General features: G+C 40.4%; 4 protein-coding genes across 11 annotated transcripts in view; 3 read left to right on the top strand and 1 right to left on the bottom strand.

Moving 5' to 3' along the window:
• Positions 1-17,432: 17,432 nt before the first annotated feature.
• Positions 17,433-20,808, top strand: psmg3 (proteasome (prosome, macropain) assembly chaperone 3). The gene is made up of 3 exons (XM_071471128.1): positions 17,433-17,589; positions 18,553-18,781; positions 19,781-20,808. The coding sequence occupies exons 2-3, from the start codon at positions 18,563-18,565 to the stop codon at positions 19,931-19,933; spliced, it is 372 nt and encodes a 123-aa protein (XP_071327229.1). The 5' UTR covers positions 17,433-17,589; positions 18,553-18,562; the 3' UTR covers positions 19,934-20,808.
• A 974-nt stretch (positions 20,809-21,782) lies between these two features.
• Positions 21,783-39,048, top strand: tmem184a (transmembrane protein 184a). Of its 2 annotated transcripts, none has more exons than XM_071471066.1 (9): positions 21,783-22,242; positions 22,489-22,710; positions 27,363-27,528; positions 28,418-28,508; positions 30,091-30,166; positions 33,469-33,560; positions 34,930-35,099; positions 35,188-35,385; positions 37,466-39,048. In XM_071471066.1, exons 2-9 carry the CDS (start codon positions 22,489-22,491, stop codon positions 37,693-37,695), a joined length of 1,245 nt encoding a protein of 414 aa, XP_071327167.1. In that variant the 5' UTR covers positions 21,783-22,242; the 3' UTR covers positions 37,696-39,048. The 2 variants fall into 2 exon arrangements, with proteins under 2 accessions (XP_071327167.1, XP_071327160.1); XM_071471059.1 differs by having other exon boundaries at positions 21,784-22,215.
• Positions 39,049-39,087: 39 nt separating this feature from the next.
• Positions 39,088-50,676, bottom strand: mafk (v-maf avian musculoaponeurotic fibrosarcoma oncogene homolog K). The gene is given in 4 exon segments (XM_071471083.1): positions 39,088-44,141; positions 44,225-44,303; positions 50,509-50,609; positions 50,611-50,676. Coding segments are annotated over 4 exon segments (684 nt in total). The 3' UTR covers positions 39,088-43,703.
• A 5,487-nt stretch (positions 50,677-56,163) lies between these two features.
• The window catches only part of ints1 (integrator complex subunit 1), a 17,943-nt gene continuing 3,380 nt past the window's right edge, over positions 56,164-70,726 (top strand). The window contains exons 1-39 of one of the 7 annotated variants that reach the window (XM_071470831.1): positions 56,164-56,321; positions 56,676-56,785; positions 56,907-57,197; positions 57,322-57,518; positions 57,837-57,974; positions 58,077-58,236; positions 58,338-58,443; positions 58,685-58,871; positions 59,143-59,288; positions 59,380-59,521; positions 59,647-59,823; positions 59,905-60,019; positions 60,102-60,222; positions 60,310-60,387; positions 60,488-60,645; positions 60,945-61,041; positions 61,124-61,215; positions 61,309-61,369; positions 61,450-61,647; positions 62,161-62,290; positions 62,505-62,684; positions 62,868-63,017; positions 63,105-63,284; positions 63,401-63,514; positions 63,613-63,780; positions 64,377-64,488; positions 64,577-64,735; positions 64,831-64,977; positions 65,084-65,182; positions 65,420-65,544; positions 65,723-65,977; positions 66,069-66,228; positions 66,316-66,447; positions 67,248-67,416; positions 68,006-68,132; positions 68,244-68,359; positions 68,490-68,577; positions 68,704-68,942; positions 70,420-70,549. In XM_071470831.1, coding sequence (XP_071326932.1) covers positions 56,731-56,785; positions 56,907-57,197; positions 57,322-57,518; positions 57,837-57,974; positions 58,077-58,236; positions 58,338-58,443; positions 58,685-58,871; positions 59,143-59,288; positions 59,380-59,521; positions 59,647-59,823; positions 59,905-60,019; positions 60,102-60,222; positions 60,310-60,387; positions 60,488-60,645; positions 60,945-61,041; positions 61,124-61,215; positions 61,309-61,369; positions 61,450-61,647; positions 62,161-62,290; positions 62,505-62,684; positions 62,868-63,017; positions 63,105-63,284; positions 63,401-63,514; positions 63,613-63,780; positions 64,377-64,488; positions 64,577-64,735; positions 64,831-64,977; positions 65,084-65,182; positions 65,420-65,544; positions 65,723-65,977; positions 66,069-66,228; positions 66,316-66,447; positions 67,248-67,416; positions 68,006-68,132; positions 68,244-68,359; positions 68,490-68,577; positions 68,704-68,942; positions 70,420-70,549 — 5,499 coding nt within the window. In that variant the 5' untranslated portion in view covers positions 56,164-56,321; positions 56,676-56,730. Of the gene's footprint in view, positions 56,322-56,673; positions 56,786-56,906; positions 57,198-57,321; positions 57,519-57,836; positions 57,975-58,076; positions 58,237-58,337; positions 58,444-58,684; positions 58,872-59,142; positions 59,289-59,379; positions 59,522-59,646; positions 59,824-59,904; positions 60,020-60,101; positions 60,223-60,309; positions 60,388-60,487; positions 60,646-60,944; positions 61,042-61,123; positions 61,216-61,308; positions 61,370-61,449; positions 61,648-62,160; positions 62,291-62,504; positions 62,685-62,867; positions 63,018-63,104; positions 63,285-63,400; positions 63,515-63,612; positions 63,781-64,376; positions 64,489-64,576; positions 64,736-64,830; positions 64,978-65,083; positions 65,183-65,419; positions 65,545-65,722; positions 65,978-66,068; positions 66,229-66,315; positions 66,448-67,247; positions 67,417-68,005; positions 68,133-68,243; positions 68,360-68,489; positions 68,578-68,703; positions 68,943-70,419; positions 70,550-70,726 lie in introns of all 7 variants that reach the window. The other 6 variants (XM_071470887.1, XM_071470878.1, XM_071470849.1 and 3 more) reach the window with 6 other exon arrangements.

Below are 70,726 nucleotides of genomic sequence, written 5' to 3'. Positions count from 1 at the left end.
GTCCTGAAAGCCACATGGGTTTATTTCAGTAGAAAAGCTTCCTGGGTTGCAACTTTTGACATGAACTTTGAATTCAAATGTCAGTTTTCACTCATACAGAAACAAAGATTGAAACAAAGTGGCAAAATCTTGATCTCTTTACACATAATAATGTAAACTAAACTGGAATTTTGCAGAAAAAAGCTTCTAAAACTGAATGACATTTTGCTATTGGCTGACTGAAATAGTAATTATATAAACATTTAATAAAGGAGGTTACTATCACAGGCATTGTCATCAATTAAAACCTTTTTTTTTAAAGAATGGATCATGATATTCCAGTTTGAGTTTCTGTTTCTGTAGAAAAGAACATTGATTTAGACTAATTTTCACAGTTTTATTACTGCAAACACTGTTCACTGACATCATCTTTGAGATCAAATAAAGCATGGAGAAATGTGACTTGAGCTTGCAGGTCGGATGGATGATAACGGCACAGACTTTGCCCACGCAAGTCTGATATCTTGAAATATAAAGAGTACTTTCAAGTCTAACACCATAGCAACACGTCTGCTTCTGCTTACCTGTTCCACCCACACATGACTCAGTTCCTCTAATCTACAACAGTAATCCTTCCTGTGGTGTTAATATGAAAACACCTCATGAAAACAAAATGGATAAAAAAAGGAAAGGAGCAACCCCTGGAGTGATTGTTCTATTTAATTTTTCTGACATTGACATCCATTGATTTGACGCGCTGGAGCTACTGACTCAAGTCCTCTTGTTATGATAAATTAACCTACTGATCCAAAAGATGAAAGAAAGGCATTTGGGTTAGATTAAAAACAATGATGTGAATTATCATTGATTAAAAACTATAGACTGTAAATAAAGGTAGACATAGCCTGCATGACATCACCCATAGGTTTCCAGAGAGCGGTTTTGAAGCTCAGAGTAGGCGGCTTCGCCATCGCCATCTTTATAGTTTGCCTACTTGGCAGCAGAAATTAGCTATAGACAATAAAAAAATATTGTACCAGGCTATAAATATGTTTTATATTATATATATTATATATATTTTATATTTATATATTTCTGCTGTAAAGTTGGTTTTAACATGGGACTCTCAGAGTTTGCTGCTTTCTAAAAACACAGCAGAATACTTCACCAGTCAATAGAGATCAACAGACGAGATGAAAAAGGAGAAGCAGGGAATGTGTCATACCTCAGTGACTATTAAGGAGAACTCACAGCTAAATTTTTCATTTTTGCATGACTTGAGCCTTGAAATTAGCCCATTGCAAACAGATTTTTTATCAGAAGCTGCTCTGTGAGTAGCAAAGGTTAATATGCATTCCCTGCAAAATAAATAAATGAAATAAGAATAATAATTACAATAAGCCTGCTTGTTGATCTCCCTCAAGGCTATGCTAACTCCTGCGGTTTGAGACATGGATTATTCATAACTTTGGTTCCATCATTGGAAATCTCTAATTAATAGTTGAAGTGCTGCGGGGCCTGAACTCACTTTCAGTTGGGGCAAAGTTAACATTTTGCTACAGCTTCACTGGGATGAAGTGTTGTAAAAATGAGTTACAGTCATTTTTTTATTTTTTTTGGGAGGTATTCAGAAGAGATTTTTTATAGGTAATATTCCCAGCAAAGGCACTGAAACAGAACAGTAATGCAGAACACTGACTTTATTGTGATGGGACTTGTCAAACCTCTTGGCACACAGAACACTGATGATGATAACATTGATGAATCCTGACTGAATTTCAATACAGTATAGTTATGGTGTGGTTAATAAGCACCTGAGGCCTGTTCAGCTCAGCTCGGGGAAAGATCGTCACGAGTAAAAAAAAGACCAACATTAGTTGTAAATCCTGCACTCTGGTCTCAAACTTGCCCACACATCCAACCACTAACCCAGTCCTAATTCACACCTTTACTTTCCCTTACATCATATTAAAAAAAAAAAAAAGAAAAACCTGCACTGGCACTGCATGTTGGCTTTGGATGTAAATGACACACAGCGGCATCGTCCAGTAAGAAGCCCCCAGGGGACTGTGGTCAAGTTGTGCACTACAGCCGGTGTCAAAATTATATTTTAAAAAGCATAAAAAGTGATATGACTTTATCATAATCATTTCAGATAACTTCATCAGGATTGTTTCATCTCTCTGATCAGCTACGGTAATATTTTTTCCCCTTTTTGCATAACACAGATGTTGCAATAACCTGTCAAAATGTCTGCTTTGTTGTTACGCTTTTATGTTTTTTGGCTCATTACAGCAACTTCACAGATCCAAGGGGAAGCAACAGGTAACTATGTAAAAAAAATCCTTGACTATACTTAAAAATCACAATGTGATGGGCTGTCACACAATTTTCTACATAAGGAGTGAAATCCATTTAATTCACCTGATCTTCCAGCTAGTTTTAAGTAATGCAAACCTTCTTGGTATATAAAGTATAATGGAGATCTCTAATAATCAAGATCAAGCTGTCTGACCTTTGAAATGACTGAATGGAGAACACCTTTCGTGCCTAATATATGATGTCAAATGCTGACCTGGTGTAGTCTGACAGATTCCTGTTCCAGGTTTGGCTTGAATTCATGTCAGTTACAATGTACTGAACGTAAAAATGGATTCAAACGTCCATAGAACATCTAATTTCATCCCAAATTGTACCTGCAACTACTACAATATAACTGCACAAAGAAACATGTGGAATGCAATAATTTGCATCATATGATAGAGATTCTGTATATTATACATAGTAATTGTGATGAACTAGTGATAAACTGAGGTAAATGTTCTTCATGTGGGGTTTTAAGTTTGAATTCATCAGTGGAAAAGTGTCGACATGAATGAGTCTGACATTTTTCTTTCCTACTACGTGGTTTGAGGTCTATTGGTTCAAATGATATTCATTGTGGAAAAAAGTGCGTGGCCATTATTGCCCAAAGTGGAATATTAACCCATTCTCTTTAGGTTTATTTCATATACCGTGGCAAATCTTCATTTGAATAATTTAATAACAAAAATGCCTTTCAGTGCAAAGAAAATTAGAATGTGAGAAGGAAACTACCAAGGGGCAGATAAGAACAGCCGAAGTCAAACACAATGTTCCCGTTGAGTGAGCACATTAAACTGGCAGATTTTTTGCTCTGTGTGCCCGATGAGCCCTGGACATTCAGAGAAACACAGCCTGGAACCTTTGAGGCTTTGCTGGGAGTCTTTTCAAAACAGATTGTAAACCAAAGCAAACAACACAGGGATCCACAGAGGTTCACACCACCCTAACCTCATCAGACACACAGACTTTTCACACCTCCAAAAACACACACACACACACACACACACACACACACACACACACACACACACACACACACACACACACACGCATCCAATGATGCTCTGATGCCTTTGAGAATGATGAGGCAGAGCACTCTCACTCCAAATTGCTCCTGTCATGTTAATTTAGTGGAGCGCTACTGGAGAATTAAAAATCAGGCTGGTGGGATGTCTGATTTGCTGAGTAACACAAAATCACAGTGTCCTTAAGGATGACTTGAATGTAGGTTAGTGTTTATTCACCAAAAAAACTGAGCATTTAAAATCTGAACTAAAAGGGACATTGAATAGGTGTTGACCTTGGAGTGCTGAAGAGGAGTTTGGAGTATCTTTAAAGCCCAGAGGGTGGGGATTACAGGCTGAAAAGTATTTTTTTATAAATCTTTATATATTGTGAAAAAATAACCATTAGTTCTTCAACAAACTTATGAAACCTGCACAGATGATGGGAATTCCTTAGAGTTAAATAATAAAAATAAAGGTCCAGAGGGCTCACAAACCTATTTCACATATTGACAAAAATAACTAATTTATAATAGTGAATAATAATATATACATAGACATACACAGTCATGCCAAGTCAGTATAATTTATATAGCTAAGAGCTGTTAAACAGTAAGAACATATAGTGCCCTAGCTAGGCCATCAGTTTGGGGGGCGGGGGGGTTGTGTGAGGAACCAGTGTTGTAAATGGTCATTAGATATTAGCCGGATTACAATATGGAGGAACAGAGGGGCAGTAACGAGTAAATTAATAACAAGCATACTGTATAATACAGCCAACAATTGGTTGGCCAGAGAGCAGCTCCACAGGAAGAATACCAACGCAGTCAATTCTCCAGAGGACTTCACAAGTTACGTTTCTGTATTATTCAAACATATTTAATCTACAGAGCAATTCTTGAGTGTATTGAATTTGACATTTATAAATGTTACAATATCTAACCATTATTGTGCGATTCTGCGGCCTTCAATGAACTCTTTAAAAAATAAAGAGATGTCGTCCATTCACAGGCCAGATGAATGGCAGAGTCACAAACCTCAGGAATGGCTGAGACGGGATATTCATCTTAGTGATTGCTAAATGTTGTGAATCATTTATAATAGTTTTTTTCCATCATCGGCTTAAAAAACAATAAGCTCAGGACATAATTATTTAGCTGGAAAGAAAAAAAAAGAAGAAGAAAAAAAACAGCCTTAAGGTTTAAATTAACCCACTGGACGTCCCTCATATTGTCATATTGTCATAATGTCACTTCAAAGAAATCTAAACCCACAATTGTCTATATAATCGGACCCTGATGTGAAATAATCACATTATCAAAAATTAAACAAGTGGTATAAATAATTTCATGCCCTCCTACTGTTCCTAATTCCCCCAAGGAGCTAAAACAAAGGCTCTGTTGATAAGCGGAAAACACCTGGAGCAGATTAATGTAACGCAGTCAAAGTTCTCATCCTGTGTCAGAGCCCATAGTTCACATCGGCCCTCCAGTGTGGCAGACTGGGTAACATATTGTGGTAACAGTGACCAGTAATTGGATGGAGAGGCAATTTGCTGCTGTTCTCCATTTTTCTCTGTGACCTTTTCTCAGGTGTGTGCAATGTATCTGTGAGTCTCCTGCTGTTCTAAATAATGCCAAGGGACAATCACAGACCTGTCACCATACCTGCACTCAGTCTTTACCAAATGCCACCCAGTCATCAAACATAGGGGCCCAGATTGATGAATGGATTTAGGGTGGGCCGCCTACAAAGACATTGCCATGTCACTGTAAAATATTGTGCCCATTATGTCTCATGAAAAACAATACCCAGATGGTCTCGTGCATTCATCTCACAACAAACTGAATACCAGCCAAATGTGAGATTAATACTGCTACTGAAGTCAGTGATGGTGGGCAAAATATAAAAGGCTTAATAAAAGGCTGGTATTTCAAAATGGGGATCTTTATTTTAGATTAGCAGAAATGTCACATATTGAAATGGTGAGCACATTTCAGTTCATTTTTCTTTTGCTTTTTTTCCCCCCGTCAAGTCTTGACTCCGTCCTCAATGCGTGTGAACAGTCATCACTGGTGATAAATCATGCAAAATGACACACAACGGCAGCACCACCACAAAAAAAAAAAAAAAAAAAAAAAAAAGGAAACTGTGCAGCTCTCAAAAGAAGTCTGTGCCAAAATGAAGGATGCTTGTTGAAGCTGCTTGTGCATTACAGATTTAATTTCCCTTGCTCAGCCCAAAATCAGTTCACAATGTTTTCCACCTTTGCGAATATTAGATGAGGACCTGAAGCGACCTAAACATCACGAACGTGGCTCTCTTTTGAGGCCACATCTGTGATTAAAAGGTTTCTTTGTCTGCTGACAAAACCTTTCTTCAGTTGCTCTCCACCCGTACACAAGGACGGGCGACAGACAACGGAGCTCCCTGTGACGAGCCTCCTCCCGGGCAGCGATGCTGGTAGACTGCTGAAAACTTGGGTGCACTGCAGAGGCTGATCAGGACAGGGAAATTAAAAGCACCCATTCTCACGGAAGCCACCCGTGTTGTTTTATTCATTGGTGGTTTTTAGGTTCAGCTCATGTTGGCTGAACCTTCCGGCTGCATTGAACCAAATGTGCAGTGGTCTCCCAAATGGGATCTCTTCGTCACATGAAGTATTCAGATGTGAATCACTCTTAACAGTAATGCATGGGTGAGAACTCTCAGCTCTCTAAAATATGCATATCATGTATGTTTTGATCCAACATGAAATACCGCCCCTTCCCCTGCCTGGATGTGAGAGATCTTACAAGCTGCATTATCTTGTATTATGTGCTTCACTAACCTGCATATTTCTCCTTTTTTTATTTTTTTTTGGTTTGTTTGCGTGGCGTTAAGTGAATTAATCACAGTGCATTATCCTTTCTAGTGTCAGAGTATAGCAGAGAGTTTTCACTCTGCTCCACATTTTAAAGCTCTTCATTTCCTGCCTCTTTTGGGGGTTTGAAAATGTCTCAGCATGTTCAATTAAAGACCAAGTCATTAAATATGTAGCCGGCTTCGCGCTGCTCCATAGTGAGCAACTTTGGATTAGCCTGATGTTTCATTGTACACAAATCAAAGCACATACCTCATTAATTGTCTAGATCCTAGAAGAATTTTTACAACAACTAAAGTAAATTGGCCTTCGGCTATTTGAGCCAGTGCTTAAAAATGCAGGACAGGTGGGAAATTAGAACAGTCACAGCCTATGTTGTATAAAATGATGAAAAGTTTTATTTTAGTCTTCACTGCTGTGGGCATTCAGATGCATCCATTCAATTCAATCTAACTCTCCTGTCATTTTGGACCCTGCCTCGCCCCGACTACTGTTTGCCCTCGCCTGCTTCTGCCTGCCGAGCCGTAATAAAGGTGAGCTGCTTTGAACCTTTACTGGTGTCTCTTAAGTCGTGCTATTGAGTCCACCTAAAGCTGAGCCATGACGGAAGTGTGCAAATCACATCCATTACATTTTTTCTACATCTTTTCAGTATATAAAGTGTTTTTGAAACATTTTCACACAGAATGATATTTAAAAACATTAACAATCTTTGAAAGCTCTCATACTGAGGCTTATCACTGTGATAAGACGGGGGGGGGGGGACTTTTATGTTTCATTGATGTATCTTTGCTATCCCAGTCTGATTGTACGCTAGAAGATTACATCCATGGCAGAAACTGGACAATCAAAATGGATAGGTAGTTAGCAACAGGAAGAATTAAAAGGAAAGAATGTCAAACACTAAAGAAAAACTGAGCTTCCCCTGCTTTGCTCGATCATTAACAATAAAATAAAAGGTGCTCTGAGAATGTATTATTTGGCCCCCATAATGTTATAGGGTCGTGTGTGGGCCACCAATACTTTTAAGATTTTCACGAGGGCCATAAGTTGGAAGAGAATGAGACCACTGCTTTTCAACATATGGCCATTGACTTCCAACATGGCTTAAGAGTACAGCATTACTTTTTTCTACCAGTACAGTGCCGGCACTGAGATATTAAGGCTCTTTAAGCATCACCCTAAAACACTTTATGAGTGTTGAAAATAAATAGCTTTCAGTAATGTACACTGGGTCTCTCTTTGTGAATCTTTCAGCTCTATACTATCTACACACAAGCCTGTGTTCAAATATTTGCAGTACAGACATTTAGCTGCAGAATCTGGCTAAAAGTATCAAAGAGAAGAGAAGAGCTTCTGTGGATTGTTTCACGTCGCCATTCAGGAACCATACAGGAGAAAATCTATTGTAGGAGAATCAAAGCGAATATTTCACTAGCAGTAACCCAAGTACGCAGGTACACAACATGTCGTTCTAACAGTCACACGCAGTAGACCTGCTCCAGTCCTTACAAACTAGTGAACTGACCAGCTGTATTTACACGACCGTACGCCCACCTTTGATTGACAGCAACCACTTCATGTCCATTCTCCTGAGGGCTGTTGGAAGTCATCCTGGGAAATGAAGAAAATACACCACTTCCATTAGAAGACAGAGTTTGAGCGGGTACACCAAAAAAACTAAGCCATTTAATCAGTAAATAACCCTGGAGTCCACCAACCATAACAAACTGACCACACAATAATCACAGGATGTGATTTCCTTCAACATGTGCAACTGATTAGTCCCTTCAATTACAAGATTAATGGAGTGAACGCCTAATGAGGGAAATAACCACATTACATTATTACCGCTCATGCTCCATACATGCCTTAGAGCCACTGCCTCCCAACAATGATCCAATATTTAATCATTATGTCGGCCCTCTCTGAGGCAGGTTATGGAGAGTTTGCAGCACACAAAATTCAGAAGCTTTCAGAGTTTGTTTTGTAGGCTACAGATGTGATGTGGAACATGTATTTCACTATGTGCATACAGTGCATTCAGAAAGTATTCACACCCCTTCACTTTTTTCACATTTTATGTTGCAGCCCTATGCTAGAATCATTGAAATACAATTTCCCCCCATCAATCTACACTCAATACCCCATAACGACAAAGTGAAAACAGCATTTGAGAATTTTTAGCAAATTTGTTAAAAATGAAAAACTGAAATATAACATTGATTCAGAACCTTTACTCAGTTCTTAGCTGAAGCACCTTTGGCAGTGATTACAGCCCCTAGTCTTCTTGCATGTAATGTGACAAGCCTCGCACACCTGGATTTAGGGATTTTCTGCCATTCTTCTCTGCGGATCCTCTCAAGCCCTGTCAGGTTGGATGGGGACCGTCGGTAAACAGCCATTTTCAGTCTCTCCAGAGATGTTCAATTGGGTTCAAGTCAGATTTAGGACATTCACAGAGCTGTCCCTGAGCCACTCCTGCATTGTCTTGGCTGTGTGTTTAGGGTCATTTTCCTGTTGGAAAGTTAACCATCAGCCCAATCTGAGATCCTGAGCGCTCTGGACCAAGTTTCCAATAAATATATATCTCTGTACTTTGCTCCATTCAGCTTTATTTCAAACTTGACCAGTCTCCCTTTCCCTGCTGCTGAAAAACACCCCCACAACATGATTCTTCCACCACAATGCTTCACCATTTGGATTGCATTAGCCTGGTGATGAGAGGTGTCTAGTTTATTCCAGATGTGACACTTAGATTTGAGGCCAAACAGTTCAATCTTGGTTTTATCAGAACAGAGAATTTTGTTTCTCACCGTCTGAACGTCCTTTATGTGCAAACTTAAAGTAGCTTTCATGTGTCTTTCACTGAGGAGCAGCTTCTGTGTGGCCACTCGGACACACGGTCCAGGTTGGTGGAGTGCTGCAGTGATGGCTGTCCTTCTGGAAGTTTCTCTCATCTCCAGAGTGACCACTGGGTTTTTGGTCACCTCTCGTACCAAGGCCTTTCTCCCTCGATTGCTCAGTTGTAGGGCGGCTCTAGGAAGAGTCCTGGTTGTTCCAAACTTCTTCCATTTAAAAATTGATGGAGGCCCATGTGCTCTTGGGAACCTTCAGTGCCACAGAATATTTTTTTGTAGTCTTCCCCAGATCTGTGCCTCAACACAACCCTGTCTCTGAGCTCAGCAGGCAGTTTCTTCCGCCTCATGGCTTGGTTTTTGCTCTGATACGCACTGTCAGCTGTGAAACCTTACACAGACAGGTGTGTGCCTTTCCAAATCATGAATCTTCCCCAGGTGGGCTCTAATGAAGGTTCAGAGACATCTCTGCGATGATAAGGAGAAGTGGGAGGCACCTGAGCTTAAATTTCAGGTGTCAAACCAAAGGGTCTGAATGCTTATGTCAATTTTTCCTTTTTAATACATTTGTATTTGTCATTATAGAATACTGAGCACAGGAAAAATGAACTCAAACATATTTAGCTTAAGGCAGCAACATAACAAAATGTGAAAAAACGCAAAAGTCTCTTAATACTCTGAATTCACTTTACCTGCTGTTTTTGGAGGAGGCTTTGAGTGATATCAGTGGAGTTTGAAGGTGTGGGGTGATTTCTCCGTGGGACATTGTTGAAAACTAATGGATGCCATTTGAGTCCGGTTCCTGAGGCATCAAGGAAAAAATAACTATTCCCCATTACCATCTGTCAAAATACATGGGTTGTACTTTTTATTCTTTCTCCTCTGCAATTTTTCTGTTGTCCTCCAGAATAAGTAAAGTGCACTTTATTATCTTCTGTTGTGACGTAAAAATTCCAACTTGAATGTTTTTCTCACAGCTTCACTATTTTTATGTGTTTCAACAACAGTTCCAAATATGTTTCATCGTACATTTAATAATTCAATTATATTGCTACACATCATGCTGCTGAATATCAATATTAATTGTTTGGAATATGTAATTTCTCTGCTAGACTGCTATGAATGCCTTCTGGCTGGTCTGATCTAATGAGGTGCTGCATCACAGACCAGGCAGATAATCAGTGGCACAAATTAACAAAGTTATTTGAATTAATCAGGTGATGCATTTGTGTGAAAATTTAAACAACACTAAAGGGCACGCTACTTATGTTTCATTTACGTGCACGTGTCAAGAGGCAGTTGAAACTGATTACTGTTAATGAACTCATCAACCAAATATGCTCAACTCTTCAGACGGTGTCACTGAGACCCATCAATATCTCCTGATTTCGATGACATTAACTCCATCTTTTATTAACTATTATATTTTCATAATTGGCAAAGTCTGGCTCTCTGTCTTCGCAGCAAACATGCATGGACATGTTGAGATAAACTAAGTTAAGGCCTCATGAAGGTTGTTAGTGATGATTAATGATCACAAATACAAGACTGAGGGCCAAATACTGCTGATTAATGTGTGAGAACAAAGAACATGTGAAGCACTTAATATCTGAAGTACTTCTTAGATGAGAGCAATTTGTTTAAAGTACAGTAAGTCCTCTTTGCTGCTGCTTATTCAAATACTCTAGTTCAGAAGGTGAGTATAAGGTCTCCACTCTAAACATAAAGACATTAGCAAAATAAAGCAGGAGAGAATGACAAGGATGAATTTGAGTGTAATCCTTAAACAAGGACAAGCAAAGCACACACATACCGCTAACCTGAACTGAGGAATCTGAAGGTTACCAGTTACATAACACCCTGCAACTTGCAACCAAAGGAGGAGTTGTCACTTTCAACATGACGGAAATATTAATAGTGCACAGAGTTCCCACCTTGACTCTGGTCTCTGGATATATTTTGCCCTTCCTTTTGCTTTGGATGTTCCATGAATTGGTTCTAACAAACAGTTCTCGCCGACACCGCTGTGAAATAGACATCACGACAATAAAAGGACTCATAGGCTCCATTAGGCTCTTCTGCATTCTGCTGCTACATCACAAATTACAACACAAAACTAAGGACATCTGATATAAAAACTAAATTACTATGAATGTGCAATGCTTCCCTCATTCTACATCTCACACTCTGTGGTTTGGTAAATAATAAATGTTAACAGCAGTATTATATCAGCATAGGACAATTTGTTTTTTGAGCTCCTTCTCCTGAGCTAATGATTTAATTACTCGAGACAGTGTAACATTTTCAGTATACTATATATAGTATGTTGTGTAAATGAAATGCATATTATGCGAGACATACAGTGGATTCACTACAGAGCTGTAATACATTACACAATGGTAAACGGATGAACGGCACTTATATAACACTTTTCTAGTCTTATCCACCACTCAAGGTGCTTTACAATACACATTCACCAATTCACAATTTGGCATTGATTATACCTCAAGAGCTTTATAGTCAATAGATAGCCGATCACCTGAACATGCAAAATGTCAAATGTTCCAGTTAATAACAGACAAGCATTAAATCCTACAAATATGTAGAACACCTTTTCAGTATTAAGTGTACTTGGGTTTAAATGGATCTCCGCCTGTTTTCCCAGTCATTAAGATTTAAGTAACTCCTATTAAATGCTTATGAAAATGTACACAATGATATATTTGCATTATCTGATTATTTCTTAAAAACTCAAATACATGAGTTGGGAGGTCTCAGAACATGAAGTTCTGCTAAAATCTGCATGAAACGAGGCCACCATGGGGCCAGTAAGACAAGCTGTCTGTTCATGCAAAGTAGCAGTTCATGCTAGCAAACATCACTAAATCATTAAAGCAAACATTATCATGATAAGTGTTTTTATGCATCGTTCCACAAACCTGTACTGTAATAAACACTGCTTGCAAATTAGGTAGAAAAACTTTCAGTTGAAAGTTATATTATTTGACAGACAGCTTAATCGGATCATAGTTGGATTAAAAGATTACCTCAGCATGCTACGTTTGTTTCTTCCTAAGTATTAACTTTATTACACCTTGAAGTATTTCTAGCTGCCTCTGGATCAGCTTTAGAAGAAGCTTTTACAATCAGGTTACTGTTTGTGCACCCATAAGCGTAGAGCCACTGTGCATTGCTGCTCATAAAAATCAAGTAGAGCAGAGCATCTTCATCTGCAATGAAGACATGGAGGGAAAGAATTTTACAGCATTTTCCTCAAATTCCTGTCCTTAATATCCTCAACTACAAAAACGATGTGCTACAGATGAACATCAGCCCTGCAGATGCACTCGAACCACGATGAGGTTGTGCAGGCGAAATCATTTTCCGTTTTAAAGCATGTTTCTTGTGTCATATCTGCCCCTGTGTGATATGATTTGAGGAGTAATTTAACAAAGTATTCAAACATTAAGCCGAAAACCTTCACTGACTGAAAGACGTTCCAGTCACGATTTAATGTGTTTCCTTTCTGGAACATTGTGAGGAGCCGAGATGAGACAGGGTGGGAGGTGTCGTTGCTGCTTCTCTGATTTCTGCTTTCCTCTCCAAAATATTTAGATCTGCCTTCTGTCAGTCACAACCCATTCAAGCCAAGACACAAACTACAGAGACATGCTTCTTTTGGCTACTGTGAAACTTAAAAAAATTGGTAACCTCTTTCATGATTCAATATACTGAATAATCCAATTATATTAAATGCTTTTTGTCCTTGATAATGAAATATCTTGCATAAGCTGAACAGTCACTTTTTGCATCGCCCATTGTTGAGAAGTTGGGATGGAAAGAAGAGGGGAGAATGGCTGTGTATCAGATTTCAAACGGCAGAGATTTTTTTGTTGTACAGTTGAAAAGTGATTGAAACTGATCTGCTTTTGAATGGATTTTTTTTTTTTTTTTACATCAAACTAAAAACTGACTATATCAACCAAACTCAAAGAAATCATGAAACCATACTAGAGCTAAAACTATAGTTATATCTGTGGTCTGCAGGAAGGAAAGACTAATCATCTGGCCTGTTTTCTCCTTTGATATGTCTTTACCCATATTTTAAAAAACACTGAACTGGAACTAACACCACTGGTTAATCCCACGTGACATGGGTGCAACTTTCAGATGTCATGGTAAAGTCGCTTTTGAGCTCTATCTGTAATACAGCACAGCACTCTAGTGGCCACAAGGGTAATAATTGTCTATGTGTGTGAGAGTGTGTATGTGTGAGTATTAAAATCTGTGACTTTGAAATACACCGAGGCATGAAGGTGTCTCCCCCTTTTTTTTTTTGCCGCCATCTTTTCTGATTGAAACGAGCAGGTGTCGGGAAAATGTTTCACTTCCACTTTGGCTCATACACAAACATCACAGATGACCTGATATTGAGGTAGTTACTATTCATAAAGTGTAAAGAGCCAAAAATGAGGCTGCATAATATGTATTCAGTCAGTATCAAAGACACTTGATGAGACAAACACATGCAGTAAATTTCAATGTGAAGATGAAATGCAGGGTGGTGATGGGCAGGAACTGACTCAACCCAGCAAATAAGATATTTTCATCTGGCATTTGAGTCTGTGTGAGAGACAGACAGAGACAGAGAAAACGCTTGACCGGTCATACAGACAGAGGGATGGGAAGTGTTTGTAAAACTGAGAACCCTTAAGCACCATCAACTCTTTTGGAAATGCGTGACCATCAAACTTTCCTTTTCTTTTTGTGACGCCAAAACTCAACTTTTGGGAGAGGGCCAGCATTGGTAGCATTTTCATTGCCCAAAGAAAGATCATGAAACAACACCTTTCAAGGATGTCTTCAAAGATAGTTTAAAAGTGCGTCTGGTTTCTTAAATTTGACATGCAAAGGACATGTTGATGAGAACAGATCACATTTACACCACCAGTAACCAAAATTAAACTCCTGTCCTCCTTTGATATATAATCTCAAGGTTCTGATACCAAGGCCCTGCAAGGCTCCTATTGTCAACATGTCAGATGATTTGGAAAAGGTTGAGGCAAGCAGAGAAATGAAAAGGAGGAAGAGTACAAAGCCATATATATATATATATATATATATATATATATTATTCTCAACTAATGCTGTCTTCATTAGAATCACATTATAATGAACTAAACTATGCCTCATTTACCCTTGAACCCATGAAATAGCCACTGTAACCATTAGTGTGAGTCTGGTGTAATTCATTATGCCAACCAAGGCTTCAAAAAAATATTACATGGAAGAGTAATATGAAAGTAGAACTCATTACAAAGCCTCAGTGGTATTTTACCATCATAAAAACCTCCTTATGACTCGCTGGTTAAACCTGGTTTGACCTATTTTTCCTTCCTGAACAGCAGTGAACATCTGTGGATTTGGACATTTTCAACCAAAATTAGTGATATAGAAAGAAAAAGGAGCGAAACATATACATATGTGATCTAAGAAACAGCTTCAAGACACATTTCTGTGTTTTCATGGCATAGCTGTTCCTAATTACAATTACAAGGGCCATGAGGACATTTTATTTGAACTGAAATTAACTGCATCTTTACGAATATGCCATTCTGTTGTGGCAAAGCTGTTCTGGTGTGTTTTAATCTATGATGTATAAAAAGTGCCAAGGGGGACATGTTTACACACAGTGTGTATGTGGAAATTTCTACATACGAGGAGACTGAGTAATACGGCACAGTATGATGTAATCATTAATTAAGCATCTTCGTTACCTCGCTTTGGCCTTATTTGTGAAACATTTCACCGGTTGCTAGATCACGTGAAAATGTTTCTCTGCCGTCCTTGCCCGTGTCATTTATGGAAATATGAAAATTCACCTTTGAAACACAACTATATGAAGCGTGACCTTTAATTAAAGAGAAGGAAATGCAAAAAATTCTCACAGGGTTGTCATCTTACGGTACAAACAAAAACACTGTGAACAAGAATACTAAATCCATCCTGGCCATGAACTTGAACAAAGCTATGCCCAAAACATCAGACAGCTGGCACACAGTAATGGAATAGTCTAAGGCTGCTTTATTAATAATGAATAGGGGGCTATCTTTCTGTTATCAGTCTGAACTTTTACACTCGCGTTATTGACTTTGATATTAAAGTGTCACTATCCGTTTTGAACAAGAACGTGTGCCCATGTGCCCTCGTAATGTTAAAGTTTGTGCTTTCAAAGGCTTCTCCACCCTTCCTTTTGTACCATCACACACTCTAAACTCTAATCTTCTTGTTTTCTGCTGATGATTTCTCACTCATATGAATTCAACACACACATTACCCAATAGTTCCAGGCGTTAATGCTGAAAGATTGTATATTGATATTTGCATTACAATTTTGTTTAGATCAAAATGATCAGTCAAGGACACAGATGGTCAGCCATGGAGTGGAAAGGGAGGGGTCCAACCAATTTCATACCTAGTGCTGCCTACTCAGAGTGCATAACAATTCCGCTGAGCCGGTTGTATTTGACATTGTGAATGTGTCATGTTCATAGGGATGGCTCCTTTCGGATCAGCCTGATGCAGCACTTGCAGACTTCAGTGGAGTCTAACATTCACCTGAAAAAAAAAAAAAAAAAAAAGTCATGCAAGCACTTTTGCTAAACAGTGAAAATCCCTCAACTGCTCGTCTCTCCTGTAGCTGGAAAAGCAGATGTGACTGCTGTAGTTGGCCAATCTGAAGCCAATATGTTAAGGCTCTGCTAAATTGTCCTTGCATGGTCTATATACAGCGAGTCTTTGCACCACTATGTCGAAGAATTGAAGCAGGTTAAGACCTCTACTCTCTATCTATCTGTTTCCTAGTGAAATGGATATTTTACATCTGTCCTAGTAAAAAAAAAAAGGGTTTCAGCCTAGTGCCACCATTTAATGAAAGTCACTGCTAAAAAACAAACAAACAAATAAATAAATAAAAAGCAAAACTTTATCTGCTCCTAGTATTAAAGCTCCTTTGCCAGTTAATTAAAAACACCCTGCTTCTATGGTTTCTGCTGTGGGAGAGCTGTTTGTGTGACCTAACATTGATTAAAGTGCACCAGGTCAGAGGATCAGCTTGTTTTTAAACTTTAAAAAAATCACTTTTGATAATACTAGGATGATCCAACTGAACTTTAATCATACTCAATTTGCAAATAGTCATTCCTGGGAAAATGACTATGCAAATGAACTATAATCATGCATTGTGAACAATGCAGGAACCTTGGTAACTATCTGTGTTTTCTCAGTGAGAAAAACAAAGAGAAACACAATGTGCGCTTTATCTATTAGGTCTTTTATCTTTAGGTCTGCAGCAAACCTCAGGCAAAAACTAAATCAACCAAATTTCTATTTTTTCTCACAACATACCTGTGGTGAACCTGCAAGGAAGTATGCAAAAAGCAAAAATACTTAATTATGAAAAATACCAAGTACAAATCTACAAATGTACAAATTTTGTATTTCAGTGTTTTTCTAACCCAGACCTTACTCAAGACCCTGGTGATAGATTTTACCCACTCTAAAGCAACTTTCCACTTTATTGTTGACACAGATTTTTGCAGGGTTTTTAATATAGATCATCATGTACATATTAATGTTACTAGCTGTTCCTATGAATTTCAACGGCCAATAAGTATTAAGTGGACACTATACATTTTATTATAATTTTATCAGATATTAGAACAGAATAAAAATGACTTAGTTTCATTTAGTACTCTACTTTTAACTCATATTCTCAGTTTTCTATTGATTTTAACATTAGACATTACTCTGAACCAGCGATGGAAAAAGTATTTAGATCCTTTATTCAAGTAAAAGTACCAATATAACAATTTTAAAGTACTCCCTTACAAGTAAAAGTCCTGTATGAAATAACCAACTTAAGTGAAACTACAGAAAACAGTAAATGTCTCTTTGGTGGAATTGCTATCAGCTCATCAGAAATGTGTCGGGGGGGCCCAACTACACACTACTCAAAACTGGAGGCTATTACAGTACTTAAGTAAATGTGTACTTTCCCTCACTGCTTTCTAAATTTGGATTATATCCCTGATGTTCTTGCTGCAACCACAGTGTATAAATGATATTAACTGATGTCCCATTTTACTTTGCATAATTCTAGAAATTGTAATTGCATAGTCATATCTAAACATAGAATAGAATACAAAACTAGTGAAATTTTTGTCAGAAATCACTTATTTGCTAATAATTTTACTCCAAATTGCGCCACATAAAAACCAAAATTCTCTGAATGTATTGTAAGCCATCTATTTCCTTTTTTTTTTTTTTTTACGTCTGATTTTCTTACGTCTGATTACGTCATCGCGTAGAGGTCGCCGGACGTACGCTCCAGGAAACGCAGCACGTTTGTTTCGGTTTGTTTTAATGGTGGACGTTGTATGACTGAGCGTCACACAAGTTGCTGAAAGTGAAGCGATTTAGCGTGAAAACAAGTTTGCGGTTGAACAGACGGAGACACGGGGTGAGGACTGTTTGTTTGTTGTTGTTTTTTTGTCACACAGACGCCGAAAAACGGTGCTCATTGCTACCAAGTTTACTGGTGCTAACAGTAGCTGTGTAGCTAACATTAGCATCTCAGCAGTTTCCCACAGCCGTGCATGACTGGGATGTGGGTTTTAGCGAGGGTGCAATCATCACATACTTCAGCCGTCTGCACTCTCTGCTTAGCCGCTACCTATGTGCTGTAATAGAGTCTGAAAACCACAGTGTAACTTCTATGAGTCGTATGTCATTTTTGAAGACGTCTGTTGCAAATTGCTGATGTTTTAATGTCCACACTGATGTCTCACTTGCTGTGTTTTGTGTTTGTCAGTAGTTCAACCCTCATGCAAAGCGATTCAGTGTGAAATAAAAAGTAATCAGTTAGTTAACAAGTAGTTTGAGCTCCGTGTAAACATGTAAAATTAGTTTAAAATTAATCCGAATATGCACAACATCCTCATCACAAGATTTCAACACTGATCATAGACTTAAATATGAAATAAAAAGAAAGCTGACTGGAGAGATTTTTCATTTGCACTTATGCAACATTTGCACTGTTAAATGTTGCCTTGATCATAAAAAGCACCAAATAAATGTGTAGCTGAGATGTTTAGCCAGTTAATTGATGAGTTGATTAACATAAATTAATGTGTAACTATTTGGATACTCGATCAATCAACATCATCTAATTCTGGCTTTGTCATGATGAGATTTTGCTGCTTTTTTTTCACCCTGGGGTTTAGGAAATCATGATGACTATTAATGGTTATAATGGTCAGATTAATCAACAATAAAAATATTCATTAGTTGCAGCCATAAATAAATGGAATACATTCTTTATAGTGCTGTAATTTCAACAGTCAGAGACAGAAAATCTGTCTGTGTTACCTTTTGAAGGATATTAATGCACCATTTCCTGTTTTGTTTTTTGTTTTTTTTCTAGGATTAACAAAATGTCTTCTCCTGAGCCCATCATCAGGTCGAGACAGACAGAGAAAGATGTCAATGGAGTTTCAACACAAGTCGTCTGTACAGAGTTCAGTAATTATATATTCATAGTTCTCACTCAGTACGGCAAAATTGGGACATTGATATCTGTCACACCTGACTCCAGATCTAATGACATCAGCACGCCAACCTTCTCCACCAAAGTGCTGCTGGGCAAAGACGAGGTACGCTGGATGAAATTGTTGAGATAAATATTGTATCAGTGTGATATAGACTTGTTCACAGGACATCAGTCAGATTTGGTGCAACATGGGGTAACTCATTTCACGCGGGGAAAGGGCAGATGAGATTGGTTCTGACCTGCTCTGGTAGGTTTGGAGAAATTAGATGTGTGCAGGCTTGTTACAGTTTTCACAAAGAAACCTATTTAATCTCTGCATGAGCATGTAATTTTCAAACTGGCATACAGTGCCGGGAAGAATCATCAGTAGAGAATTTGATTAAAACAGTGTTTTCTTGTGCAGTTGACAAAACATACAGTTTTTTTGTTTTCTTTTGGCAATACTACACTATCTTGTACAGTATGTGACCATCCTGTTAAAAAGTGTTTGTAATGTGTCCACAGCCGAGTCTTCATCTCTTTTATTATCTAGTTTACTGGATTATACAAAAGCCAGATTTCCTGCCACAACCACACTGTGGGTTTCATTAAGATAGAATCAAGTCATATTGTAAGATGTGCAGGTGTTTTTTACTTTGGGAGAACTTCACAAAAAAGAATCACTTTTCTTATGATGTGTGTGGAATAGAAACCAATCAATAATGCTCTATGGCAGTAAAGGCAAGTTGTAACTATTTACCATTTATGCAATGGCAGCAGTCTTTTTGTGGACAGTTTTTTTGCAGTGCAAGATGACATGGGAAGGGAGATGATACTTGTAAAAAAAAAACCTGTGGTGTCTGAAGATATGGAAAAATTATTTGCTGCACACTTTAACTCACTTGTGCATGATGTCAAACAAAGAGCAAAGGAATTGGTGTGTGTGAGAAAAGTGCTACAGGCAGGTGTTTTTTTTTCTTTTCTTTTTATCTGAAGTTGCACAGGCTTGCACAATTTCAAAGGACTGAAGAAGTCAGTGATTTTCACTTTTAAGGCAAACATGCCACATAGCAGCGTTTCTGTATGTAATAATCTAGCGCATGCTTTGTGTTTCTATTTTCAGCCACTGATGCATGTCTGTGCCAAAAACCTGGCAACGTTTGTGTCACAAGAAGCCGGCAACAGGCCTGTTTTACTGGGACTGGCGCTGAAGGATTCTTCCATAGATTCAGTAAAACAAATGAAAGAGATCATCAAAAGCTGTCAAGTCTGGTAGGAAGTCAGCAAAGTGGACACAAAGCCTTCTGGATGCCCCCAGTGTCACATTTGAATGTGAAGGATTTTACTCTTACCTAAATACCAGTCTGTAATTTGAAAAAACCGAGGCTTGTGCCCCATGATAGAAATGTATAAAACCATTTTATTTACTCTGATCATTTTCATTTGTTTTTGATAAACATCTTAACAAAAACACAAAGGTGCATTTTCTGCACATTACTTTGCTCTCAAAAACTGAAGATTGTGCATTTACTAAGTTATGGTTTGCAGAATGATGGCCAATGGTTCCATTTTCATCACTGTATGCAATACATATTGACCATACAGTTTTGATTTAGAATTTGTAAAATTTAATACTGTTATTATTTTTGTACTTTACAATGTAAATATTCTGAATTGTGTCATGAGGCTGATTTAGAAATAAAACAGGTCACTCCTAAAAGTTGTCTTTTTTTTCTGTCTTTGAAACAAATGCAGCTCAGTCATCTCTACCACAGTGAAGGATAGTTTGGTTTTAGCACTGGAGAAACATTTTAAGCATCACAAATATCCCCATCAAACTGGAGTACTGGGCCAGGCATTTTCTAATCAGGCTGAGGTCTTTGCTTCATTTATCAATTATAACTGTATTACACCGGCTACGATGCAGTAAAGCAGCCCTTTAGACTCACTCAGCATATTTCAAAGCTTACATCCTGTGTCAGCAGTGTTATACTGCAGATCATATGAAAAAAAACAAACATTACAGGTCAACAGTAGTCCACATATCCACATTATAAGACTTGCACTGCTTGTGCGTAATATTGATTTATATGTTATCATCCTCAGAACTTTGTAACTTTATAAGATGTGATAAATAAAATGTGTCTGGAATATGTTTGACTCATTTGAAATGTTTTTCTATCTGAATTTAAAGGTTTGTGTGATAAGGGCCTTAGTGTTGTGAGGTAGACTTTGTGTCTCATTCGTTCTTGTAACATTTATCTACTGAAGCTAAGATATCAATCCTGTAGCTAACATTTAATTACATTATCAGTCTGATTGTTGTCTTGATAGTAAAAGGGTTTGGTCTAAAAAATGTCAGAAAATACTGATAAATGTTCATCACATTCTGAAATGTCTTGTATCGGACCAATAGTCCCCCAAACCCCCTGAAATAACCAGTAGAGATTCTCATTTTGTTGGAAGCAGCGGATTTTAGACCTTTTTCTTAAAAAAGAAATACTTTAATGATTCATTTTCAAAATTGGAGCTGATAATCTCCTGTCACTTGATTCAGCTAAAACTTACACAGTATAATGTGCATACATATCCCTATTGTCTCCATAAAGTTGATGACTAATTTGTGACTGTGTTGGTACTCAGAAGGTGCAAACACCAATTATTTTCATTATCACAACATCTGGTAATTGCTTTGTTTGATAATTAGTTGAGTTGCCAGAAACTGGTGAAAATTATTCCCTGAAGCCCAAGTTAATATATTCTTATTTCTTATTTTGTCAGAACAGCCGAATTGTATTACTAAAAAATGGACTTAAATGATTTATCAATTATCAAATTTTTGCCATTTAATTTTCTGTTAATTGTCTAATCAATTAATCAACCATTCATTTCAGCACTAGAGTACTAATGTAACTGCCATGTACGGGGAGGGGGGTCAACAGGGGCCCAACATCAAATATTTGCCCTAGGGTCCCTCAACATATTGGTCTGGCCATGACTATGTAGGATGCCTGTAGTCGATAAATATAAGTAAAAAAAATATAAGATACAAACATTTAAGAATAATTAACACAGTCTTTGAGTGTAAGTCAGCAACGTGATGACGACATGCGCTGAGCTGTGGTCATGTGATCCGTTCACCTGTGCCCAACCTGTTTATCCTGCTCTCCTGACGCTGCCCACAGTCAAACACCGATGTTTACGCTGAAGCTTTGACATGTTTCTCTCTGGTTTCTTGGAGTAAACGCCACAGATTCCTGCAGTATTTGTGTGCTTTTCGTTGTTGCGGACAGAGATTTTGTTTTAGTCCTGACTCGCCCACTGTGTGGACTTCGACCTCGGTGAGGCACCTGCCTCAAACAAGGAAGTCCGGTGCGCTGAGCTCGATGCAGGCGACGGGCCGTCAGTACATGGCAGCAAATGTCCACGGTTGGCTGCTGTGAAAGGAGACTTTCCTCTCGATGTTCACCCTGTAACGTTGGCTTGTGACAACCCTGGACTGTCTGTGGACGGTGCCGTCTAAACGGGATAAAGCAGCCTCCACCTTCGCTGGACAAGGTGAGCTGTTTGCTGCCGGTAAAGAATGTGCGTATCAATGCTCAGGTCATTTGACCACCACTTATAGTGAAGTCTGCCACTTGCACATACAGGATTGTGCTTTCAAATTGAAAGCTTCCTGTTATAATAACAGTAAAAATCGAGGTTTATGCTTTGTGCTCGGCAGGCAGCAGGAAACCACTGGGGAGGGTTCAGTCAAGCCCACAGGAGGGCTGTTCTTACATTTCACCTGTGAGCCCTACACTGACTTTTTGTGTTTTCTACCTGTTGCAGATGAACATTTCTTTGGAAGACATGGATTCCTCAGCTGAAAACGATTCCATTGTCCGCCTGCCTTCACCGATTCTCCCGGAGAAGTCAGGCTTCTCCAATGTGACCCTTATTCAAACCAGCAACGGCTCAATCATAGAGCACCAGATGTTTCTGAACACACTGACTGCACAGGCCCTTTCAGGGATATTCGTCTGGTCCGCCTTGCTCATAACGTGCCACCAGGTGAGGCTGTCATTTCACAGGGGTCTTATTTTTGAATTCTCATGCCTGAAGAAGCCAAAATCACTGCGTCTCACAGCATGGGGAGCAATACAGCCATAAAGTATTTCACACTTTGTGATGTGAATGTGTAATCAGAGATGGCTGTGGACTGACAGATTGCACCCCCCTTGCTAGAGGACAGAAACAAATTCTTCTGTCTATATTACCTTACAGCACAGTGCAGTTAGTTCAGTGTCTCAGCTCTGACGCTTTGTCTTATCTAGCAGTAAAGTATTTTGTTTTTTGCCCGCAGGTATTACTCTTTCTACTTTGTACCTACACTACCCCAGTGCATTGTGGGAATGTTTTGCTTACTTAATAGACGACAGAGGCTATCAGATTAAAATGGATGAAAGGCCTTTAGCTGATTAAAGGACAATACCCAGCGAGCGCTCTTTGTGTGCGAGGGGGGGAAAAAAAAAAAAAAAAAAAAGATGGTTAAGAAGAATAAATGGCTCAACGCAGGCCACCTTTACCCAGAATCCATTTCATCGCTGTTGTAAATGAGTGTTCCCTCATGTGTGGGTGAGTTACCCACTGTGCGCAGATGATGGCTTATCATTATGGTTTTATCATTTGCAGAGAATGCAGTAGGGTGCAGTGTATTATCAGCAGGGAAATCAATTGATATTGAGATAACATTTTACAGCATTATAAAGGATGAGGTTCTTGTTTTCCTGTTCGCTGTGGTGTTAATGTTCTGTAGCTGTAATGGCTCCCAGATTTAGTTGATGATTTTATAACCTTTGTACTGAACATACATCTCTCCGACATCCTGAGGCTGGCAGCCATACGTCTGTATATGCTGTGTCATGTATATGTTAACGCACACATGCTCGTAGCTGTATGTGTTGCGTGGCGTAGTTATTTAAAGTGTTGTCGTTATCTGGGTATCTGACCTTTTTAACAACCTCACAAAGCGTCAACGTGTTGCATCCTGTGATCCAAAAAAAACTATCCTTGTTTAGGGATTTGTGACTCAACATCCAGCAAATTGGTCTCTATCTTTTTAATATATTACTTGTTTGTCCAAACACTTGGCAGCAAGACATTTTAATTGAACAAATAAACAGCAAGTGTACCACGGGGAGAATGGAGCAGGTTTACAACAGGCATCCTCTCTGTCACACAGAATGAAATGGTCTGCAGGGCTTTTGTTGCGATGCTGGTGGTGTTTCATCTGACTTGGTTCCAGAGAATTGCTATAGACTATGAGACTCACGTTCTGAATACTAAACACAAATAGACATTGACCTTAGATCCTCTTTGCTGTAAAGTAGGCAGTGCTTTTCGGACTGGAGGCTCATTTTTCTTGGAGGGCTTATTGGTTCCTTTGCAACTTGAAGCATTTGGGATTTAGAGCAGCAGACTGGACTTATCTCCTACAGTATGGCTGCGTCATGCTTTGCACATGGCGCTGTTTTCAAAAGTGGGATTCCTCTGCCCCCATCTCTATTGTTAGGCAATAATAGGCAAAAGCAGAAATAGCCGAAATGGGCTTGAAGCCGTTATTAGCTCCATCAAGCAGGTTATGTTTTAACTCGTGTCTCTTTATTGGTTGGTTTGTTTGTCTATGCAAAAGGATAAAGCAAAAAGTGAACCAATTTGCACCGGAGTTGCTGGAGGGATAGGGCATGGGCCAGGGAAGAAGAAGTTCTTAGGGAATAATATATGGACCTTGATGTGAAAAAAACCCTGTCATATTAATGGTGTTGAGATCTACAGCAATTTGAACATGTAGGGGTGTTTGGCCTCGGTGGAAGTATGCACCCTGCTGAGTGCCATTCTAGTTCAGCATGCAACTATGAATTACTGTCAGGTCAGTGTTATGGATTCAGAAAGGACATCGTTTTTGGAGGCAAATGGAGGACATCAGTCTACAGTCTGCTTCACTTCACATATAGAGATGACTATATACATCACTCCCCCACCCTCACAGTAATCAGGCTTTAATGTGCAGCCTCTAATGGGCATTTAATCAAGCTGCATGTGTTGATTAGAGTCAGACTCTGGATGGTGAGTAGTACTAGCGCTTACCTTGCTCTGCCAAATGGATGTTTTTAACATTTTTGTCACAAACACCAGTGTAGTCCATAGAGTGGCCGTCTTAAGTTTGAACGTGTGAACGTGTCTCCGTCTTGTTTGCAAGACGGAGGCTCATTGCATTTAGCTGGCCAGTTTTCTTGTCCTGACTGAAGTTGAAATCAGGGCTGCAACGAATGAATATTTTCATTATCGATTTATCTGCAGATTATTGTTTGGTCTATAAAATGTCAGAAAAAACTGAAAAATGCCCATCGCAGTTTCCTAAAGCCCAACATGGTGACTTCAAATTTCTGCAGCTGTCTCTAAAGCTATCCAACATATGATCACACAAAGCAGCAAATCCTCACATTTAAGAAACTGCACACAGAGACTGCTATTTCCGCCTTAAAAATCGCTTTTTCTGGCAGCATACTAATCAATTAATCAACCAGTTATTGCAGCTCTACTTGTAATCAGGTGGCTTTTTCTTATTGTATGTATGAATTCTAATTCTAATTGCTTTTGTTTACCTGTCTCTTTAGAGAGTTATAGTTATTAGTCATAAGTGGCTTGAGCCTGGCATGATTACTTGGATTGCTCCCTCACCCACAATTAGTTGCCTAATGTGTAATAAGCATCTTGATTAACTGAGAAACTTAGTTGATTAGTCTTTTTTTTTTATATAAATGGTCTCTTTATGAGGAATGAGTCATCCGTCTTTCTAAGTGCTACACAAAGGCAGCTGTGCTCGCTTCAGGTTCTTGCACGTGCTTTTGGACGAGAGCTGAGACGTCTTAAGAAACCTCAAGCAGGTCTTCATGTAGCAGCACATAGAAATGCCATGACCTGGATGATTCAGAATCTTTACAGACATATTATCTGTCATTACTAGAAAACTATTGCCACATCTCTGGCATCGCAATAATGTTCCCTAATATCTTTTGGTCTTCAATATCCCTTTCTGCGCGACTGCATTCCTCTGCAGAGGGACAGTAGTAGTGGTAGAGGAGCAATCCAACTCATTTTTCAATTAAATTCGCTAATTATTTAGTTGAAGCGATCCCACAAGTCTTAACCAGATAACAATTTATTTATTTGCTAACAGATTAAATTTGCAGTAAACTACTGATAGAAATATTCTATCCCACACTCTGTTGGATCAGACATGTTGCCATGTTGCAATAGCTTTTTTGTATAAGCTGAGAGCACCAAGAGAGACAACTGTACTTTACTCACTCCGATGAAAACCTATTTGCTTGGGATCAGTATGGATAAGCCGGTCCTTGCGTCAGCCTCTCTACAGTGGCAAGTCGTGCATTTCAGGGCGGATTTCATAACTTTAATTCATTGTGAAGATGTGGCCCGTGGTTTAAAAAAATGTTTCAGTCTAAAAACTAAAGGTCAATGAAATTAATGATAATCAGATCTTTTGCCATATGCTGTGTGTATTCCCCTAAATGCTGTCAGTTGCACTACATTACCTTTATGGAGGCCATATGGGGACATGTGGGAGAGTTGTTTCTGTGTGTATGTGTGTGTGTTAAAAACTAAAGACTGAGACCTTTAATCAGCTTGCTGAAAATAAAAGTTTATTTACTGATCCTATTGCCTGCATCTGGATGCGAAGCTAGGGCTGTACAATATAAAGTGTGGCCAGTTTTAAGTTTAAAGCAGGAACGTTCTGGGAGGTCATGAAAATGGGCGATGGGTGATCTCTTTACTTTAGACAGCCTGTCCGTCGCTGCTGCATTTCATAGTGACAGATCTTTACAGAGACAGAGCAGTCGGTGCAAAGTTACACTGTAGCCATAAATAATACCATCCAGATAAAAAACATATTTGATTGTTTGTTGTCGGCTGTCTGGAGGTTGACATTCCACATTGATCACACCCTTTCAGTTTGTAACACTTCCATGTCAGTGCTTTGCACTTAACTTTTTACCGATAGTTTTTCTTTCTTTTACAAAAGACACTCAATAAACTGTTATCACTACCGTTGAATTTCAAATAAGCCTTACACTTGTATTATTATTATTGACATATTTCTGAAATGCATGATGCACACTATTTAGAAATACTTTTCAAGTTCAGAGCTGAAATGATAAGATAGAAAATTAGAAGGCAACTATTTGAATAGTTTTGTCCAAATCATTTTTAAAGCAAACACAAGGCACATTCTCAGGTTACAGCGTCTCAGAATTTCCTGAGAGTATTTGCTGCTTTTCTTTGTTTTATATCAGGGTAAATTAAATGTCTTTGGGTTTTGAACTGTTGAACTGGTAAAAAAGGAAAACTGCACAATAATCTGCAGATGAATTGGTAATGTAAATAGTTATTTCATTGCACTCTTAGTCAAGTTATTTTACTTGTGAAAACTATGGTTTTGTCAGGTATTTTAGAGAAAGCACAGTCTGTTTTCACATGCAGGCAGCAGTATATCATGTAGTATATCATGTTTTAATCTAATACATCACAAGCAGAAATATGTTAAATTCATACCTCTGCTTTATGAATCTGTAAAAATGCTCATCAAGATGCTCCCTTGTTTACTAATGCTTTTCACATGTGTTTTTTTTTTTTCATTGTAGATCTACACACACCTTCGATCCTACACGGTCCCCAATGAGCAGCGCTACATCATCCGGATCCTGTTTATTGTGCCAGTCTATGCCTTCGATTCCTGGCTCAGCCTGCTCTTCATCAGCAACAACCAGTACTATGTGTACTTTGATTCCATTCGAGACTGTTATGAAGGTAAATGTCGCAAGCTTGCTCCTCTTGAATTAACTGCCTGATGACTTCCTTCCTGGCCAGTCATGGTGTTTCTGCTGCCCGTGTAATTTAGACAGCTGCCAGGAAAGGAAATGAGAGGAACTCACCAAACTTGTTTCTCACAATTCACCTCATTATTTGAGGTGTTGCATTTCTAGGAGGCGTATTTGTAGGAGCATCCGTTTTTTTGCCTTGGCTCATAATGTTTGCAACTGGGGGGAAAAAAACAAACCCTACAGTGTAATTCTACAGCGATTTTCTATATTCAAGTATTATGTAAACCTTGATTGGCAGATTGTGGTTTAATTGCCTTTATACAGTGTAAGCATAATTATGTATTGAAGTTTTAAGACTAGAGCACTTAACCAGTGGCAAAAGTGAATCATATGCAAAATGGATTACAAGTAATTTGGGCAAGGGAAAAGTAGGAAATACATTATTCAGGAGATTAGTTTCCAGTTTGCAGGCCAATTTTGTGGCTGATTGATAGTAAAGCGCATCAGAAAGCAGTGAGACTGGAACACCACCAGCGGCCACAGCTAAAACATAATGAACCTTCTCTTGACTGGACACCATCTGCATTAGCTTCACTTAATCCCTCCTTAAATAGCAACAAAGGATTAGGAAGGGATTTCCAAGACACAGAACCCTTGGAAGCTTCTTATTGTAAGGACTGAAACATTTATTGTTCCAAAATGTAGGACTAATTATTTTTTATCATGTGGGCGTGTTCTCCCCTGAAATGATTTGACCTTTTTAAATGAAGTTACACTTGAAGGTGATGAGGAATTATTCTGCTAAGTTAAAATCATGCCAATTAGCGTGTTAAGTACTGGGTGAAAAAGAAGTAACTCTTCTCTTTGTGTTACAGCGTTTGTCATTTACAATTTCCTGAGCTTGTCCTTTGAATATCTGGGAGGAGAGAGTGCAATCATGTCCGAGATTCGAGGGAAGCCCATACAGTGAGTGCTCTCATCTCAGCCCTGCATGCAGTCTCCGACATACACAAGCTTTTAAACTTCTAATTTTGGTTGTCTCAGCAGTAATGAATACTGAGGAGCATGAATGTGGTGAACAGTGGTATGGTTTAGGCTTCATATATATATATACAATCTCAAAGGGTGCAAGGTGCATCCTACTGCCCTTGAATTAGCATTTACTTTGAATACCACAGTGAAAGTGCTGGCAATAAACAACTGCAGTATTAATCTGTGAGAGTCATCCTTTATCTCAGAGCTTTTGACCACCCTCGATAGGCTGTGTTTTATGGCTGACGCAGCCACAGGGCAGCAGCTCTTTGCCAGCTTCTTAAGACAGTGGAGACACTAATGTTGAGTCCTGATAAACGATGGCATTGCTTAACACCGGCCAGGGGAGACAAGGTATAAATCCTACATCTTGTTTTAGAGTAGTTTACTGCACTGTGTTGCTGTTGCACATCATTTCCTTTCTTGAATCAGTGAGAACTAAAAAATAATTTTAAATTCAACAACCTCCAGAAAGCAGCTCACAAGAGGCCAAGTCTTGACTGCAATAAGTTGGTGTCTCATACTTGTCAGTGTTCAAGTTGAGTACTTTTTAACAAGGAACAAGTGAGATGCATTTTATAGAGATCCGTTACTCTGCTCACAGTCTGTGTGTTATCATGTTAGCAACATCACAGCATATTTTAATTAATTATGCACATATGTATACTAGATTAAATTTAATGTCATGTTCTCATTAATAAACTAGATCAGGTTTGAGCTGCTTTCAAAGTGCACCTAAGATTTCAGTTCTGTAGGACAATAAGGACTAAGACTGTAATTATTCTGCAGGCAAATCCCAATTTGTTTCTCAAATGTATTTTGACTGGAAGTCCATGCTCTTATTTGCAAGTGCTCAGGTTGCATTTAATGTTAACCTCAGTATAAAAAAAGGAAAAGAACACAGACAAAACAATTAGAGTTATATACATTTGGATAGTAGTGAAATATTCTCTTGTGCAGTCTGAAGGTTAAGAGCACATAAAGTCCTTAGAGTAGCGCCTCAGGTGTTTATTTCATCCCCTAAACTGCCTTTTAAACACGTCACCATTGAATCAGAGTAAGAACAACAACAAAGAACCGTGACATTTGTAAACGTTTTCATATTTTTGCTCTTATCAAGTGGTCAGGTCAAATGCGACACTACTCAGAAAAAGTACAATCAACTTAAGCAGTTATATCATCTAGGACAGATTGTTTTCTTGATCAATTGCTTAATTGTTTGCCTGTAAAATGTCAGAGACATAAAATGCACATCAGTTTCCCAGAGCCTGAGGTGATGTTTACAGTGATATGAACAGAGGAAAAAACAGCAACGATTACAATGATTACTGAGTCTAAAAAATAGTTGCCAATTAATTTTCTGCAAGTAACAATTAATCCACTAATAATATCAACTGTAATGTCAACAAAAACAGACTATTTTAAGCAGGCAGATTTTTTATTGTATGGCAGATGCTTTACATTGGATGTGTCAGTGTTGATATGATCAACACTTTGTTTTCTGTCGACCCCGCAGGTCAAGTTGTCTGTATGGTACGTGCTGCCTCGTTGGTATGAGCTACTCCATCGGCTTTTTAAGATTCTGCAAACAGGTGAGCTTCAATCATCCCCTTATCTGCGCTCTGGAGATGCTCTATTCGACCACTAAAATAAATTTACACACGCTGAAAACACGAATACATCAAACCAAAAAAAAAAAATCTACACCAACAACACTGCTGTAAATTGCCATTCTGTCACGACAGCTGTTACAATTGGTTGTTTGCTTTTCAGAGGATAACATCCACTGGTTAAAAAAAGGGAAAAAAAAGCAATTGAGGCCAGGTGAAAGCAGCTTGATAATATACACGGAGAGGTGATAGGAGTTGCACGAGTTCCCAACGCTGATGAATACTGGAACTGAGAGTTGTGTCTTCAAAGCAAAATGAATGGTGAAATGAACACTTTTTCTTTTTTGCATTTTATAAGTGGCAAGTGATAGACACTCAGTATGACTCGACAACAACCCAACGTGAACGTTTTAAAAGGAAAACCTTGCAAGTTTTCTCTGGTGGCATTTCTGGAAGATGCAGGTAAAGAATAATTCTGTGAGAGGTCCACTGAAGATCAGTACAGCAGATTTCAAAACTCTCATCAGTTTCTTTTGTAGTTTGTTGGGTGAAGTCCATGCTGTGAAAGCGGAGGCCTCAAGCAACGACTTAGCACTGAGTTCTCTGATTTTAAATGTAACAACCCGCATTGTCATTCAAGGAACAAAGTTTCAGAAATCAATACATCGAATGCTTCAGAAGTTATTAAATGCTGTTTTGCAGGTCAACTCCCACGAAACGAGGGACTAACTGGATTTGAAATAATGATTAGCTGCTGTGGCACGTATTAATTTATTCTAACTTCATTACTGAAGCACTCCATTATATTGATCACATGGCCGTGTGGTTTGAAGTTAGAAAACAAGAGTCTGCTCTTCATGAGAGGCTGAGGTGAAATTATCTTCAACAGTTTATCACAGTCAACACAAAGGACAAGATCTTAGAGGCCCTGATCCATTAAAAAAAATTTTTTTTGCAAGGTAAAAGACATTAAAATTCTCTGCTCATTTTGAGGGAAGTTTTAGTGTGATTAGAAGAGGGGTTAACAAATGAATCACTGATATGGAAAAGCAGCTTAGAGTTATGTTGGTCCTTTGAGATAAGGTTAGAGGATGAGCTCTTGCATCCTAAACTGTTTTTTGACATTTCAGTTTTAAGTCCTTTATCATATTGTAGGTCACATTAGGGCCTTATTTTCCTGAAGGGTGGCACAAGTTGAGCCCTGTGGAAGAGCGTGTGGCGTGACTGACTAATTTAAAACCAGGCAAAACAGCTGAGACTATATTATTGATATATATACATTAATGTAATAGGCATGTTGGATACATATTAGTAGTAGGAGGGATACAGAACAAGCAGCGGATATACAAAATGTTCCATAAACTTCCTATTGAAGGGTTTTTATCACAAGGGCCTCTGAAGCAGATATTTAAGATTCAAGAGTGGACAGCAGCACAGTGGCTGGGAGAGGAGTGTGAGGCAACAGGACAATAAAAACAATGGCCCAGTGGTCCGATACATGGATTCATTATGAAGTGCATAATCAGTTTGGATAGATCCGCTTCAGAGCTCTGTTTGTTATACACAAAGCTGAGGGGTGTTGCTGTTAATTGGGACTCAGGAGAAATTGAAAAATCAGTTCTGTCGATTGCGGCCACCAGTGAACTATTGAAGTGAACTTTGAAGTGGTAAAAATAAAAAAAAACTGAAAGAAAATACTTCAGGTCATTTCAATCTGTGAATTCTCAGTGAGACAGTGTAATGGAAAACGTCGGTAAAAAAAACTGTAGTTGTCTTGAATCTAGATAACCCTTTGATGCACCAGTTTGCAATAGAGCTGTTAGTCAATCTGCTGCTAAGGTAGCACAATATCCCACAAATAAAGAACTAATCACATATCCCCTTATCTTATCTTACTCTTGTGTCACGCATTGTGCACCGACACTCACGTGTAGCTTAGTAGTATTAAAGTTCATTTTTTTTCTCTGCAGTTACTGACTCTAAATTAATTTGAGGCAGAAACTGCGGTTAACTTTTAATCCGCTGGCATTATGAACGTGCTTTGTGTTTTTGAATATCAAGCGTGTCAGGAAGTATCATGCTAAATTATTTGCTTTGAGGATATTCATAGTGACAAGCTGGCACTAGAACAGGCATACAACAACCAAAGACTGTCAGGACTGAAAGCTTCAAAGTAAATCAGTGAAATAAATGATTATTGATGTCATCCTGTAAAGCCCACCACGGGCTCTGGCCATTCTACTGAAGCCTCCCTCTGGCTCATCAAGTCAAACACTCCCATCACTGTTGCAGCTTCCTCTGTTGTCCCGGCCAGGACCCATACACATCAGCATTAAGACATCAGTTTCACATGAGTTATTTCCCAGTATTTGAACGGAAGAGACAGCGTTAGCAAAGAATAAATTGTTTGTTTTATGACCTTTTTAGTTCAGTATTTTAAGGCTTTTTAGTAGATTGACATTTTAGGAAATACGCTTATTTGTTCTGTTTTTTTTTTTTGTTTTTTTTTTGGCTAAGCGTTAGCTTAGTGCAAAGACTGGAAACAGGGAAATCACTGCCCTGCAGTGTCTCTAAAGCTCACTAATTAACAACGACATCTCATTTGTTTAATCTGCACAAAGAAGGAAGTTTAAAATCCACAAGTTGCAGTTTTATGAGGGATTTATTGGCAGGACTATTTCTTGGCTCTGAGTAGTTGCCAAGTAACCGTGGAGACTCCAGGAAGTAACTGCCAAAGTAACAGGCAGCGCATAGCTGTAAAACTGTGAATTGTCTTTTTTACAATCAAGTTTAGTAACATGTTAATGAACGAGCTTTAGAGCTGCTGAGAGGTAGATTCTGTTACCTTTGGTATCTTTATGCTAACCTAAGCTAACTGGCCGCTTGCTATGGCTTTATTTATTCATATAACTCCATATAACTCCATGCTAGAATGCAAATTAGCGTATCACCCAACATGTCAAACTATTCCTTTTAATTGCAGCTGTTAATCTAAGACAGAGATGGCAAAGAGAAACAGACATGGAAAAAAACATCGTAGTAGGTCCCAAAGTTAATGGAGGTGCTGTACTGAATAGGTGAGTGAAAAAACGGCCGCTGGTTAGGTTTAAGGGACTGGGAGACTGCTTTCTGTCAATGGTCAGTCACAGATCTTTTCCATCTAATTAGATGTACAAAGAGATTCTGACACCCTTCTTCATCCTTCATCCTCTTCCTCCTCCTCTTCCTCCATGTCGTCCTTGCTTGTTTGGGTGTCTCATCCTGAATTGTAATGTGTTCTCCAGGCGACTCTTCAGTTCTGCGTTGTCAAACCCATCATGGCAGCCATCACCATCATCCTGCAGGCCTTTGGCAAATATCATGATGGAGATTTTAAGTGAGCAGCATCTCTCTCTTTTCATTTCATTCTTCATGTATCTCATGCACCCATGCCATTGCCAGCAGGCTCATTTGCTGTTTACGTGGATAAGGAAACAATTTGCAAGTGGAGATAATTATATCACCTCTTCACAGCACGGTTGTTGAAAATGTTTGGAATTAAAGGGGTTTATTTCAAGCTGAAAGTTCTGGGTTCAAACTTTGCAGGTACTCAGTTACATGTTGGCCCAAGTGCATCGTTGTCCTCGCCATAATCACGGCCTCTTGGGTATTGTTGGTATTGCAAATAATAATTCAGGAGTTTTTGCAATATGGACTAAAGGAATTATATTGCAAATGTAGTGAGTGTTCTAAAATGAAGCCCCTTAATTCTTATTGTATGTTACACTCGGTGAAGCACAGTATTAAAAAGCGAGATGTATTGTTTCATTTAACAGTTTTATTTTGGATGTCAAGTGATACTAAAGCTGGGGATAAGTCGCAGGCTGACAAATTTAATTTTAGTGTATTTCAATGCTTCAGATGAGCCACCAAGGGTCTCAACAGAATATGGAGAGGGTAATACGTTCAATAAAATTGTCTTTAGTGTGTAATTGAAAGCCTTAAAATCCTTAAATCAGTCTATTAAGTCTGACTTATTTTCAGGTTCAGGCTTTCTTGGTTCAGTGTCTCTTCCTGAAGATTCAGCTGTGACAACACTTGTTCCTAAAACTACTCAGGAAAAGCACAGACATCAAGGAGGCCTTGAGACAGACGTTTCCAATCAGCTTTATATCGTCACCCTCTTAGGGCCGAGCCGAAAGATAGGCGCGATTACATTCTTCCTGCTTATTTCTCTATATACTTCAACAGTAAAATTAGCAGGCAGAAATAACTGTCTTTTTTCATGTCTTTCTTTAAGCTCTGTAACAAGACTGTGGTGATTCACAGATTGTTTATTTGTATGCTTTCATCCAACCGTGCACTCTATACTGCATGGGAGTAATTAGTGTAGTCACAGCTGAGTCCTCAGAGGCTCTCCAGAATGCAAAGAGGGTAGAAAGGCAGGCTGACAATAAAATATAGACAAATCTGCCTTTTTATCAGATGCATCCTGAATTAAGAAGGACATGCACAAACAGTCTTTATTAATTGCTTGCTTGTGAAGAGGACAAAAAGGCTGTGTTTCCAGGTGTCCGTGCAATATGGCTGAGAATATCATCAGATACAAGCTGGCAGTCTTTTTCATTCAGCCCAATGGAGTCAAAACATGAATACACTTTCGCAGTTAAACTTTTATCGTATGATCACAGATGGAAAAATGTCATATGGTTGTAACTTAACCACATATGTAAAGCTGGCGATTCCCCTCCCCTGTTTCTTTGCAGCGTGAATGGAGGATACCTGTACATCACAATCATCTACAACTTCTCGGTCAGCCTGGCCCTCTACGCTCTCTTCCTCTTCTTCTTCGCAACAAGTGACCTGCTCAGGCCGTACGAACCAGTCCTCAAATTCCTCACGATTAAATCCGTCATCTTCTTATCCTTCTGGCAAGGTAAGTCCACCCCTCTGGGTTTTTTTCTTTCTATCAGTGCCAGTACATGAAAGAATAAATTAATGACTAGAATGTCGCTACTTTGTAGGAATGGTCCTCGCCATCCTGGAACGCTGTGGGGTCATCCCCAACGCGCTCTTAATCGACGGACATGAGGTCGGCGCTGGGACTGTGGCAGCGGGCTGGCAGAACTTTATCATCTGCATCGAGATGTTCTTCGCCGCCATCGCCCTCCGATATGCCTTCACCTGCACCGTCTACCAGGAGAAGAAAAACGAAGTGCCAGGTGAGCGCTGTAGAAAAGCCTGAACTGATCATTACCTGTTGCCCTCACCTTGAAAATATGTTGACATTCTCTGAGGCTAATTGCCCTCCTCTACCCACGCAATAAGGACTGACACGGGCTTGAAAATGTGGGCAGTAACAGTAACTGCAGTTCTCTTTTAGACCAGGAAGGTCAGTTTTTTAAGTTAGGTTACACATTCAATCCCTCTATTTAAACTAATACCTAAGCTGGGATGTCTAAATATTTGCAATTTTGTACTTAAATGTCATCCTGTCGTGAGCTGGGAGTCAATCAGGTTGGAAGTCAGCAGGGCTCAGAGGACAGTTGCCATTAAAGTGAAGCAAAGAAGGATGAAGAACAAGTCCAAGTACAGTACAGTAACCAGCAGGGAGCGAGTGGCACCCCTTTGACGTCAGTGCTGCCTCCAAGTAAAAGACAAAAGGAAGCCAAGGGAAAAGCCCTCCACAGTGAAATCAATCATTCTGCCATTTTTTTCCTGCTATAGGAAACCCTCCGTCCCCTTGAGCTGCTTAATATGCAGAAGTAGTGGCAGTGATGAAGAAGGCTCAAGCATTTTTTGTATCAGCTTGTTATGACAGTTTTTTCTCTTTTTTTTCACTGTTTATTTTTTAATCAAAATAAAATCAAGGAAGGTAATGACATAAAAATAAAATAAAAAAACGGTCTGGTTTAAGTGTGATAATAATAATGTTGTTCCACAGTGATGGGTGGCTGATTATTACATTTATTTTTTTTTTTTTGGTGATTAAACAACTGTCTAGCTCTGCTGCTGCACCCCCTCCCTCGGGTGCTGATGTGTGTGATTGCAGAGGATGCAACACTTCTGGTTTACCATTCCTCTGCTTCAGCCCTGTGGACCAGGCTGTAAGGAGGAACTCAGCTAACCGTGCCTAACTGCCTTGTACCTCCACCCCACCTTGCCCTTGTCTTTGCCACTTCCAGTCCAGTCCAGACAGCACTGCCAGTGACTCTAAAGCAGAGGCCTTGATGTCTGCTGGCTTTTTTTTTTTTTGTATTGGGCAGCATTTTAGTTCTGGAAATCTTTCAACCTGGCTCACAGCTGTTTGCTAAGGGACCATCAATAGAGAGTTTGGCTGTGACTGAATTCTGTTCAGTCCATTTGTAGACAGCAGCCTCTGAAAAGATGAAAGAAATAAATCATGCCTGTTTAGTGATTTTCATTGTTTTATATTATTACTATGATGCCTTGCCTTGGGTAGCTCACAGGATATTTAGTTTAGTAATTAATTAGCTGCTCAAAAGAAATAATTCAATGTAAACTGAAAACCTTTTTCTCTCAATCAGCTTCTTATTCTAAGCGGTTGGGTCATACATGCGCAACACAAGTTTCTCCCAAAAGTTTGAACAGGTTTTTTTTTTTTTTTTTAGTTTTTAGTTTTTTTTTTCTCTCTCTTACGAGTTAGAAGTGGGCGGGACTTTGCTGGGAAAAGGTGATATGACGAACATCTGCACACCGTTCAGGATTTAGCAACATATCAATCAAAATCAGATGACACACCCCAAACAACCCAGATTACACAGATTAGAGTAGAATGAATGTTTTTCTTTCCCCACCTTGGGGCACAAGTTGTTGCACATTTTGTAATGAATAGTTAATATTAAAGAGAGGGATTTGAAATCAAGTTTTGTTTTTTTTTTTTCCCAGAGATTTAAGTCAATTGTCAAGCAAAAATGCATATTATAAATTAAATGTGTTCTGGGTTGTTGGATGATTGGTTGGAAGAGGTCATGTTGAGCAACTAGGGACCTGTGATGGACATTTTTTTCACATTTTTCTCACGTTTTAATGATTGTCAATGAATTGAAAATGTAAAACGGTCACTAATATTTTATCTAGTACACACATCAATTGTGAAACCAGTATGCTGCCGGGACATGCAGGCTGTCTCCTTGAAATCCATTTCCTCTTATTTATATTGAGATAGGCGGATTGACGGCCTTTTTTCCAGGTTTTCAAAGCTGCCTCATCGCAGTCACGTGTGTTACAGTGTGACCGATTAACTCCCTCTGTCCTTGTTCCTGTGTTGTTTTTCTGCAGAGAACCTCCCCCCAATGCAGAGCATCTCCAGCGGTCTGAAGGAGACCATAAACCCTGGGGACATGGTGCAGGATGCCATCCACAACTTCTCCCCAGCCTACCAGCAGTACACCCAGCAGTCCACGCAGGAGGTGGTTCAGCCCAGCACGAACGGAAAAGTAGCCACAGGCAACAAGAGCTCCCGCAAGTCTGACAAAATCATGCTGATTACCTCTGATGATGAATTCTAGGCCTTTCTCCAGAAAGATCCAGGTGTTTGTGTCCTTGCCACCCCTATCTCTGACCCCCTGGGGAAACAGCTGTATTGCATATCTCACAGAGCTGGATTGAATCCAGGTGTTTCATTTTCATTATCCCAGTATTTAAAATGGACTGCTTATTCCTGTCCTATATAGAGTAATTTGAGCACCAAGAGGAGGCTGATAGTAATAATAGTTTTAAAATTGATGGCTGAATGAACAGAAAACGGATCTTAGCAGTAATAATCACAGGAAAATGACGTGTCACCTTCGCTGTGTCAGAAGTCTGGAGCTATGCGTTTTCTTTAAGTGAAGCTGATGGACGTTCAGCAGTGCCCCTGATCCCGATTCTGTTTCCGTCATCGTGTCAGCGCTCGTTCTCTGGCCGTCGGAACCGTGCTCCTCTGATTCATGTCAGTTTCAAAGGGGAGATGATTAATATGTGACTCCAGGTGGGGAGCAGTGAAGCCAGCGACGGCTGGGGACGACACTTCATGGACTTGTCTCACATCTGCTTGTTTGAAGTATTTGCTGAGCATTCCTCTGCACGGTGTCCTGACAAATGGAAGGATCCGTTCAAAGACACATTCGTTTTGGAGCAGGCACTTCAAACTGCAGACTACAGCACTTTGCAATCCTTTGTATCTACCGTAGCATGGACAAATTGGATAAACCTGTCTCCTATAAAAAGTGGGAGTGTTATTATTCTCATTAATTTTCCCAGCATGCTAAGGAGTGTAATTCAATGCTAGACAGCCTATGAGCAGACATTAACAATTAGTCTTTGTGCAGCCGCTACACCATTACAGATGCTTTTGGCAGAGCCTTTTTGTGTTTGATATTCCCACCACTGTTCATGTCATAATTCCATCTTCCAGGGATTATGAAATGAAACAGAATCTGATTGTTGTAAATTGTGATGTTTTATTATATTTTATTTGTGTAAAAAGAAATTGTTTTAATTTTGAATTGGGAAGATCTTAATGTATTTAATCTGTGCAGTTCAGGTGTAAAATCTGTGAGGAGAAATGCAAAAAAAACTGTACTTTAATACTTTACACAGTTACCTCTACCACTTTTTTCCATTCAGAAATGTTATCTATGTTTGTCACATGGATGGCATATAGCTTACTAAACACATTGATTATTGAAGACTGGTTTTGCGTAGCAAGTCATAGTTTGTAGAATTTTGATACCCCTTTGTGCCAATGATAGCTGTCTTTCTGGGAAAGCAGAATTTTATTTACAGTTGGGTAGACAAATATACAAAATAGTTGTGACAGTTGTAAGTCCTTTTTGGCACTAGTGCAAAATAAAATGATTCTTTTTTTTTTGCTTCTGAAACTCAAATATGTTGAATTGAGTAATTGTGCAGTTATAGATGGGGAGGGAAAAAAGCTTTATTTGAAAGTACAAAAACAGACACAGCAGACCTATTTATAGGAATAATTTACCATCCTTTAAATCAGAGCAGAAACAAATACAGATTTTATTTGTACATGAGGGTAGTTCATTGAGAAAACATGTAAATAAATGAATGTAAAATAAAAATAATTTAGGTGTTTTTTTTTAATAAAATTACACAAATCAATGAAATAAATATAAAATATATATGAGCAGAATAATGACAAGCTGTGAAGGGTACATACTCAGTTTATGCTGCCTTATTACTGTCCTTGTTTACAGTCACTCATGAGACTACAACAAAGAAGTCCATTTATCTCTAATGTACAACCTTAACACAGAAACTGCTGCTGTTGAACTAACATTCAATGTATTTCATCAATTTTTTCACCCACAGCCATGTAATCCATACACATGCTCCATTCCCACTGTCGTGGAGCTTTTTCTTAGTTTATAGGCACAAACAATCTCATCAATCTACAATTCTAAAACGGACTTTCTACACGGCTAAAGTTAAAGTACTGTAGCTTGTAGGGCTGGCGACGCTTGTGTGTGAAAGCTTATTTACTCAAAGGCATGTTCTCAGGAAGAAACTTTAAACTCATAACCTTGAATAGTCAAGATATGCAAGCGACCTCATTTCTGCACATACTATTGCATTGTTACGGTTCATATAAAAATGTAGAATAACCACTGATATTTTAAACGGTTCCATTATAGCTCCTGGATATAACAAGCTTCACTCACTTCAGCTTAGGGGAGGAAAGAAGGCTGTTCAGACCAGTTTGAGTAAACATTCATGGAAGGTAATGTTTATGCCTCTTTTCATCCTTAACTATTAATTTCTGCATAATAATCCTTAAAGTTATAAGATTTTCTTTTGCAGGTCTGCATTTCTTGTTGTGAAAAAAGTGCCTTGTAGAAAATGTAAATTGTTAGCTTGTGGTAAGATAACCTCAGAGCAACATGTGTTTGAGAGCATGAACGGACCTCTGCTGGGTCACACTGGATGTAGGTTTAACAGCAGAACTAAATTCACCTGCAGACAGGTTTGTCTTTTATTGTGGCACAGTACAGAAATATATACTTTTAGAGTATTTTTTTTTAGGTGTGTTCACCTCAGATCCAAACACAGTAATAAGTGCTAAAATGAAAACAATGCCTCATTTAGGCAAAACAGCATGAAACTTTGCCACAAGAGGTTATTGTAATGTTCTCAGAAAATGCTTTGAGCAGTATTGTCTTGTAAGGTAATGTGTTGAAAAATGACTTTTGTAAACATGTACTGTGTTTTTTATAAATTCCTCTAACTCAGTGACCTTTAACTTAACAGGTCTGGGCGGACAGTCTGTAGCAGCTTTGGATTTACTTTCAGGTAAGGTTTTTTTTTTTTTAGCGGTTACAAAAGCATTACCATCATCATCATCATCATCATCATCATCATCATCATCATTTGAAATTAAATCACTTGTCATCTTTAGAAAGGTATACCAACTCTACCTTAGAGTCCACGAATGACTGACTAGGATTACATGCAGGCTAACGCTTTATTTCAAGGGTTTTTTTTTTCTCTTTTTCTAAGTGAAGTATTCTCATTAATTCTTCAACTTAAGTCCAAATGACCCAGTCTTAAATCTGATCACATCAGACCAATTTGCTCCTCTTAAATTATTTAAAATAGTTTTCAGTGTTTTTTTTTAGATCATTGGTATCTCTGCTAAAGTAGATGTTTGGCATAAATTTCCAGCTAAATGAAGCAAAACGTGAATTTCTTTGCATAGACATTTGACTTTCTTCTTTACATTTAAATGGTCTGGGGGTTTTTTTTCACCCCAATATTATAAAGGTTATGATGGAAGATGACATGTGCTCTTTACTAACAGTGTGAACTAGCAGTCAGAATGTAATTTCCCCGTTTTTAAACAGTTCATTCTTGACCGATCAGAAATAATTAGCTGCAGCCTGTATGTAACCCTAGTCACTGTCTGTCCAAATCATGGGTTAGACAAAAAGTAAATGTGCTGAGAAGAACTATTCACGGGGTATAAATACTCACAAAGAAGACTTAAGTTATGAGAATAGTTTTCTCATTGTAAATGTGAATACAACTTTTTCAGAAAAAAGGTCAGCATCAACATAGTTAGACTTCAAAGAATGATTACATAATCACACCACTCCCAGGATAGCAAAAGACATAAATATAGAAAAATATGTAATATATATATATATTTATATACTGTATATGCATATAAAACTAAGTATCAGAAAGAACATAGGTTGTATCAACATAGAAACCAAGTGAAAATACAAAATGAGAGTAAGAACACAGCAATGCCCCTGCTTAAAAATCACAGCAGGTTGTACAGCAGCAAAGTTCCCCATACTGTTCTTTGCAGCTACAGAACAGGGGAAGAACAGTCATGTCCTCTTAGCCAAGAGAAAATCCTGACATGAACAATCTCTATTGACTTCACTCCGAATTAGGAATGGATCCTCGGTAAGAACAGCTTTTTATTTCAAGTGACTTTCATATTTAAATATCTCAAAACGTACAACAGGAGAAAGGTGTTTACTGCATTTAGCTGTCATTGACACCACTGTTTCTAGAGATGGGCGTCAGGAGTTCTCTTGCAGAAGAGTGTGTCAAAAGCAAAGTAAATAGCTACTGTTTCAGAGTTACCAACACCGGCAGCAGCACTGCTCGTGACCCAGCAGTAGGAATGATTTCTATTTGGACGGAGTTCTCAATGTGAAGTAACAACGGAGGCAGTGGGAGCTTTGTCATTTCTGTAATCTGTAATATACAGGAAGTAAGTTGAACTGCATTTCACTTGTAAGGACCGCTCTCATATATACACTATATCCAATATGGATTACCTACCAAAGAGTGGCACATAAAGGAAAGAGGCAAAACATCACCCAGTAAGTGCTGTGGCATACATATCAGAGAGTATACCATCCCCAGTTACATAAGGCTAAATGTGGTCACACCACAATTAATTATCATGCACTTAAGCCTCAGTAACTTCAGAAATGTGAGAATAGCTTCTATCTGTCGTCATCTCTAATTCTAGGACTCACTTTCTCTGTGAATTGTTTTCTTTTATACTGTATCGTAACAGTTTCCTTTAAGTGCTATATAATGAGACACTGGGCGATGTCAAATCTGCTGCATCCAAACAAATCTGGCCCAAAATGATCCTTAATCACTTTTCAATTTTTACATTCTAGTCCTCCCAAGTCTACCTGTTCAATCAAATAGAATTTCATATCTGTTGAAATCACGTATGATCCGGCTCTAATGCATTTCAAAATGTTATGAGCAGAAACTGTGAATAATTCCTAGAGAGACAGAGCTACCAACACACGCAGCACCTTCCCAACAGCCTCCAATGTCTGTAACAACATGGCACTGTGCACAACACTTTTCAGCCCCACTGACAAATTCAACATTTTCTTACCCAAGATACATAGCACAAATCACACGTTTCATGGCTGAGCTATTATGACAGCAAATTTAGGATGCATCAGATATGCTGCTCTGAGATCTGATCTACCTGACGCAGACCTGATGCAGGAGTCTGCAAGTAGGTTGCAAAAAATGCACAAAAGACCCTCTTCTGTATACTCAAGCAAAGATTTGCATACGATTTCTGGCCTAATGGTGGAGTTTTAAAGTTCTCAAACAAAAGAAAAACATAACTGCAAAATAAGTTTTTCCTGGAGAGTACTGACTATTTTCTCACAATAGCTCCTAGACACTAGATAAACTATCTGCCATGAGTGAACACTGAGCAAAAGTTTGCATAACCCAGACAGAAATATAAACAATGCTGTATCACCACGAGAGCCCTTGGTCATAGTGCTGCATAATGCAGAGCTCCAAACAGACCACAAAGACCCAACAACAGGTGATTTTTACTGCTTAGTACCTTGTGAAAGAGAAGAGGAACATATCAGTGAGAGCATCCGGTGCTGTGCTTGGCTGGCTCTTAAAGGCATGTGGTTGGAGACCGTTGGTAACTGTGGCTATGAAGAGATGTCCACCTGACCTCAAAGCTGGATCTTCTGTGTGTTAAACTGCATGTGAGATAATAATTTCTACAGATTAATCATAGGTTCTTTTTAAGGCAATGGCCCCAAAGGCTCAATTTGGCAAAGGCTTTGTAAATAGCTTCACTGTCACATATACATATAAATCTCTCAGGTTTTCCGCTTAATAGCAATAAGTATCAAAGCTGTCCTAGGCCGCTGCTGCCACATTAAGGCATGTAGAACACTTCTTCACACTGGAGTAAGAGCAAATCTCTGCTATCAGTCAGGGACGTAGGGTCACAGAGGCCCATTACCCTGCCGGTGCTGGAGGTCTGGGAGGGGGATTTGCACAGTGCACAGACAATGTAGATCATGTAAGAGAGACAGAAGGAGGGAGACGGAGTTGTGAATTCAGCATAACATCACATAGAGCTTGCCACCCCATTCCATCCCTCAGTCTTAACTACTGAGCGTCCTCTCAGTACAGGATGAGCGGGTTCAGGCTGGGTCGGGAACCGGGAAGGACCAGGCAGGAGAAGGAGAGCCCAGTCCTGTCAACACTAGGAGGGTGCTGAGAATGGGGTCGGGCTGGAGTTGTTGTGGTTGGCGGACTTGACGATGGTGATGACGCTGGTGGTGGCCACCTTGCCCGGTGAGAGGGGCCCGCGGGTCACAGTCCGGGCAAAACACTGCAGGGCTTCATACTTGGCTCGCAGGGCATCCAGCTCCAGCCTCATGCTGGCGTTCTCGCGGGCCAGCTTGTCCACCTCTTGCTGCAGCTCTGTCTTTTGTCTCTCCAGCTCCTCCTTCTGGGTGACGCGTTTGATGCGGCAGCTGGCGGCGTAGCCCCGGTTTTTCAGGGTCCGTCGCCGTTGCTTCAACCGCACGACGTCCTCCTTGGTCAGCCCACGCAGGTGCTGGTTGAGCTCCCGCACGGACATGGCCACCAGCTCATCGTCGCTGAGCGCTGGGGCATTCTCGCCCGCCTCCTTCTTGACCTGCAGGACACGAGCAGAGCGTGAGGAACAGGAGCATGACTGCATATTAACAGAAGTCCAATAAGACGACTCCTCACACTTACCTTTAAAGCTTTGCTCGTCTTAAAATGAGTCGTCATTCCCTGCATGCGGACAACTGGCCAGAATCTCACAGAAGACACTCTGAGAAGTAAAGAGAAGAAGAAACTGAGTGACTACATAACTTCATTTAAGTGAAACAATTTATTATTATTGTTTGCTCAAGTTCTGTACTTGCATACAATTTACATACACATATTTAATTTGAATATTTCAGGTTTTCCATTTTTGTCCTATGTCTATACTCCAATACATTTAATAGGGATTTAAAGGGAAATATTGGACTTTTTACACACACAAAAGAGCCCCTTATACTTAAATATCATGTATTGCTACAGGTTAAACTAGTTCAGAGTTAAAATAAGCTTCTTTGTGACCACTTAAAACATTAAAATGCTACTTACATATTAATGCATCTGTAATAATAAAACATGCACGAATATTTCACTCATAGGTGATATGTGCTGCATAATGAGTATTCTTACTTTTACTTCCAAGTACAGTTTGCTGTACTGTCACTTAAGATTCTGAATACAGGTCTTTTACTTGTACTGGAGTACTTTTAAATAGCTGTACTGATACTTTTACTTCAGCACCAGATCTGAACACTCCTTCCACCTGTGCATATTATTGTACGCTGCAGACACACGAGTACAGCATTGGAGAAAAAACTGACCCTGAATCTGGTCCTTCTTCTCCTGTAACTTCACTTGACAGTCATCACAACAACATTCCACAGTTATGTCATGTGTCAATATTTGTGTTTGTGTGATGGTGGTGCCACGGAGGCCAGGAGAGGGCAGCACGACACCATCAAACACCAGCGCTGGAGCGCGCCTTTATTTACTTGTAAGAGGAAGGGAGCCCTGACAATGTAGTTCACTAGACCAAGCAAGATTAGAAACAGGCAGCATCTCTCTCGCTGTCTCCATAGAACTTTGCTTTTAAGCTCTCTGCCTGTGCGATTTTTGCCGGGGCAGTTCTTAGAAGAGCCCCTCAGTACTCATTACAGTGAGGCACATGCTTTCCAGACTGCCGCCACGGCCAAAAAAAGCGAGAGCGCTGAGCTGTGATCCTGTGAGAGGCACACATCCCCCCAAGGCTCCATTTCAGGACCTGCAGACCCAGCCTGACTACGAGTGCACTGTTCCATGCTCGACTGCTGCCATGGAAACACCCTGCGAATGGGCGTGGGAGTGTGAGTCACATGGTCACCAAAAGGATAAACAAGTCTCATTCATAACCGCAACACAGCCTATACATAGTGCAAATAAGAAGGACCAGCTTGTGCTGATATCTTAAAGGTACCCTGCACATTTTAAAAAAAATCATTAAAAAATATTCATCAGTGGTCTCCCTCTTTATCCTGTTACTTCCCGTGATTTATGTGATGTCTCTCTAGTCCACAGGGACACAGTCCACTCCACTCTGCCTCCTCATCATAGACATTAAAACAGATCATCACATCAGCACAACATTTACAGTTATGCTGAACTTTACAGGGCCGTGGATATGCATGTGGAAAATTCCTGGAGATAGAGTGTCACAGAGAAATACTTTCCTTTATAGTCACTGATGTATTTTTGCTATGAGACAATGTAGTCTATCGATTTAGGGCTGGTTGGATCCTCTTACACTGGGCTTTCCTGAGCTGCTCTATGCCCTTATTTAACTCTGGTGGATATATTTAGCCCACAGTGCTGACACAAATTTCTGCCAACTAAACAATTTAAGTGAGCATGCGATAAGCGATACCTCTGTAAGAGGGCAAATATTCTCTGCAGTCCTGTTAGCAGCAGCTTTCATGGAGGAAAATACTCTGGGTGTGGCTGTTCCTTTTGGGATATTTATCATGTTCCCACATCATATGGCTACAAGTATTGCTAACACGGGACTCTGCAGATGCTGAGTGAAAGCAAATGTGTCGGAAAGATGGAAAAAAAAACAAAAACAAAAAAACAAACCTAGAGCCACATAAACTCCTGCTAAGAGATTTAGAGAACATCTGTTGCTCTCTCTGATGTCCTTGATTTGTTTTGCAAAACATGCAGCAAAGAATTGCATAATTACAATTTCAGAAGCTTCAAATAAAGATGAAGAACTCATATAAAACATTCTTCGACAGCAAACTGGCTTAAACGGCCTGATTTAAGTGTATTGCGTCAGAGGGGGTCCCTGGGTATATTCCATGTGAAAATCATGGAAAAGTGGTGTGGGGCCTCCCTCTCTTCATACAAGAGGCCTCCAGCTCGAACCAGGAGGCCAGGTTGTTTCCCTGAAATTCTTTAGGCATGTGCTTATGTTTTTGCAACTCACACAGGGACAAGGTTTTCCTGATCACTATGCCAAAAGAGCAAAAACAGCAATTATGTTACACAGCCAAAATCCCCTCTTTATGATTTTGTCTCACAGACGAGACAAACACAACAAGTAATGGCTTCTCATTCTAGTGCAGAAAACAGCTCCTATTAGTTTTTCCATAACAGTGAGAGAAGGAGCCGGCGAAAAAACACCCTGAAAGAAAAGCCACAGATGGCGGGTAGAGAACAAAAACCACATTCCTGAGTGAACACACATGTGCAGAGCCTCACATGCACGGAGGCATATCTTCGGCGAGAGAGGGAACATGCAGTCTGAATACGTCCCGCGATGCACTCAGCTATGGGGGTGGAGTTCAGACGATCCCACTTGTAAAACAACGGCTGCAAAATTCACAAAATGTCTGGAATTTAGAGGAGTCGCTCGTCTCTCTCGCCTGCCCAAACAAATCAAAGGCAGCCTGTGTGCACATGTGTGCAAGTTCAGCACCTTTCTTTGATGGAGGGATTGTAAACAAAACGGTCTATCTCTCATTTTTCTTGTCTACTTTTCTCTAATAGCAGACAATAATGTTTCATTTGTAATAGATGCTCCTCTGGGGGATAACATGAGAGTAATTCTCAACCAACTGTCTCAACTAACATCTCATTGTTACGCTCAATTGTTAGGCCAGGGTTTTATTTGATGTGGAAAGCTGCTACTTTGTTCTTTGGGTGCACACATTTCTTTGAAGATCAACCGACGCTATTCAAGACAGAAACCAGGGAAACAAGAACAGGCTGGATTCCACATCCACGACTGTTAAAGAACAAATTGGCGAAACTCTGTATACACTAACTCCATATGAACCTGTGTACATTTTTGTTCTCTGATGCCAAATGTTTACATTGTTAAAGTCAGGCATCTGGCCAAGTTCAAGGCTGCACTTCAGTTACAGCAGGTAACTGTGGGGCCCGGCCTTCGCCTAAAATAAACAGCATATCAAAGACTTGTGTGCTCATGGTCTGGTGATAAATGCAGAGCTGGCTTGTCTGGGCTCTTTGTTTTCCTTCTCTTTTTTGTTTCGGTTTGGTAGTAGGTGAAGCATTTACCCTTGACAGTCTGATACATTCCTCTCACAAAGCTCTTGCTTTTCTTGCACTTTTCTAAGGGAGGTGCAGAGATTTCTCGACCGACTGGGGCACACGTTCGCTCTGCTCTTTCTCTCCAGCGCAGCACATTTGGTGGGATATTATGTGAAGGAAATGGAGAGCATAGCTGAGCAGTGAGTCATGCTGTTTACTGGTAAAAGCGACGACCAGCGGCAGGGAATCACACCCTCCCGATCTGACGTTTCCTGGAAAATCCCGTTGTTTCATGGGGAGGAAGGAAAAGTACAGAGAACCTTGGAAATGGTTGGCATGAGCACCGGAACGTTTGTGCGGAAAGGGAGGAGAACTCGGACGAATATCTGACTCTGAATATCTCCCAAACAGGGACACTGGGACACTGGAAATGTCAAGAATGCAAAAAAAAAAAAAAAAAAAAAAGGACATACCTATCCAGCTTTTTACCACCTGGTAACTAATAATGTGGGAAGCATGGGGAAAATATTAATATTCTGTTCCCCAATAGCTTACATTACATCACATTTCACTTTCCAGCCTGGCATACCAAAACAAACCAAAGCTCTTAAGTTGAAAACACAGCTAATAATAATCCAGTACTATCCGGATTTCAGTGCTTCTCCTTCAAAACAGCTGGCTCAGGCAGTGGCACAACAGGATGTGACAGCAAAACCATACATTTGCATGTTGTGGAGCTGTTGCATGTTTGTTTGTGTTTTTGCTGTCAACATGCAGTTTACTGAGTCACCGTGGAATCAGGAAGTCAGCCTCATTGAGAATGAACAAGGAATTCCCAATAACACGATCACACAAAATGAATAAATGAGTCAGCTTGACACTTGCCACACCTGTGACCACAGTGAGGTGAAATCAGCGGGTTGAGATCCAGGCATTCTGACAGAAAAGCAGGAAGGGACAGGATGCAAATCACCGTGGGTGGCAGACTGAGCAGTCTCAGACACAATAAAACTCTTACAGCCTGTGTGCACTCTGCTTGCCATGTTCGGCTGTGTATAAAATCACCAGCTTCCAGAGTCAACAATCTAAACTCTACATATTTTTTCCAGTAAAAGGAGCAAAACACACCACAGCGAACGTGTCCCCTGTGAGTCATCGCATCACTAACCACAGCTATTTCACTTTCACAACACTCCACCATAATAACGTTTTTTTTGCCTTCTGTGTCCCTTTGATTAATCACCACAGAGCAGTAAAATGAGAGATGGTGTACAAGTGAAATATATCCAGTGTCTTCATGGGAATTTCTCCCAAAGTGCCTCGTCACTGTCACACACCACTGTGGTGGCAGAATGAGTCAGCCACTGTAACTTCTCTATGCAGAGAAGACATCATCACTTTGGAGACTTAACCACATGTCAACCTCATGACAGAGGAGTGCATCCACTCCCACCGCCCCTCTGAAAGCAGTGACACTGTGCGCCGACCACAGACAGCAGTGAATCAGAACACCCCCCACCCCACCCCTTGGGGACAACTTTGTGGCCATCTAAGTGGAACAAGTTAGTCAAAGACAAATATTTTCCAATTATTAATCACAATGGTCTTAAAAGGTCAAAAGTCCACGTTGTTCCATAAAGAGCACATGACAAACATAAAAGAAAGGGAGCAGTGATATTTCTGAGGGAAAATTGGGTTGTTGTTGTTATTATTAGGTAATTACCCCCCCCCCCCCCCCCCCCAAAAAAAAAAAAAAAGTACTCTCAGGACACAGTTTCCTTATCTTCACTTGCAGCATAAAGATTTATGTTGGCCAGAAATGATAGCAGAACGATAAGAGAAAGGCTCCTCTGTCTCCAGGGTGATTTACTGTTTGTGGAAATATGCGCTTCTGCTGCTGTTCAGTGACTGCTTGTTTCTCCTGTGTAGGCTAGTCCGCCCCGGTGGTCTCACTTCACATCGTGCCCTTTGTCCCACATGTCTAAAATGCAGACCACGTGTTGTTTCCAATGTCAAAAGCAGGCTGGTATTTTTGCATTAGCTATAGCAGCCTGTGATAAATCCCGCCTTGGAATGAGCAACAGTGCAAGAATCAAAGGAGGATGTGAAAATGATTTGTATAATTTTGTTCCAACAGACCAGCCACTTGAGTGTATTTCACTTCCATTTCCCCCCTGAAAGCTCATTGAAGTGAGAGAAAGCAGGCTACAATTAACCTCAACCAACAAAACAAAAAAACAAAAAACACTATTTATATCTTCTAATGACGGGGGCTCGGTAGGAATATGCTATTATTACCTTCTGTAACATCATCTTAACATTATAATCTTATGACTGTCACACTGACGTCGATTTGAATCTAACTGGGCAAAACAGTACATTTCTCATTAGCCTACTTGTGTTGAATACGCCACAATGTTCACATTTTCTGTGCTCGTTATAGAATTTGTCAACTTTATAACATTTTTTTTTAAAGCCTTAACTCACTGTCACATTAACATATTTATACGAATGAGTGGAATTCGGCAAAACAGAAATAAAGAAAGTAGACACTAACTTCAGCTAATTATTTTTGACCGCTTTTGCCTGTTTTTTTTTTCACTTCTTCTACGCGACTATACCGAGCTTTTTTTCTGGATCATTGTGTTGTGTTACTCCAACACAACACGTGTCCGCACTAAACAATCCACAAAGTCAACAACTTTCATACTAACCGGGGATCGAAACCGAGGCTGTGTCCGACACGGTGGACATGCGTGGCCGCAACATGAGCCCGTCTTGCATGCTCCGATATGTCACCATGAGAGACTTCACACCAGTTTGACAGGGAATGTCAAAAACATCTCCAAAAAAAAAAAACAAAAAAAAAAAACAAAACAACAAAAAAACAAACAAAACAACCTTACCTCTGTGGACGGACCGGGGGCCGGAATGCGTAAAAAAAAAGCGGCGGGGTAGGTTCCTGATGGAGGCGACGCAGTGACTTGACACAGTTGGTGTAAAGCGTCCGGCCGACGGGCAACGGTGTATCCTCGCACTAAATTAACTACAAAACAACAACAATGTACCAACATTCCACGCTCTGCTTCCGCAAGCACTGACGTCACCGATTCCTCGTGACCGCCCCCTCCATTCATGAAAATAACTTTCTGCTGACGTCAGTCTGGGAAGGGGGGGGGGGCCGGAGGGAGGGAGGGAGGGAGGTGGTGGGGGGGGGGAGGCCATAAATAGAAGATAGATACTGCTGGCGACCGCTTTTGCTTACTTTACAAAACGAATCTGTACAAAGTCACACTACAAATCTCGTAAGTTTCAAAAGGAAAATCATAAACCTGTTGCTCTCTGTCTCCTCAGCCCTCTGCTCACTCTCTCAGAGTCAGGTCTGCACTACAAGGTCTTCAAAAAAAAAAAAAAAAAGGTGTATTAACTCAGAGAAAACCACCTCCTCCCTCTATCTGACTTGGGAGCAGCAGCGGCAGCAGCAGCAGCAGCAGCAGCGGCAACAGCATTCCATTCCTGGGGAAAGTATGTGGTGTAGTAGTCCAGCAGTCACAGGATTTCTCTTATTTTAACTGCACTACTGCCAGTAACGTCACAGGTTATTCTGGGTAATTAAGTACGAATGTAAATATGTTAAGTCAGGAGCCTTTTAAGGGCTGTGTTGGCATGGGTTTCCCCAGTTCATTTCTCTGTTATAAGTAGACTTCAGCTTTGAAGTTGCCTCAGACTATGGTGCCTGTTAAAAACAGATGAGGAGTGTTTGCACTATAAACACTGTGGGTTACACAGTTCAGACAACGGCTACAAAGAAGAGGAAAATACACTTTCCCATTTTTTTCTGCTGACTAGACCATGATTATGTGAAATAACTATAAGTTTCTTGCAGAGAATGTTGTCCAAGGCAGACACACATCACTTTCCAGCATAGTTTATATGAATAATAATGTTGCCCTGTGTGGGATTTGCTGAGACGCAAAGCTGTGACATGTTTGAAACAATGTTGAACATTTAGCACAGATCAGCACAAGTAAACATCTGGATTTGGAGCCTGTGCCCCCACAGTGATGACATTAGGTGTGGAATCTCTTTACTTTAATTGTAGACCAGAACCACAGTGAAATACAGCAGTTTATACAGTTTATTCATTTCTGTCAGCCAGTTTGTGTAGACAGCATTTATGCTGATTGCACAAACGCAGAAAAAAAAACTTGAACTGTCAAATATCTTCGTAAAAAATGCAAACTGACAGAAATTCCATTGTGAATAGTAACGGTCTGTTTACCAGATATGTCACCAAAACATCAACAAGCATGTATTGTCACTGGTGGTTTCCCCGGAGGCAGTTGTAGTTTTTTTTTAATTGACCATTTCAGAAGAAAAGCAGCTTCGTTACTGAATCATTTTTGTTCCATGATGGTTTCTGTTCAACAATCCTATTTATAACCAAAGAAGAAACAAAAGAGGAAACATAGAGACCAATAAATGAAGCCGTACACAATGTCTCAGATGCATGATGTAATTCTGACCTTCAGATAATGTATGACTCGTGGATGACTAGTACATAATTGGTAATTATTGCATTGGATCCTAATAGCGTGACTATTTAGGCCAAAATAAATATAATTATTGAACACTTGCAGTACAGACAGCTCCCTGCTGTGAGTAGGTTTTTCTTTTAAGAAAGTCGTTGAATATTGACTATTCTGAGTCACAAGAGTAATATTCCTTTGGACAAACTACAAAGGCGAACTTCCAGCAAACCTTAGATTAAGGTTGCTGTCGTGCTTTACGGCTAATGACAGAACAGATGTGGAATCAGTCATTTACTAGAGATGATGGGCCTGATTCTTTCATGTGCAATGGCGCATGTTTAGCATTCAGCGTTACCACACTTTTGACCACAAACATCGACAACAACAACATACCATTTCCTTTGTGTAGCTTTCCTGTTGTGAGACAAACGCAAGTATCATTTGGGGAACCAGCTCTCATTTGCTTCTGTATTTTCTACATAAAATGAAACAGCTTTCTTGGGAAGGGGGCATTCTAATTTTAAAACAGTGCACCGAGCAGGAATTTTCGGACGAGATAATATGAAATGGGATTGGATTGCGTCAGATTAGAAATTTGATCACAACAGAAGTGAGAAGGGATGTGTTACACTAGATTACAATAGAGATAATACGTAATGAGTTTAAGTGAAATTAGGTAAGACTGGGTTACATTTCATCATAGATGTAATGTGATGAGATGAAATGAGACAATGAGACTGGATTATATTAGATTAGAAATGAGATGAGGTAGAATTAGGTGGGATTACATTAGTTTAGAGGAGATGAATCATGATAAAATGGTGATTAGATGAGAATGAGGCTGAATAACATTAGACTGGAGATGGATGAGATGATATTATATTAGATTACATCACAGTAGATTAAATTACAGATGAAACGAGGTGAAGAAGTATAAATGAGATGAGCTGAAACAGAATGAGTTTATATTACATTAAGGTCGGGGAGATGAGAGCAATGAGGTTTGCTTGCTTTCAGATGAGAGATTATATGAGACTGGATTACATTAAATTAGAGACATGATGAGATGAGAAGGGGTGATGATAATAGATGACATTAGATTAGATTGGATGGGATTCTATTACATTTCTTTACATGTATATAACATTTCTTTATGCGCTGTAATCAGAATAAATGAAATGAGATCAGATTACATTAGATTAGATTAAAAGTAAAATGAAATAAAATTATGGGTGATGGTAACGTGACAGAGGAGGAGAAATATAGAAGACAAACAATAAAATAGAAACAGGACTGTACAGTGCTGGTAAATCATATGTTTGATTCCGTCAAGCAGAGTCAGCACAGAAAAAAAAAGAGATGGTGAGACAAAGTCTCTGCAGGATGAACACTGATATTCAACATCAGTCAGACATCCAGCTGCTCAGTCAACGCCATACCACCCAATTACTGTCCATCTGGCAGCAGTGTACCCCGATGACCTGAAATACTCCCGTTGTGTCCAGCAAAACAAAAACAGCAGACCATGTGCGGCAGACTTGTCTGGGTTTTCGTTAGATCAGCGTGCTGTGGGGTCTGGGTTCTTACAGGCCGTTTTGGATTACAGGAAGTAACACTGAGTCACTAATCTTGCTTCTTTCTGACTCAGACTGTTGAACTCTGAAATCTGATCTGGCACAAAGAGGGCCCCTCTTGTAAAGGGATCGTTTTTTTTTTTTCCTTCCAAATGGTCCAATTTATTAGTGAGTAAAAGGTTGATATTGACCATGCGGCACTTCTTCAACTGAAGTAATAGCACGAACTGTCAGCCAAAAAAAATCACGCTAGATAAAAATATTAAATTATACATCACATTTCCTCCCTCCTAGTGCTTTCACAGTGTTGAGGAATCGCTAACTGAGAATGCCTGAAACATTAGAGAGCAGCCTCTGGCACAGTTTGGGCCGTACGTAATTTCAAAAGTAAAAGAATTGTTTTTGCAGATTTGTAGACTTCCCATATGACACAAGATTTAATTTGGAACATTGACTGAACATTCCACTGACTTCACCAAAATGTGTTTCATATGAAAACACTTTACGTAACTATCTGGAAGGAGCTGGATGGAAACGAACATGGTGAAGTTACAGTAGTAGTGGTAGTGGTGGCAGCAGCTGGAGCAGGCCATGGTGGATTGCTTAAAGCTTGGTATTCACCAGTGATCTGTGAAACTACCTTATAGCTTTACCGCACTGAAAACTATCATATTGCCAAATTAAAAGTGTAGGATTTTAAGGACAGCAAGCAAGTGTAAGCACAGTCTGTTAGACATAATAGTTGAGTTACCCATTTCTATACTTGATAGTCTTGTCAGAGTTTAGTAATGTTCAAGGAATGAGCAAATCACTGCCGCTGACCATGGGCGGGACTAAATATGGACATTATTAAGAGTGGTAAAGCTTTGATGCTCTTACGTCATTTTCCCCAGGGCATTGACATTTGTAAAGAATGAAAACAGCTGTACTGATGAAAATTTGCATACTTTGATTTCTCAGAAAACCTTGTATCTACATTGCTTTAGTGTGTGACTCATCATGAGTATCAGGTTTACAACGTTCCTGATGACTTCAGACTGAAACAATCTGTGTCCTGTTCCTTTTCAGATTCGATGTGGTGGTGTACTTTGTGGTGTACAGTATCATGGTTAAATTGCTCTTATTTTGTTTTAATGCTGCTCCTCTTGAGGAATACGGTCCTTGACAAAAAAAAATCAGTTCCTACTTAGCTTCTAAGTATTTAGCCACCCTGTACATGAAACGAAAATAATTTAGTACAGTAGGTTGGAGACTGCTGCCACCTTGTGTTAAATTCCCTGGAATTTAAAACCAGTATACAAAGTTGACTGCTTTGCTCTTCTAGGAAAGAAAGTGAACCAGTATAATAAAAAAAAAAGTGTAAAATGTGTATATGATCATCTCTGTCACAGCTCATCCTCATGCCTAGTCTCCTTTCAGTACTTTTGGTGGTTTTATTTTTTAGCTGAAAAAAACAGCAATGATTCCTCCTTAATTCTGAATATACTGTAAGATACCTGTGTAGAATTGAAGAATAAAGTGTCAGGAATATTGAAGGAAGGATATTGAAGGATAACAGCGACAGATACAGAAATAATAGTGACTATAATTATAATTATAATTATGTATAATTATGACAGTAACACTAATAAATAGGGAAAATTAAGTTTTTCCAAAAAGCGACAGAGCCACATTGTTCTGAAGCATCTGGTACAGTCAAAATGATGACATCTGCTAGCCAATTCTTGGTACTGCATTTGTACACCTATAAAATAGAATACCTGATAAAGACACTGAGTCAAAAATGTCAGTGAACTCACTGCAGCCATGTCTGATGTTTTCTAGGGTAAAGGTCACATCACATAAGGTACACACTTCCAAACCAAATTCACCGTCTCTTTCACCATACGTATTAAAAAATGAATATGATATATTATTAGGTAATTGATATATATTTAGGTAATTTTTGTTAAAAAAAAAAAATTAAATACTCACAGGTATGATCACTTTTGTTTGTTGTGATAAATGTAGTGCAACGTAAAAGAAAAAAAATCATCCGTCTTCAGTGGTCACGGTGCGAAATTATATCTCTTTGTTTTGAAATTGTCGACCGGAAGTTTTCCTGCTATAGTGTCTGACTCATGACTTCAACTGTATATACTGTCCCTGCTCCCTGGTGGTCATAGCTGGCTACATAATTACACCTCTGTTTCATGTTAAGATAGCATAGCACAGGAATACTTATGGTAAACCTTTACCTTACACTGTAAAACATAGTTCATTAAGCCATTTCACACCTGAGGTAAAATAGCTTCACAATCTAACGATCGTGAGTCTCTGGCGTTGGTAAGTTCCGGTGAGGAATTTCAAAGTAAAACTGCGCCGTGTAACAGCACTGTCCGTCACTACCCTGCACTGGGTGGCGGTATTCACAGCATGTTCAATTCAGAGAAGAAGAAGAAGAAGAAGAAGAAGAAGAAGAAGAAGAAGAAGAAGAAGAAGAAGACGAAGACGAAGACGAAGCTCCTATGGCTCAGTCTGTCTGTTAGCTTATGAGTTACATTAACGTTACAGTTTGTTTCAGGTGCAGCGTTCAGATTGACAACGATCCGTTATATGAAGCCGTTTAAACAAGTGAGCTACTTTTAAGTTAATTCAAATGTATTTATGTGCTGGTAGACGAACGCTAGGTTGCTACCAGTGCTTGATACAAGTAGGCTAACTGAAGGTGCTAGCAGCCACCTCTCTGTCCCTTATCGTTATGCATTGCAGCTGTTGTTATAACAGCATCATTTAACATTACAGGCTGTCAACAGAGACTAAATACAACCTTTTTGCTACATCTTTATCTGTAAGGCTAATGTTAACTGAGACGTTTTTGTGATTTACTGACCATAACTAGCTAGACGACGCTAGCTGCTACCTTAGCTCGTAAATAAGTGTTTTACGTTAGCTAATTCTGTGTTTTTGTGCGTTCTTCACACAGAGAGATTGAGCTAAACTAGGTGATGACACCTGGTCAACCTGCTGTGACTTTGTCAAGATGAATCGTCCAAAACCCACAACTCTCAGGCGACCCAGTGCTGCAAAACCATCAGGTATGAAGCCAGCCCCAGCGTCATCTTTATGTTTTCATCCTGTCTTTTTCTCAGCTTATGTTGAATGCAAAAGAAAGAGTGATAACAAATCACAAACTGCTGTGATGTCTGCTTTTCCCAGCTCACCCACCTCCAGGAGATTTCATTGCCCTTGGGTCGAAGAGCCAGGGTGGAGAGCCCAAAGCCCCCGCTGTCCTCCTGAAACCAGCATCCACAGGTTTACCAGCCGACCGTAAGAGAGAGACTTCCTCCGCTCTGCCCTCCTCATCGGGTCTGTCCAGCCTCGCCAAGCGTCCCAAACTATCCACCACCCCTCCGGTCAGTGCCCTGGGAAGACTCGCTGATGTAGCAGCCGTGGACAAGAGGGCAATATCGCCCTCCATAAAGGAGCCTTCAGTGGTACCTATTGAAGGTAAACCAATGGGTTTGTGTTTTTATGGAAGATATGTAAAAGTTTACATAGATGGGACGACAAACCTTCACTCACGCAGCTGCAAATAAAGTTAAATATTGTTTTGTTTTTTTTGTTATTGTAGTGTCACCGGCAGTACTGCTGGACGAGATTGAAGCTGCAGAGTCTGAGGGAAATGACGATCGCATTGAGGGACTGCTTTGTGGAGCAGTGAAACAACTCAAGATGAACCGAGCCAAACCTGACATCACTCTGTATCTCAGTCTCATGTTCCTGGCCAAAATCAAACCCAACGTTTTTGCTACTGAAGGAATCATTGAGGTGAGATTTCTGATGCAGTAATGCTGTTATGTGTACATTTATACCTGGGAAAAAATGACAGAGTTTGTTATAATGAAATACTATACAGTCTCCTCAGCCGTTACTTTTTTTTTTTTTAAATTGCACAAAAGTGAGTAGTTTTTAAAACATGATAAAACAGTGATGGAAGTAATCATACAAAGTCAAATAATTAACTGTTTATGTGTTCATCAGTGAGTAGTTCATGTTTATCTATCTATGAATTCTTAAGCAAACCTCAAATGTTGGAATTTGACTTTAATAATGGCTTTTTCACTTAACACTTGCTCTTGTCACCAGGCCTTGTGTAGCCTCCTGCGTCGGGATGCTTCTATCAACTTTAAAGCAAAGGGCAACAGTCTGGTGTCTGTTCTCGCCTGCAATCTGCTGATGGCAGCCTACGAGGAAGATGAGAACTGGCCAGAGATTTTTGTTAAAGTGAGAATCTCCATGTAAATGTAAATGTTCTAAATTCCTTTTTACAAGCTTTTCTTGTAACTCCAATCTATTTCTTTCCTCCAATCTAAAATGTGTTTGCAGGTGTACATTGAGGACTCTCTGGGGGAAAGAATCTGGGTTGACAGTTCTCACTGTAAGAATTTTGTTGACAACATCCAGACGGCTTTTGGCACAAAGATGCCTCCAAAGAGTATGCTGCTGCAGGCTGACACCGGCCGCTCCGGAGGAGATCTCAGTGCAGGTGCGCTACATCGAGAACACACATGCCGGGGCTTTTGGGGGTTAGAATAGCTGATGCAGAAAACAAGTGTTGATGGGTTTCGGTGCTTTTGGGTCTTTTAGGTAGCAGCCCCCATCCCTCAACCCCTGATGAGGATGACAGCCAGACTGAATTGCTGATAGCAGAGGAGAAGCTCAGCCCTGAGGATGAGGGGCAGGTGATGCCGAGGTATGAAATCTACCCATATAGATGTCAGGGATGCTACAGTACCCTGGCGACCAGACATCACTTGAAATTGTCAAGTTTGAGATACAATTCACCTTTAAATTTTTTATTCTACATGACAAGATTTTAATACTTCTTGAATTTATCGCAGCTAAATTATTTATGATTTCTGCAAAGAAAAAAAAAAACAGTGAGGAGTTGCTGGAACATTTTGCCTTTTGTCCCACCCCCTGGGGTACTATAGGTATGAAGAACTGGCAGAGGGCGTGGAGGACTATGTGCTGGACGTCCTCAGGGATCAGCTGAACCGCAGGCAGCCGATGGACAACGTTTCCCGAAATCTGTTGCGTCTGCTCACGGCCACGTGCGGCTTCAAAGAGGCGCGACTCATGGCTGTGCAGAGGCTGGAGATGTGGCTCCAGAACCCAAAGGTAAGAACTGTGACCAACATCTGCAAGTAGCGACAGTAATCATAGCCCATTAAAATCAGTGTAAACTGAACACTCTGGCCTCAACATCAGAATATACTTTATGCCATATTAGTGCCAGTGTATTAGTTGTGAATTGCAAGAGAGAGCATGGCAAAATATTGCAGCTTTGCTGTATGTAACATTTGTCTCACCTCTGTACCGCACTGTGACTATGACCATGATTTGTATTCATTTGAGTATCAACTCCCTCTCTTTGTTTTCGTGGATGCAGCTGACTCGACCGGCCCAGGACCTCCTCATGTCTTTGTGTATGAACTGCAACACCCACGGAGCAGATGACATGGAGGTGATCTCCAACCTGATCAAGATCCGGCTCAAACCCAAAGTCCTCCTCAACCACTACATGCTGTGTGTCAGGTGTGGAGTCTGAGTTTGTCGTAGTTCTTATCTTATTACCACGCTCTGTGAGTCATTCTCACTAACCGCTGCTGTGGATCTGATTCTCCAGGGAGCTGCTAAACGCACACAGAGACAACCTGGGCACTATGGTGAAGCTGGTGATCTTCAATGAGCTGTCCAATGCCAGGAATCCAAACAACATGCAAGTCCTCCATACAGTGCTCCAGCACAGCCCAGAACAGGCCCCAAAGGTGGAACTAGAGGATTGTTTTTATAAACAGAAATCGTGCCATCATTAGTATCTGTTTTCATTTTTAATTCTGTGTCTGAATCCTTTTTGATTGCTTTTCTTCCTCCTGTCTGTTTACACCTGTAGTTCTTGGCGATGGTGTTCCAGGACCTGCTCACCAATAAGGATGATTACCTCCGTGCCTCCCGAGCTTTGCTGAGAGAGATCATCAAACAAACCAAGCATGAGATTAACTTCCAGTCCTTCTGCTTTGGTTTGATGCAGGAGAGAAAGGAGACCAGCTACGTGGACATGGAGTTCAAAGTAAGTAGATGTGAACTTTTAACTGTAATTATCACATGTTTACACTTGACCCTGAGCTGTTTATCCTCTTCTCCCCTGCAGGAGCGTTTTGTTATCCAAGTGACAGATTTACTCACCGTCTCCATGATGTTGGGCATCACTGCTCAGGTCAAAGAAGCCGGCATTGCGTGGGACAAGGGCGAGAAGAAGAGTGAGTGTGTGTACTTGTTCTAATGGCATATTTATGAACCATAAAGCATTAGTGGGTCTTAGTTAAACTGGCGTCTGGTTTGTTTCAGATCTGGAGGTCCTGAGGTCGTTCCAGAATCAGATAGCTGCCATACAGAGAGACGCCGTGTGGTGGCTTCACACCGTGGTTCCCACCATCAGCAAAGTTGGTGCAAAAGACTACATTCACTGGTGGGTATCTAGACCATTTGTAAAGTAATGATGTTTTCATCTGCGTTAAATCTAGTCTCATGTGAAACTTGTCTCTCACGTCTGCAGCCTTCACAAAGTGCTTTTCACAGAGCAACCTGAGACGTATTACAAGTGGGACAACTGGCCTCCTGAGAGTGACAGAAAGTGAGTCTCCCTCCATGTTTAAAAATGCAACATCTTTTTTTTTTCCTTTTTTGTAGGGAGTTGCTTTTCAGTGAGCTGATATTCTTTTATCTTTCCTCAGTTTCTTTCTCCGTCTGTGCTCCGAGGTGCCTCTGCTGGAGGACACACTGATGCGCATTCTGGTGATCGGCTTGTCACGTGACTTGCCCCTGGGCCCCGCTGATGCCATGGAGCTGGCAGATCACCTGGTTAAGAGGGCTGCGGGAGTTCAGTCCGATGGTGTGTGAAGATCCACTTAGTCTGGAACTGCTTACGATCACAGTTAAAGCTGTGTGTATTACTCTCCGGAGGAATGTTTGGACATTTGGTAAACACATGTGCTTCAGTTTAATGAGCAGCCAGTTTGAAGTATTCAAAGGAGCATCTCCCCACTCACATCTTATCCTCTCAAGTCAGCAGACTCATTTTAGGGAAAGCATCGATATAAGTTTTGAATTGTATTTGTTTGAATACTTCCTACCATCATTCTTGTTGAGTTTGAAGCCTGCAGAGCTGACTGACTGTTTCCTGTTGAACAGATCTGGAGGTCCTGCGAGTGGAGAGGATCCAACTCATTGATGCAGTGCTGAATCTGTGTACATACCACCACCCGGAGAACATTCAGCTGCCAGCGGGGTAAATCACAGTGTCTTTTCAAAAAAGCTTACAGGTCATACAGTTTACAGTCTAAACTAACAAATGACTCTTAATGTTTAAGGTACCAGCCGCCAAATTTGGCCATATCCACGCTCTATTGGAAGGCGTGGCTGCTGTTGCTTGTGGTGGCTGCCTTTAATCCTCAGAGGATAGGTATGATCAAATTTATGTTTCATACATGAGATTAGTTATGAAATGTATTTATGCTGTTCATTAATTTCTTGATTAATACATTTTTTCCTTTAGGTCTGGCTGCCTGGGATGGATATCCTACGCTGAAAATGCTCATGGAGATGGTTATGACAAAGTCAGTAAAGGTTATCACTTAGACTTGAATCATTTCTAGCTGACTGATGATGCTGAACTAACTCACGTCTCTGTCCACAGTAACTACACCTACCCTCCTTGCACCGTTGCGGACGAGGACACAAAGACAGAGATGATCAACAGGGAGCTGCAGATCTCCCAAAGAGAGAAGCAAGAGATTCTGGCCTTTGAGAGCCACCTGGCTGCAGCCTCCACCAAACAGACCATCACAGAGAGCAACAGTTTGCTGTTGTCTCAGCTCACCAGTCTGGACCCACAGTAAGATGCCAGAAATCCATCCCAGCAAAATGAAATGACTTGTTTGGCTTTAATAATTTCTTTGTATGTCTCATGATGATATACAGCTTTAAACAGTCCACATTATTCCCATTGGTGTTAGATATTCCACTTTCAAATCATGGCAAATCAAAAAAATATTGCACCTTAAGTCCAGCACAGTCTGGCAAGACAAAATACAGTATAGGATAATAAGCAACTTGTTGTTTATACTTCATGTCCTTATAACTAGTTGAATGATTTGTAATCTCTCAGTTATACAGTAAGCTAAAAAAGAGGGACCTGGGAGCTTCAGACTTAAGCTACTACACGTTCAGAAGAATCAAATCCCCCAGTTTGTTTGCTCAGAGGCGATGACAGCTGACTGAGCCCTTCTTTTTATGCAGCACAGTTTACTTTACTGTAAATGTCAGTCAGTCAGCTGAATCTCCAGATGAATTAGTTGTTACAGTTGCGTCACAGGAAGGAAGACTAATGGTTTTTGTTTGTGTTCAGGGGTCCTCCCCGTCGACCTCCACCACAGGTCCAGGAGCAAGTAAAAAGCCTCAACCAGTCTCTGCGTCTGGGACACCTCCTCTGCCGCAGCCGCAACCCAGACTTCCTCCTCAATATCATTCAGAGACAGGTAACGCCAACCCACATCTAAGCTTAACGGAGAACGATGGAGAAATCATGGCCATATGCTTCTTGTCTCATATATATATACACCACACTAAATGACAGAGAGATTGGTTAGCAGTTGAAGCTTTGGCCAAGGGCAGATGAAGTGAGCATAAAATTGTGTAGCCTGACTTGTAGCGTTGGTCCTGTAAGCATAGTGCACTTTCAATCCTTCACAGGCTTCCTCTCAGTCCATGCCGTGGTTGGCTGATTTGGTTCAGTCCAGTGAAGGGTCCCTGGATGTGCTTCCAGTGCAGTGCCTGTGCGAATTCCTTCTGCATGACGCAGCAGATGACAATCTGCCAATAGAGGATGATGAAGAAGGAGAGAGCAAAGAGCAGAGGGCCAAGAAGAGACAAGTATGTTGACTATATTATAATAATGTTGGCAGTCAACACTTAACTGAAGTTGTCCTGTTTTTATATTTATGTATGTTTTTCTTTTTCTGAATGACTGATCTTTTATCTGTCTTTGGTCTGAAATTAATATGCAACTTTATACTTGCACTTACCATCCTGAATTATTCTCTCTCTTCCTCTTAGAGGCAACAAAAACAAAGGCAGCTACTTGGACGACTCCAGGATCTCTTGTTAGGTCCTAAAGCTGATGAACAGACAACATGTGAAGTGCTGGATTATTTCCTGCGTCGTCTCAGCTCCTCTCAGGTGGCATCAAGAGTCCTAGCTATGAAGGTAACGTACTGGAAGTAGGAAATATCATATGATCTCTAGTAGCGCTGTGTTAAAATGATCCCACTCACATTATGTATTTGTGTGCAGGGTTTGTCGCTGGTGCTGACCGAAGGAGGCTTGAAGGACGGAGACGAGCGGGATCAACCCATGGAGGAAGACTCTGCGGATGCTGAGCTCTTGCCAGGGTACCAGTGGCTGCTACAAGACCTGCCCAAGCTCCCCTTGTTTGACAGCGTCAGGGGCATGACATCAACTGCTCTGCAACAGGTCTGCCTGACTCAACAGTGAATTGTCCAGAACTGTAAAATAAAGGTAAACTGTAAACGTAGGTCAATGAGTAGGAGTTTTGAAGCGTGTGTCTTGTCTGTCTTGCTCCCTTAAAGGCCATTCACATGGAGACAGATCCACAGACCATCAGTGCCTATCTCATCTACCTATCCCAGCATGCACCAGTGGAGGAGCAGGCTTCTCACAATGACCTGGCTCTGGTAATCACGGCGAGTTGCTTAAATTTTTGTCTTGACATGCTTTTTCCTTCATCCAGTTTTGCGTTCATAGCGCAGCGCTGACACGGACCTGGTGTTGCTCTCTGCAGGACGTCGCCCGGCTGATCGTCGAACGCTCCACCATCATGAACAGCCTGTTCTCCAGACACTGCTCCAGGCCTGAGTCTGACGCCGTGCTCTCCGCCTTCCTCACCATCTTCTCGACCTACATCAAGAGGATGAGGAAGACCAAAGAAGGCGAGGATCTTTACAGCTGGGTGAGCACTGCTAACTGAACTGTTAGCGGCAAAGAATTTACCTGACAGATTTTCTATGATCATAGAAAAAAAAATGTGGTAGGAACCAGCAAACAGGTTGGGGAAATATGTTTTGGGCGTGCAACAGCAATTTTATCTACAACTGCAGATTACATTTACATTTACTCATTTGTCAGATGCTTTTACCCAAAGCAACTTACAAGTGAGGGACATCAGTAACGCTTCAGTGCAGTAAGAAACCTTGGCATAAGTATTAAGAACTCCATCTATTTAATAAGTGCAAGGAGACCGGATAAGGAAGTGCAGCAAAAGTGCATAGTAAGCGCTAGTTGGACAGGTTAGGGTTTTAGGAGAGGAGGTGCTCTTAGAAGAGATGAGTTTTCAAGAGATCCTTGAAGATAGAGAAGGATGCTCCTGCTCTGATAGAATTCTGTAGCTTGTTCCGCCATCGGGGAACTGCAGATGAGAACAGTCTGGACTGTGATTGCAGATTAATCCCTGTTTGATGTCTGTAGGCATTAACTGGGTAGCTATGAAGAAGGTGGATTCACTTGATAACTTGTGCTTGACAAACATGTTTTTTTTATTTTTTTCAGTCAGAGTCTCAGGACCAGGTTTTTCTGCGTTGGACTACAGGAGAGACTGCTACGATGCACATCCTTGTAGTCCATGCCATGGTTATCCTGCTGACCCTGGGACCACCCAAAGGTGCTCCTGTTCATGTTACAGTTCAGTGTTTGCAATGTTAAAGAACATGTTTACTATTGTGTATTTTTTTTAAAAACAATATGTACAGGAGAGAGCGATTTCTACCCTCTTTTGGACATTTGGTTCCCTGACAAGAAACCCCTACCCACTGCCTTCCTGGTTGACACCTCAGAGGAGGCCCTTCTGCTGCCTGATTGGTTGAAACTGAGGATGATCCGATCAGAGGTTTCGCGATTGGTTGACGCAGGTAGAAAGTCGCATAGTTCACAAACATGACTATAGCTTACCAAGTAAATAATTTGTTTTTACTATTTAATGAATTAATCCATGTGTTTCCCTCAGCTTTGCAAGACCTGGAGCCTCAGCAGCTGCTGTTGTTTGTTCAGTCCTTCGGCATCCCTGTGTCCAGCATGAGTAAACTGCTGCAGTATCTGGATCAGGCCGTTTCCCATGATCCACAGACACTCGAGCAGAACATCATGGACAAGCGTAAGAGTCTGCTGCAGATTTTCTGCTCTAGGAACGTTTTAAGATTTTGAGATTTGTAGGTAAATCGTTTTTTGATTTATCTTATTTTGTATTTCCTCTGCAATAGACTACATGGCCCACCTGGTGGAGGTGCAGCATGAGCGAGGTGCCACTGGGGGGCACACTTTCCATGCATTACTGAGCTCCTCTCTTCCTCCACGCAGAGGTCAGTGACTTTATCTTCCAGTTGTTGTTTGTGTGTGCGATGGCAACTTGTATTATACAATATTTCACCTTTTAAATTATTGGCTCTATTAAACATTACCTTACATCACTCTTTGATATCATTAAACTAGATTGATCTTTATTCTTTTATACTTATACATAATATTACATGTAATAGAGAATGAATGTAAATTATATAAACTATGACCTAATGTCTTGATAACATCCCTCCTGACAGACTCTACCGAAACAAGTAAGGCCAAAGTTACCGTGGAAACGCCCCACAGCTCTGTGAAGATGAGAGCAGCCAGTCAGCTCCCTGCAGTCGGACCTGATGATGATCTCACTGGCATGTTGCTTCAGGTAGGAATTAACTAGTTATCTCATATCTCATGTCTTTTTGGTATGATTTCTTTTTCTTTTTTTAATGTATTTGATAACATTTACTTAAACACAATCTCCAAACAAAAGTTCAATTTATTCCAAACTATTACTGTGACAGTGTCAGACTGACCTATTTCTGTTTTCTTTACTTCAACAGATATTCCCCTTAAACGTGGACCCTCGCTGGCATGGCCCACCTCCCAGCCAGCTCTCCCTGGCCCTGCAGCAAGCCCTGGCTAAAGAGCTGATGCGGGCCAAACAGGGCCAAGTTCAGCAGGGTGGGTTGGTATTTCGCCTCCTGCAGGCCATCGCTGCCCTGCTCACCTCTGCCCACGCAGGACCTATTGTCTTGTCAATGCACCGCAGCCACGCCCTCTCCTGTCCTCTCATGCGCCAACTTCACCTCTACCAGGTAAGAGCTGACGATCAGTGTGTAGTTCCACTTGTTGATTAATCAGACACTAAATCATAATATCTGCTTAATGTTGTTTTTCTCTCTCCAGCGTCTCGTGTCCCAGGACATTGCTTTCTCCTCACTATTCCTTAAGGTAATTGTTGAGATGTTAATCTGGTTGGACAACCCAACGGTGGAGGCAGGACCACTGAAGACTCTGCTCAGATCCTTCGCTGGTCAGAACTCTCACAAACACATGCACAATGACGGTGAGCACCTCAACTGTTTTTGTCCTTCCAGATGCTGCTTAATCCATTTTACATAAACAATGAGTGACGCGTGTCTTTGCCCTGCAGTGCGGACGGGTTTCCTCCACCTCGCTGAGGCTCTGGCCTATCGCAGAGATACAGAGGTGCCACTGAGAGCCATCATTGCAATGCTGAAAGCTGGAGACAGATGTAATGCAGAAGCAGAGCTCATTGGCAAAGGTATTAATGGAGTCATTGTGTGGATGTGAATGCATGAATTTGTTTGAACTGACTGATCTGACACATCTAGTGTTTTAAGGTTAGTCAGTAGAATAACTGAATAACAGAAAGTCTTTTTATCAAAATATTTAATTGATAAAAATACCACACATTTACACAGTTGACCAGCAGTCACTGTTTTACACTTTTCCAGTGTTATATTTGAAGTGTTGACATATTTGTGGGTTTAAGTACCAAAAATCATGTCAGTGTAGTTTTAAATCTCTTCTCAGGCTTCTCTCTGGAGCTCTAGGAACAACAGGTCAATTGGCTCCCTATTTTCTGAGTGATTGAATAAAATATAGCAGATTTCAGGTAAACACAAATCCTGCAAAGAAGGATGGTGGGTCCAGGTGGGCTGAACGTGGCTGAGAGTGGTGACTGCTTTGTTGTGACATCACAAAGTTGCAGAAGTTCTGAGTGCTTGTTTTAAAGCTCAGTTTCTGATTACAGGCTCTGTGTATTTCTCTGTGGACTGAGGCTTAGATACTTTCACAGTATTAAAATAGTTCTTAGCATAGCTTTATAATAAGAAAGACATGGAAATTTCATGTACAATATTACATTACTGATAGATCATGAGCTGAATCAAAAGCCTTGTATTGTATGACTTGTATAATGCAGTGTATTGTTGCCCCATAGTTTGCTGCCACTGAAGCACGACAGCTGCCGTCACATTAAACATTTGGTTTTGTCACATGGATGCAGTAAAGAACTCCGAGATCTATTACTAAGCATGCAGGTTTATTATTATTTCTCAGTGTTACAGGGGCTGATGGAGGTGAAGTCGCCATATTTGGAGGAGCTGCTGTCTCTGTTGATGACTGTGGGTACACAGAACGGGACAGCTGGCCCTGTTGCCATGGTGATTTCCCTGCTGCTTCAGGAAGGCGAGGAGCGGGCTGTGAAAAAGGAAGTGGATTCTAACAAGTGAGCACCGCAATTCTATTTCCCTCTCAAGTCATGCAAGAAACATTTATATTTGACAGGACTAAATGACAAACACAGCTGCCTGTGACAAAAATAGCAAAACTGCGCCTGCTGTCTGTCGCCCCGCACTCGTAAATTCCTGTTGGATTTGGTTCGGGAAAGTTTAATTGGTTTTGTGGTTTTACGCTGGCTGTACAGATTCACATGGTGTGAAAATCTCAGAACGCTTTAGAGAATCTTTTCCACGTTCACTTCACAGCAACATACTGAAAAGTTGCTCATTGCCACAAACAGTGTGTGGTTCAAGAAGTGCACGTCGATGGAGCGATTGCAGTTAGTCTATTTGTGTTGATCACTGTCTGAAACATTCTGCAGCAGGCTGTTCTGAGCAACATTAAAAGCAACAAACTCAGGTTTAAAGTGGTAAAATTTAAGATTTCTCTGAATATGTGCATAAGATCTGTAGTTCCTTTTCTTTTGGATGTATTGAACATCACTTTTCTCTGAGGTCTTGATTAAGGCTGCTGAGTAGAGTAGATGGTTCAGTCTCATCTCCGTAGCAGTAACCTCTCAGTGTGACCTATGCCAGCAGCTCTGAGGTGACAAAGTCAGGACTGAGCTCTGGGCTGCTCGTTGATTGGCTGGAGCATCTCGACCCTGAGGTCACGTCAGTGTGTGCAGACCTTCAACAGAAACTGCTGTTTGCCCTCAACAAGGTGAGATAAGCACTGCCAGCAGATATTATACTTACTCTCGTCTTGTCACGATGAAGTAAGTGTTCGGCTGGTGTTGCTGATGCATCCTTTCTTCCTGTGTCTCTGTTTTAGGCACGAGGCACCCCTGCCTACAGACCCTATCTTTTGGCCTTGCTTACACATCAGTCAAACTGGTCCACCCTCCTGCAGTGTATCAGTGCTCTCCTCAGCAAGCGCAGAGACTACAAGTACAACCTTTTTTTTTTTTCTCAGCCATTGTTTAGTGTAATTTTAGTAGATGAACATGGAATGAGATTGTTTTGAGTGTAACTTTTCTTACATTGAGAACCTATGCATAACCTTCAATACCTTTTTCAGACTGGACCCATCATCAGCCCTGGATTTCCTGTGGGCGTGCAGCCACATCCCGCGTATCTGGCAAGGACGTGACCAGAAGATCCCTCAAGTAAGATCAAAAACCCACAAACGCAGTCACTAGATGAGACGTTTGTCCTGCGTTTTTGATGAGGCAGAAGTAGACGGAAGTTCACTCTGCTGATGACTCGTGCATTTGCCCTTTTTGTTTACGCAGAAGAAAACTGAGAAGTCTGTGCTGCGACTCAGTTCGGAGGAGCTCATCAGCCTGGTGGACCTGATCCTATCAGAGTCGGAGCTCAACAGTCATGATGACAAAAGCAGCGTGGACCAGGCCTCCTGCTCCCTCATCCAGTCCAGGCTGCCCCTCCTTCACTCCTACTGCAGTGGAGATCTGGAAAACATCAAGAAAGTCTCAGAGTACCTCATCAACTGCACAAAGAAATGGGAGGACAGGTACTTTTCATATTAGTCATCTTGTATGTTTATTGTTTCAACGCTCACCTTCTATTCTCAAATCTTTCCTCTCTCTCACCCCTCCATATCTGAAGACACATATGTTCATTCTATTTTTATTGCGTAAGGTTCACCAAAGTGCTCGGCCCATCCCTTTTGACTCATTGTATTGTTCTTTCTAATTAGCCCAAACAGTTAAAGTCATTTTTTTCCCCTGTTATGGTGCACTGATAAACTTGGGGTAAATCGCACTAGATTTTCCTTCTCAGTGCAGATGAACTTTTCAGACTTCCTCTGTCAGCCACAATGCTGTGGACCAGGGGAAACTCGATAATTAGGTCTATTGGTGTGAAATTAAAACCAGCAGAAGTCGTCTGTACTGTGATCTCTTTAAAAGCTCAGTGTATTATAATGAAGCCAAGAGGATTAAGGCTGAAGCTCTAAACTTGCCTGTGTTGTGAATTCCTGCTCTGACTTAGCTGTCAGAGATCAGGGTGCAACTCTTTGTGGAGGCAAACCCTCCTTTCATGAATATGTCTCTGGTTATTAAACCACTTTAATGAGGAAACTTTGGCCAAGGTCAAGCAAAATTAGCTTCCGAATTACAGTATTTTAAGTACAGCTAAGCTGTCTGGTAAAATGGTTGCTTGTGAAAATATGGCAGGATAAAAAACATGTTGAAAGTAAAGGGTTTTGGCCTTGTGTTGAATAAACACTTGATTGTATGTTAAGCATTCTTCTTGCGAAAGCTCGCTGTCAGATAAGCTGGTGTTTATTCCAATTACACACTAACTATTGAGAACGGAGGAGCGGACTCTTAACTCTTGGTCAAGGTCGCTGTGATTTGCTTAATGCATAGCAGTAATAAACTTTTCAGTTAGTAGAGAGCGCATCGTTTGAGCCTGACAAGAGCCTTAGCCAGTAAGAGGATTTTATGAAACTGCAGTGACTTGAAGGCAAATACCTCAGAATTACATTATGCTATTCATGTGCCTAGTTATTTGTATTAATGCACATTAATTATTGTCGTAGTCGGAAACAATAGAGAAGTGCTTCATCATGCGCTCTAATCTGTGATCTCACATCAGCTCAGTGATAATCTTTTGAAAGAGACGGAGAAAGTGAATTTCATAAAGCCTGAGTGGGAGCATTGTCTGCTTTATAATGTTAGTGCCACTGAAGAGTAAAGCTCACTTGAGTTGAAAAGCTGTAACAAACTTTTTACGGCTGCGCAAAACTGCTCAACCAGTCACTGTCAATTAAGTAGCTTCAAGCTACACAACTCAGTAACATCAGGGATTACAGGCTTTATTATTTAGTTACTAAACTTCTGGCTTTATGATGGACAGCTGATCTGTCCTAGGCCAATAATAACATGTATTTTCCCTTAAGTGAATGGCATATTCCTGTAGTTAGTCGCTCGTCCCTAAGCCCTAGCACACAGCACACTTATCTTTTTGTTTGTTTTGTCTTTCAGTGCGATGAGTAAGCGGTGCCAGAACTTGCTGCTGCAGATCTATCTGCATTTTCCCGAGGTCATCCAGCACGTTACCCTGCCCGACGGCACCTTCAGCAGTGGAGGGGCTGCAGACGGCAGCAGCTGCAAGGTGAGGATTTCTCACAGATTGCAAAACTAAGCGATTTTTTGTTTTAATTTTTATTCCATGCATCAATGTTGGAATGATTTCTGTTTGTTTATCCCTTTTGTGAATATAACCAAGATGTCACATAGACCAGAGGCTCTCCATATGGAGGCATCTGCTCTGATTTAGTCACAACTTTGT

Source organism: Trachinotus anak, unplaced genomic scaffold (assembly GCF_046630095.1).
Source record: "Trachinotus anak isolate AG129_WGS33_773 ecotype Australia unplaced genomic scaffold, CSIRO_AGI_Tana_v1 ptg000003l, whole genome shotgun sequence".
Classification (NCBI taxonomy): domain Eukaryota; kingdom Metazoa; phylum Chordata; class Actinopteri; order Carangiformes; family Carangidae; genus Trachinotus; species Trachinotus anak.
Note: the sequence above shows the minus strand (reverse complement) of the source record. Positions and strands in the feature narration are given on the sequence as shown.

Bases quoted from the DNA above. Each gene is read 5' to 3' on its own strand.
- tmem184a (XM_071471066.1), top strand. From the start codon at position 22,489: ATGAACATTTCTTTGGAAGACATGGATTCCTCAGCTGAAAACGATTCC. The intron at 28,509-30,090 runs GTGAGTGCTCTC...TCGACCCCGCAG, and splicing joins ATTCGAGGGAAGCCCATACA to GTCAAGTTGTCTGTATGGTA. The intron at 35,386-37,465 runs GTGAGCGCTGTA...GTTTTTCTGCAG, and splicing joins GAAGAAAAACGAAGTGCCAG to AGAACCTCCCCCCAATGCAG.
- psmg3 (XM_071471128.1), top strand. From the start codon at position 18,563: ATGTCTTCTCCTGAGCCCATCATCAGGTCGAGACAGACAGAGAAAGAT. The intron at 18,782-19,780 runs GTACGCTGGATG...TTCTATTTTCAG, and splicing joins TGCTGCTGGGCAAAGACGAG to CCACTGATGCATGTCTGTGC.